This window comes from Cydia amplana, chromosome 13 (assembly GCF_948474715.1).
Source record: "Cydia amplana chromosome 13, ilCydAmpl1.1, whole genome shotgun sequence".
Classification (NCBI taxonomy): domain Eukaryota; kingdom Metazoa; phylum Arthropoda; class Insecta; order Lepidoptera; family Tortricidae; genus Cydia; species Cydia amplana.
The window spans coordinates 5,534,557-5,602,293 of NC_086081.1; the positions used below are offsets into that span (position 1 = coordinate 5,534,557).

Genomic DNA, 67,737 nt, shown 5'->3' on the forward strand with positions numbered 1-67,737 from the left:
TCTGCGTTTTGTTGTTTTTTGCTGTTGTAACTAACACTGGATTAATTCAAAAGTTAGCTCCAGTTTAAGCTTTGTCAATCTGACTGACTATGTTCTAAGTGCTATATGTATATTATATCGTCAGGTGACAAGCAAAACTCACTAATTCCCACCACAAGTTCATAGCCATAGTGAACCATAATTATTAGTAGGTACTAAAATATGGTTGGTTTTGTTTAAATATTTTTTAGTAATTAGTGAGTTTTACCTGTCACCTGACGACTAGTAAAAAATAAATATCAATATCATATCGAAAAAAATCGGCAGTATAGAAACCTTATCTAAAGTAGGAGAAAACAAGTGCGAGTCGGACTCGCCCATGAAGGGTTCCGTATTTAGGCGATTTATGACGTATTAAAAAAAAACTACTTGCTAGATCTCGTTCAAACCAATTTTCGGTGGAAGTTTACATTGTAATGTACATCATATATTTTTTTTAGTTTTATCATTCTCTTATTTTAGAAGTTAGGGGGGGGGGACACACATTTTACCACTTTGGAAGTGTCTCTCGCGCAAACTATTCAGTTTAGAAAAAAATGATATTAGGAACCTCAATATCATTTTTGAAGACCTATCCATAGATACCCCACACGTATGGGTTTGATGAAAAAAAAATTTTTGAGTTTCAGTTCGAAGTATGGGGAACCCCAAAAATTAATTGTTTTTTTCCTATTTTTGTGTGAAAATCTTAATGCGGTTCACAGAATACATCTACTTACCAAGTTTCAACAGTATAGTTCTTATAGTTTCGGAGAAAAGTGGCTGTGACATACGGACGGACAGACAGACGGACAGACAGACAGACATGACGAATCTATAAGGGTTCCGTTTTTTGCCATTTGGCTACGGAACCCTAAAAACGGTAATTATAACAGCCTATTCGAGTCCTGTCCTCACTACGATAAATCTGCTTCTTAGAAACAAGTTTTTCAAATAATTTTTTTTTGTCCAACATTTGTATAACAATTTAAATTTAATTAGGAAAGCCTATATTACAAATTAGTGGTCAAGAACACTAAGATTGCTTTATACTGCTGTAGCCTGACATTGGCCTATAGTTTGACGGTGTTATCGTCCGCTAATCTACAGCAATCGAGCCATCAAACTAATCTTATCTCGCTTCTGTCGCAGGCGCTATTAATCTGAAAACAAATGTTGATGTTAATTTACTTTTATAAAACAAAAACAGCATTACGGTGACTTTGGAAAAATACAATAGTTAGGTATAAGAAATTATTTTTTACCAACTTCAATATTTTAAAGAAGAATCAAACAGTCAGGATATTTCTGAGAAAATTGAAAGTTTGTACGAAACCCTCGGTGCGCGAGTGAAGCGAACGAAAGATATTACTGAAAACACAAACTTTACCACATTGCTGCCACGAAACAAAGATTTTTTGTTCTCAATTGCATTAATGATTGACTGGAAGATTTCCGTTATGGGGATAAGTTTGTCTTTCTACATTGCACATATTTTGTGGCTTTAAAACCGTTTTTATGTGCAATAAAGTGTTTACGTACATCTCTATGTACGACATAAATTCGCTGTAATTTAAATAAGTAGGTACCTACTTAATTTCAGATATCAGCGAAGGAAGACAGCGAGTTATTACATAGCACATTATTAAGTTATTATTAAGTTTTTACTAATACTAATATACTATTAACTAATACGAATACATCAAATAATATTACGATTTACTTTCACTAATTCCCCGGAGATATCAATATCACACACCGATTACTATGAGCCTACGTAACGTAGGTATTAAGTATGTTTGTATGCGCGCGTTATGGTGCAATGAACTCTGGCCCTATCCACCCCAGTATAACAGTTTGGAAAGCCATGCGTCTCTGTTACTGCAGGATTTAGGATATAAAAAGGTTAATAATCCTAAGAATTTCATTTTTAAACAAGTTAATAAGTCTCAAAATCACAGATTAGAAGATGTAGTACATAACCTAGGTGTTCTTGTATAGAGTATCAATAACAGACAATTTAAACAATAACGTCGTATTTAAAATGTAACGCTAATAATTTTATTCCAAGAGAAAATAATTTACGATATAATTTAAATACTTACTAGAATATCCTTGGTAAATGAAACCTATTAAACTGAACGTCACACGCAAAACAACTGTTAATAACAGCCATTGAACAAGCGCCTAGTTTTTCCATTTATGAAATATTAATTTAATCCACATTACAGTATGGAAATGAGAACAAATGGGGAAATTATGTGATTAGGTGTGCCGTAATTTTCTAGACCTAGGTATTATTAATATAACAGCCTGCAATTGCGTCTGTTAGGATTGGTAAACAATTTTTTGCCGGTGGTCTCAAGTGATCATGTTTTCCAAATGTATCTTTCTATTTCAATCAGATTTCCATGTACTTTGCATGCATGTGCTTTTAAGATATAAAAATCAGGAATATGAGTGAAAGACATCCTAACCTAGAAATGCTCCTTACTAAGTCTCGTTTTCAAGCAAAAGGTACCACATTGTCGCTTGGCATAAGGATGCTCTGACTCTGACAGGTTATTCGTAAAAAGATACAAGCAGATTTCATCCTTTTCGTAAGCGACAAAATGGTACCTTTTGCTTGAAACGTCAACTTAATGATACATAGAAGCTAGACGCTACGTCACGTCTACGTAACAGACCAAATAATTTGTGAAAATGGCGTCTATGTGTACATATATTAGTGTCTTTTAATTTATTTTTGAAGTGAAAACTTCTTTAGCGGCGCTGTGCACTTTTTGAGGTGGGGAAAAAATGTTAAACTCGCGACAGGTCATGTGTTCATGTACAGGCGGCATCAGATATATCGGAATGGGTAAGGCGCTCACAAATATCTGAACACGCCTCTATTGTCAGGGCGTTAGAGTGCGTGTTCAGATATTGTGAACACCTTAGCCGCTCCGATATATCTGATGGCGACTGTACTTAAGTAAGTATTTAAGGAGTCAAATGTAGTAAAAAATAGGTACCTGATTTAATTAATTTAAGTACTTAGAATTTTATTATGATAGACTGCTTATTTCTATTTTTCTACCCACTTCAATAGGTAGATCATGGATATAATATTTCATTATGTGTCATCATACCATTACCTCTACCTTTTTCGTGCGCTTTATTATTATGGAGTCTTGGCAATTAGACAGTAGACCTATTTTCTGTGAATGGCCGCGCTATAAAACAGGAGGGTGTTTTTTAATGGCCGATCTCCCTCCGCTTTTGGGATGCTCGCTGCTCTAATCTGTCGTTTAGCTAGTGCGCTTTGTGTGAACTTTGGTTGAACGCTTGTTATACTAAATAATTTAAACATTGAGTAAGTAAATCTTGTGCCTAATGCCCCACAGACCCCACAGTCCTCACGACACAGGCTCGACCTAGTGTGAGGGCTATTGTTTGTTCTAAGAAGCTGTTGTACACAATCTGTAGTTTATTTTAATTTAATTACTTATACAATTTGGAAAATAAATATTTATATTTGTATTTATTTGTATTTAGTAAATCGTATAGGTAAACTACTGAGGTTACACCCAATTCAGCCGTCCGATCCGATCAAATACCGCAATGTAATGAAACTCATGCGAGTTCTCGCACAGTTTAAAGGAGTCCAAGGATTGGGTACTGAGTTTATGTATAATTTGGGTACAAACATGAGTAGGTAAATAATTATGTACCTGTCGTAGAGGGGAACGGCTATTTTTACCTATTTCTGTATATTTCGTATAGGTAATTATAGTACCTATCTTAAATCATATCAACAGTGAATTTTATAAAATAGTAGATAGGTATTAATAAGTTAATACATATACTTATTCGTTAATTCAAATAAGGCAAATTTAATAAAAATCATATGACGTATCTGATTCATACAATTATTTGTAACAACAGTAGGTACCTAAGGTCACTGCGGGCAAGACCGTCTACAAGGCAAGTCCGTCTACACGTTATAACTTTTGAATTAAGAGGCGTATGCCGCTTTGGAGTCTAGTCGATTAATCAGTTTTGCGCGTTAGTTCCCTCACTCTAAAACAGATGGCGCTGTGACAACCAATTTCAGAGCAATCCGCCTAAATAAGTCATTTCGTGTTTTGAACTCGAAGTCATAGTTCGACAGCCGTTCGAAAAAAATTAGATCACTCCAAAGTTAAAAAAAAATAAAGTATGCCGGTCTTGCCCGCAGTGACCTTAGTGCTATTTTTCAGTTATTCGTTATAGGTTTACGTCACTCACATTAAAATTTACTATTTAATAATATTTATTTTACAATTATTAATTGAACATTTATACTAATTATATGTTTTAAATTGTATTTAAGTAATCTTTCACATGTCTAACACGACAATAATGTTTAATATACCATTAGGTATTATCTTATCTTGAGCACATGAAAACAATATTATAGAATGTATTAAATATCTCGTGCTTATATTTTATTAAAGCCCCAGAAACTAAAGCTAAGATTGTACTTAAGTAAATGCAAACAAATAAATAGGTATTCAACCGGAACGATAAGTCAGTCCTAGTCGCTAAGAACAAAAGTTTATCGAAATTGGTGCATCTGCTAAAACAAACAAACGCGGGCATCGGGGTGGGGGGAGTGGGGACGCCGACCGTTACCGCCACAATAAACAACACGAACCAATCCCGACCTAACGCTCCTTACATTAAAGTCTAATTTAATATTAACGCCACGGTACGTGCTAACCGACGCATACTTGTTTCATTATTATGAATCTTTCCACGCCGTGTTATCAAATATGTCGTGGCAAGAACAAAACACGCGCATAATTAAAAGAAAAAAACTACATTCCCGCCAAAATTAACTGCTCTTTGCTTTTAAATGGCAAAGGTATCTTCTATTCAGCCAGCCATACAGGTGCGGCGTACAGGCGGAACGGTACGCATGCGATATTGATGTAATCGCGGTGATGTTACGTTGGAAAAAACTCACTAGAGCAGGGAAAGTGACGCGCCTTGAGATCGTGAAAGGTACTTACGCGATCACTAATCTAAGAAGACCTGTCTTCCCCCTCTACAGCTGTTTTATCACGTGCCAAGCGGAGGAAATTAAAGAATCGGCAGTGGATCTCCGTAATTTGGTTTTCTGAACTTACGACACCGCCAAACGTTAGGAATTCGAACTACTTTCGCGTAATGTCTGTAAAATACGACGGCCTACTTAGCAAGTTTCGATTTTGATGCGACAAATGTTATCTCTGTTATTGTAAAAACTGCATCTCTGCTAATACGAAAGTCTTATTTGTTGCACAGGGATAGTAGGGTCACGGAAAAGAAGATTATGATATTTTTTATCCTATAAACCATCACCCACGGCGGGTGAAATGGGAGTTAGGAAGTTTGCACGGGAATACGCTTTATTCTACTCGGACAAAGTGGGCGGATGAATGTAATTCGGTTATAAGTATAATATAAGTTAGGTAGTAGGTTTTCAATTAAATGTCCTATTGTTCTATTAGTATAAAATGCATTTGTTTCTCGTGGAACACGTGCCTTCCACGGTTTTCTCTTAATTAACGCGAGTGGACGAATTTAAATCGAAAACTATTTACCTACGAAGCGGCGGGCGGATATCAAAGGGTTGTATTTCTGTTAAAATATTCACATTTCACCACTCTGTATTATTGAAATGTGTATCTGTATCGAATGAAACCGTAGAAAAGGTAAATAAATGTTACAATTCCTGTACTTTTTAAATTGCTTTGTCGAGTCCAATTACATTGAACGGTTACAATCAAGTACCTACGTTTCATTGACTAAAGCAAATAAACAAAAATAAAAAATAGGTACTACAAGTTGTTTTGAACACACACACACACACAGGTAAGGAACAGTCAAGTAAGGAATAATTTTGTTAGTAGGTATTGGGTATATACATTTATTATTAACGGTCTAAAAGCCCTAATTACTAAGTACAGTCGCCATCAGATAGAGCGGCCGAGGTGCTCACAAATATCTCAACACGTCTCTATTGTCAAATCGTTAGAGTGCATGTTCAGATATTTTTGAGCACCTCAGCCGTTCCGATATATCTGACGGCGACTGTACATAAGTATATCTAGTTAGCCGTCTAAAACCACAGTCGATTAATTTTAATTACATTGGATTTTATGAAAACGTATCGTAATTTGTTAATCGTTTTATTACACTAGCTCATAATGAACACATTAACTACCAGCGACCCGCTCGCCGGGTTCTCTGTCCGCGGGCGCTTTTTGCTACAAATCGGGTAAACCACGTAATCGGATCTCGCAGGCAGTGAATGCGTTAAAGAGAGTTATTCGCGCAAATTGCTGATTATAAAAGGTAGTATAGTATTTTTTATACATGTGAATATTTTTAGTTACTCGTACATGATAAAAATGCGAACTATTTATGTGCCATATCAGTGGTTGAATCTATTTTAAACAATTTACATTTTTTAAATAAAAAAATATAAAATTTATTTAATAAGTTTCAATTATCTATTAAATAAGTACATAGGTTTTAAGTTAGTACAAATAGGTTACCTTTAAACTCCATTTTGGAATCTTAATTTTATATGACTATCAATTTGTGCCAAATCTCTCTTACCACTCTATTAAATGCATTCCATATTAATAACATCACACGGCGCATTACGTCTTACGTCGAGACCTAATGTTGATGCTAAGCATTCTTCACACAAAGATGTTTACCTATTAACAAGCCATCTCTAGACCGAATTAATACATCCGATCTTCAAATGGAGACCCTGTGGAATACCGCACCTGTCCCCATTGGACCCCCAAGAACGGACTCGTTCGACGACGCCTCTAAACACCCGACTAGCACACAAACCAGTCAACGTATTGAGTTCCGGACAAAGAAAACAGATTGAAATCGCACGCTGCGTCCACCAACTAGTCGACCAACTAGTTGGCTCCGTGGCTAGTTGCGTCACAAGTCGACCGACGAGTCGGAATCCGCGGCTATAAGTTAAATTTACGGTGCTGAAGTGAAGATATAATAGATGTTGGTGAATTTGCTAAAATACAACCCTTTTTTTATGAGTTCCGATCGCGGTAGGCTTATTGGTTGTTACTAAGTCGATTAAAAGCGTTGTTGGGGAGCAGTAACATTGCTATTACATTAAAAAATATGTTGAGATCTACTTTATTTTTCGAGTGTTAATAAAACTTGTCGGTTAAAAATAATTTTAATAATATTATGTAGGTATGCAGTAATAAAATATCACAAGATAAATACATTTATGGCGGTTCAGTTATTCTAGCCAGAAATAGTTTGAGTTATTAATATTAATAGTTTTGGTTATTATTGTAACTGTCCTGAAATTTAACGCTCTTTATTTACAAGACAGCAACATTTTTAGGGTTCCGTAGCCAAATGGCAAAAAACGGAACCCTTATAGATTCGTCATGTCTGTCTTTTTTTCAAACATCATTGTAATTACAATAGTATTGTTTTTACTTGTAAACCGCTTTCCGTTCACCACAGGATATGCCTAGTGTGGGGGCCAGCATTAATGTAATAATGTTAATATTTTATTTCCAAAATAAAACATTTGTATTTGTATTAGTTGGGCACCAGAAGCGACCAGGTGGGTCAATCAACTATTTCTTGTTGTTATTCTGTCCCATCAGCGAGAAGACAATAGTAACATAGATTGTTAGAAGAACTGCTGTACCATGTTCTACTATGCTCAGTAGATGTCCCATTATGGAAAAGTCTTATAACTACCATAAAATGCAAGTTTGGTTCATTTAATTTAAATACGAAAAACCTAGAATTTTAAGAGTGACTCAGGAGACCGTAACCATAGCAACGTGTGACAAGAAAAAGTTGATTAACCCAGGTACGAGTATGTTTATTTTGTTGTAATGCTTTAGAATATTGTTTCAGTGTTTCTACATTATCTCTCTGTTAATAAGTTTTCGGTTTATTCAGAGTTAAATTAAAAATGTAGCTATAAACAATTTGAAAATCTAGTAATAAACATTAAATAAAAAACGCATTTAATATATGTATATGTCGCAGTCGGATTGTATAATCCGCCGTATTACATTACGGCTAGCCGTTTTACAAAACAGGGGCGTTTTGAAATGCGGCGGTTCGACGATTAGCCGGATTGAATGCGGCTGAATGAAAATCCGCCGAAATGTATTCGGCGCCATACGTTCTTCAACACGGCTAGCCGTAATGTAATACAGCGAGTCATTAGCCGCCGCTTTGACAGTTTTTAGTTCCCATTTTTAACACTCGTGGCGCTGCCTGACATAACAACAACAAACTATGAAAAACGCTGGGGTGTCCATCAAATCTGGAGTTCGTCGGACTGTTTCTTTTCAAAAAACATTTGGTTCGCAACTTAACTAGACGGAGCCCCGCTTCGCGGGGCTCCTATTTCTGAACGGTTTGCCCTTCGGGCATCTGAAGCTACCTAACGAACCTAACCTACCTACCTATTGATTTAGTGAGACGTCCGTGAAAACATTACACTTTGGGGAAAAAAGCGTAGGTAGGTAAGTAGGTTAGGTTCGTTAGGTAGCTTCAGATGTCCGAAGGGCAAACCGCCCAGAAATAGGAGCCCCGCGGGGCTCCGTCTATTTAAGTTGTAAAGGAAATGTTTTGGAAAAGAAACACATGTAGTGCGGTGGGACCATCGTAAAAATAAATTAAATTGCAAACATTGTCAAACTCCGGTTACGTAGGCGACCGAAAGAACTGGTCACTCTACAATCTAAATAGTAGATACGATGCGGCTAAACGTAGGCCGCCTTATTGAAGAACGTATCGCAATGACAATCCGGCTAATCGTCGAACCGCCGCATTTCAAAACGCCCCTGTTTTGTAAAACGGCTAGCCGTAATGTAATACGGCGGATTATACAATCCGACTGCTACATATATACAAGGTGTTACTCCAGCCACTGAAAGTGGGATGGGCACACCTTGTAGGTATAAGTCATACTGAGCAACTTTTACTATCGGACCAACCCCGAAATCGAGAAAAAAAATTAACTCTCCCATACATTTTGGCTGGCTGATGTTGATATCTTGTATGGGAGTGTCAATTTTCTTATCGCAATTTCGGGATTGGTCCCATAGTAAAAGTTGCTCAGTATGACCTGTATAACTACAACGAGTACCCACCCCACTGTCAGTGGCTGATGTAACACGTTGTATATTATTTAGATTGGAAGAAAAACCTTTCTAAAATATAAACTGTATTCAAATGTCAATGTACGAGCCCCAGAAAAGCACAATAAATCACAAAATATACTGAAATTAATTGACTAAAATATACTAAAATTGACCCGCGCTCCGGGTTTTTCCTGGTGCAAAGGCTGTCCATCGCAATTCAACGCGCTAACGCTGCGAGTGTGATGGGCACCTTTGCGCCAGGGGTAGCGCGGGGAGGCCTCTTTCAATAGTTTTTTTTATTCCTTGTTTTATTTTAGATATATTTAGGGTTGTTAGTTTTAATTTAGTATTATTCATAGATGTATTTAGTTCATAAGTTATTTATTTGTCTTTTTACTATTTTTTTTTTCGTCCATAATAATAAAATTTTGTATTTATAAATTAGGTAGGCATTTAGTCTATGTAGAGACAGAGAACAGAAGATACAGTTAGAGAACTGTAGCAGCTTATCGACATAGATAGTTTGCTAATTTTCAAAGTTTATCAAGAATTATTTTACCTACTTACTTTAAGTTATGAAGAGTGAATTGACATTCATTTTATTCTAAATAAATATATGAAATATTAACCTAAAAGGAAAGTATCTCATAAAATATGTTATATAGTTACTACTTTATTTGGCTTACTACAAAAATGTACATATACAATTATATAAGTGGGGGGATTTATTACACAAATATTTAAATATACCCTCTTCCTGACTGCTAACAGTGCTAACTATACAGCGAAACAAAGACAAAAAATTACTTATAGCTAATAGGCTATCTTACACTGATCAAAAGCGAAACCTAAGATGTTTATTTCGAATCTAGGTATATATAAGTAGGTACCTAACTCTATTAGGTTCTATTCTGTAAGATGATGATCGCGTCGCGTAATTTATTTTACTGATTTTTCTAAGCCAGACTCCAGTAAAAAAGTTGAAAAGTATATTGATTAGTTTTTCAACCCTTACGCACTTCTGGCTGAACATTGGGCCCAGACTAACAGACACAGACGTCTGCCCGGGTCACTGCTCCCAGCCTGTACTCTCTGTCACTGATACATGCCGCGATTTGAATGAAATGCGTATTTTATTCACTTAAAATTGTACGCCTCACGGCACAACATAGTGATACAACAGTAATATTATAAGATCTGTACTTATGTACTAATATCTGGGAGACCGAGCTTTGCTCGGAAAACATATAAAAACTCGAAAATGCGCGTTTTCCCAGACATAAAATCTAGCTAGATCGATTTTTCGCCCCCAAAAACCCCCATATAGCAAATTTCATCGAAATCGTTAGAGGCGTTCCCGAGATCCCCGAAATATATATACATATAAATAAATAAATATATAAATAAATAAATAAATATGCAAGAATTGCTCGTTTAAAGGTATTAGATTCATATCTATGTTGGACCAATAAACGATTTTGTATTTTGTTAAAGCCTAAGTCTTTTTATTATTGATTATAATTGATTAAAAAGCGATTTGAATAGACACACTTAATTCAAATCGCTTTATAATCAGTAATAAAAAGCTACTGGTGGTTTATGTATCTATAGAATAACTTACATGGATAGCCTTCGAAGTACTTGAAACAAGGTTTGATGTAATGCATGCTATTAAAGAAATTTGTTCTAAAACACAACTAAATGTCAAAATTTGCCCCAAAATGTGTGTTTGGAAAAAGTGACATAAATGATGAGCTGAAAAATAGTTGATATATTTTTTTTTTTTGCTTGTAAGTCAATGTTGATGTGTAAAAGTGCCCTTGTGACCTGTTTGCTGAATAAATTGACTTTGTTTATGAAAAAGGCAAGGTAAGTTTATACCTACTATTTAAGAATCAATTACACAATTAGAAATGAAAAATGTTTATCTGAGCATTTCTCAAAAAGTTTGTACATTTCGATCACATCTTAGATTTCTATAAAAATTGGTAGGTATGCTGGTAAAATACATGAAGCTGAACAACTTCCACCACATTTCCCAAAATGTTCCAGAAAGTTTCTAAGAAACATTCCTTTTTGTTACCAGATTTCCTTACACATTTGGTAACAAAAAAGGAATGTTTCCTAGAAACTCTCTGGGACATTTTGGGATATGTGGTGGAAGTTGTTCAGCTTCATGTACTTTACCAGCATACCAATTTTTATAGAAATCTAAGATGTGATCGAAATGTACAAACTTTTTGAGAATTGCTCATCTGTTACTGTTTTTGCAAGAAAACAAGATACGAGTAAAGACCTGCTTTTCTAGATCACACTCTGTCATTGCGAGATTCGAAATATGCGCCCTATGTCGAGCAAGGTGGGCGGTACGAAAACCAAAGTGATGTATTTGTCACATTATTCACAGGAACCTCATCTCGCGTAAGATTTTTCGATTCGGTGTTGTCAAGCACAATGGGGATGTGAATGATGTGAGAGCACAGACAAGAAGACATCCTCTAGACTGAGCATAGTAACGCTACCCCCTCTGCCACTTATACGGTAGTTTTACTCCATCTTCGAGTCAATCCCGTGCCGTGATTGGTCCGTGTCTTTGAACGGACCAATCACGGCACGGGATTCGCTCACCTCGTCCCCCCGCACCCCCGTATTTTTGGCAGCATCGGTTTCATGTTTCATGAAATAATTGCTCTAAACTCCGTCTATGTAGAGAATTCCTAGCCTATGTGTGAGAGAGAAGAGAACGTAGGTTATGATTAGTATTAGTAAATACGATACCGGTCCATTCCCCAAGGTTTGCAAGAGTGAAATGAGCCAGAATATTCAAAATAGTGATAGGTAGTTACCTTTATCATAACAATCCATGCGCAATATTATTTGGATATAGGGGTCATTGTAAACATTCATTTCATGTTTTCTTTTTATAAAGTAATCTTATGTTATATTTTAAACAGATGATGTATCTAAAACACTTCGATTTGTAGTAGATTACATAACAATATACTTATATGTTATCAGTCAACTAGACAGAGTAGTCAGAGTAGTACAGATAGTTTCAAATATATTACTATGATAACGTTTTATTGACCTAGAGCGCTGTAGGCTAAGTTCATATATTGCTGAATTCGTCGGTTATTGTGGATGTGCAAAAAAATAACTAAATAAATTAATTTGTGCTTTTCTTTATATGTATTATTCTGAAAAAATTCTAATATTGATTTTATTACATTCAATTTCATAACAATTACGGGACTTTTACTTTAGGAAGGTTATTGTTAGGGGTCATCCATTAATTACGTTACACGAATTTCTAGGTTTTTTGACCCCTCCCCCCCCTCCTTGTCACAGTTGGTCACATTTGGCAAACCCCTCCCCCCTAGTGTGACGTCACATTTTTTCTACGAAATCGCCAAATCGAATTAAGTAAGTACCTAAGTATTATTAATATTTTATCAAAATATTTTTGACGATATAAATATTAGTAATTTTATAACCCAAAACTGCTTAGGAAAAAAAAATTAAACGAATAAAAACGATTATCGTTTTAAATTCTTGTTATTTAAATGTACAGCGAATAAAATAATTTAAATAAATTTTCGGTTACTGATGAAGTTAAAGTGACGTCACAAAGTTTGTGTCTCCCCCCTCCCCCATGTCACAATATGTCACATTTTCTTGACCCCCTCCCTCCCCCTAAACATGTGATGTAATTAATGGATAACCCCTTAGATTTGTTAGAGTTGTTAAAGTTATCGTAGGTAATCTTATTCTTTGTTTTCGTTACAAGTGCTACATACAACACCGAGGTAGGTAAGTATTTTTACATATATTTTGCTAGGAACTTTGCAATTCCAATGGCCTCTTAAGATGGCCTGCTGAAATAAAAAGACTGGAAAAAACGTACCGTGAACGCAGTTAGCATATAAGACAGAATAATTGTCTCGTTTTGGCATGCTTCATTTAGCTACGTCTAAAGCGAAATTGTATCTACCTAGTATAGTACCATACTTCTTGGTATTCATTATTGTAACTCGAAGCACTGAACGCCACGACTCTCATATCTGTCACGAAATGTAAAAACCGGCCAAGTGCGAGTCGGACTCGCGCACGGAGGTGTTCCGCACCATCAACAAAAAATAGAAACACAACAAGCAAAAAAACGGTCACCCATCTAAGTACTGACCCCGCCCGACGTTGCTTAACTTCAGTCAAAAATGAAGTTTGTTGTATGGGAGCCCCACTTAAATCTTTATTTTATTCTGTTTTTAGTACTTATTTGTTGTTATAGCCGCAACAGAAATACATCATCTGTGAAAATTTAAACAGTCTAGCTATTACGGTTCGTGAGATACAGCCTGGTGACAGACGGACGGACGGACGGACGGACGGACAGCGGAGTCTTAGTAATAGGGTCCCGTTTTTACCCTTTGGGTACGGAACCCTAAAAACCGTAATTTACGTTAACCATCATATTCAATTATATTATTCAAAGTAGAGTCACTGACACTTTTGGCAGAGGGCTGAGGGCTGAGAGATGACATTGGTCTATAAATATTCGGGTGTTACGTCACAGTCAGACGTTTTTTCTAAGCCCTAAGGTGAACGTCCTAAGTCCTTGTCCGAAAGGGGGATAATTAGTCAGATCACCGTGTTTGGTGTTGTTTTGTGCACGCGCCGGGAATTTTTATTGTCTGACTAATCGTGAACTTGAACCGACATGTTTTGCAAATTGTATCTGCGCGATTCACAGATATGGGCCCAATTCGGATTTTGAAATAGACATCTGTTAGATATCTTTTAGACATCGCCAACATACGATAATGATATGTTTAAGATCTAACCTGTCAAATTTGTCATTTTCGCGATTCTGGAGATACTTTGAACGATTTCCACAAGATATGGCTTAGAGATCCAATTCACATCTAATAGATATCTAACTCTATCTAACGTAAATGTGACATTGGTTGCCCGAATTGCGCTGCAAAAAGAGAACTACATAGTTGAGATCTAAACTATAACGTATCTAGAATGGATCTAGTATGTGTCGTCTCTTGTGAATATCTTGAAGTTCGAATACGGCAGTTTTTATTTAGGATCTACTATGCTTATGTATAATTTTACTGATTTACAAATAAATAAATATTGAAAACTAAGAGTAAGGTACCAAATTGAATTAAATTGAATAGGTACCTACTAAAAATCTAGGTACCTACATGAATCTGCAATTGAAGTAGGTACTGGAACTATGTAGTTGGTAACTAGGGTTGCCAACCGTACTATATTATATAGTATTGTACTATATTTTGGCTCTCTGTACTATATCGTTTTGGAAAAATATATAGTACGCTAAAATACTATAGGTATTTCCGATTAAACGTATTTTACACTTATGTTTAGTATTTTATCTAAAAGTACTATATTTTTTGAATTTAAGTACTATATTTTTGATGCCTTATTCTGGAAAATACTATATTCCACCAAAAAATTGTTGGCAACCCTATTGGTAACACTTCTGCTATAAACTTTTGTTATTTTTGTGTAAAAAGCCTATTTTTGATATAATGATTGTATCTTTTAAGATTTGAAAGAGATTTCTAGATATTTAGGTAGGTGTATTAATATTATGTGTGGAACAATCTGGATAGGAATTAGGATTTGAATATATGTATGTAGGTAGATCCTAAATATTTCGCCTATAGACATTTTTTGGACCCTACTCATCTGTAAAAAGGAGTAACAGTTATAAACAAGCAATTTTTTAGTAGCCCAAATGTGATACTTGTCCTTCACAAACGCATTTGTATACCACTATTTAATGACGACTCCTCGGACCAATAACCGATAAGGGCAATAAAGTAAGAACCATGTTATCTATCGAACACCTGTAAAAAATGTGGACACGCGATACCGACAAGAACTGCCATTCTAAAATAAACTCTAAACTTTATCGCTCTAAGTCCAAACTTCTTTGGAGTAATGTTAAAGAGAACCAGCTTACATTTCATTTTAAGACGTAGCTGTAAGTGATAGAGTTGATTTTCGGCTGTAGTTCATTCTACGGTTACTGTTTTACTTTACCAAAGTAACGCGAGATAGTGAAGGTTTTTTGGGTGACTGTGTGGACATTAACCATGGGTTTAAATACGATAAGCATCCGATTCTACGACAATATTATTATAGGAGACATGAAACAAAAAAGTGGTTTTTGTCATTCTGTTTTGGGAGTCCCTATTATTTGTTTAAAAGACTATGGTCGTGTTAGAATTTTGTTTGTTGATTTTGGTTAAGATGTCATGTCGTGTTTATAGCAGTTTGTTGTTCGTTTGTTTATTTTATTATTTATTGCATTATTAAATAGGTTTTTATCACGTTGTTTAGTTTGTCTTATTCATACACTTATTTAATATGTAGGTAAACTAAAAGATTATTACCAAAGTTATTGCAATGACCTAAGTAGGTACCTACATTTTGGGTTATTTTTATTTATTGCTGTATCCAAGTGATTAAACCTCTACATTATTACGTCTCTAGTTAATATTTTTTCTATTATCTTTTAAACAATTATTTATACACACTATCTACGTATTTTCTATCTTATACCTTTAAACGAGCAATTCTTGTTTATTTATTTATTTATTTATTTATATGTACATATATATATTTCGGGGATCTTGGAAACGGCTCTAACATTTCGGTGAAATTTGCTATATGGGGGTTTTCGGGGGCGAAAAATCGATCTAGCTAGGTCTTATCTCTGGGAAAACGCGCATTTTCGAGTTTTTACCCAGATATTTATTATTTAAACACGCTATCTACATATGTACCTATGTACAAAATTGTTATAAACTATGTAGGTATGTTAAAAAACCCTAATATTATAACATTAAGATAAAAATCAAAATAAATAAAACGAAGTAGGTACGTGTAGAGGAAGGTTGAGTGAGTAAACATTTCCAAGTATGACGTTTTCCTAGTTTTCTCTGTACTTAGGAGGAAAATTCTGTCACGCTTTTCTATAAACAGATCTTAAATCAATACTGCTTAGCAACTATACAGGTAGTAATTAAAATGCATAACTAGATAAGGTTTTGTTTTAATGAACAGAAAAAAGCTATTCTGAAACTGCTATCCATCCATGTATGAAATGAACGAATGAATTATCCGTTTTATAATAATTATAATTATTTATATATTTATAAAACCCCATTTAGTTTAACTGGAAGAGATCCCGCAAGTTCGCCTTTGTACTTCTACATTACTACATTTATTTTGTTATTTTTAATATGTCTTTTTGTACAATAAAGAGTTTACTACTAGGTACTACCTAAGTTACTAGTTTAGACGTTTCAAGAACTTGCATGCGATTTTCGTTACATTGCGGTATTTGGTCGATCGACTGAATTCATTGTTCTCTGCAGTTAGCAATGTATCGAATATTGCATGATTTGCATGCAAGTGTAAGTTCTTGAACCGTCTAAATGGAGCTTTAAGTTCGAATCTCCTTCAAGAAAAAACCGGCCAAGTGCGAATCGGACTCGCGCACGGAGGGTTCTGCACCATCAACAAAAAATAGACCAAAACAAGCAAAAAAACGGTCACCCATCCAAGTACTGACCCCGCCCGACGTTGCTTAACTTCGGTCAAAAATCACGTTTGTTGTATGGGAGCCCCACTTAAATCTTTATTTTATTGTTTTTAGTATTTGTTGTTATAGCGGCAACAGAAATAAATCATCTGTGAAAATTTCAACTGTCTAGCTATCACGGTTCGTGAGATACAGCCTGGTGACAGACGGACGGACGGACGGACGGACGGACAGCGGAGTCTTAGTAAAAGGGTCCCGTTTTTACCCTTTGGGTACCGAACCCTAAAAAGAAAGATGGAAAGATTCGCGCGCCACTGACAATCTCGAAAGATTTCGTTCGACATGTTTTTTTTTTTCAAAAGTTACATGGAACCCGTAACTATACGTTAAAAACACGTGTAAATTAAATTAGCATGTACCAAGTGTTTCATGTTTTTCTCGTGTAAATGCGTACCATATATGTCAGCGGTACAATACAAGTGATTCAATTTTGCAAAAACTTTCAGTTGGCTGTCTCTGGTTGGGATAAACCACGGATAAACTAACTAAACAAACAAAACAACTCCTTTTTTGTTATTGTGTTTCATTCCTTTTAGCTTTGTTGTAGTGAAACAAAAAGTACCTGAAGTCAAATAGGTAAGGTCGACCGGGTTAAATGCTACTATGGGATAATTGTGTCTATTTAACTTATTTTTTACAACAACGTGAATTACAAAAGCTCCCGTCGTCTAGTAATAAAGCCTGAGCTACTTGGAAATGAAACGTTGCATACGAGTAGTAGAGGGCGTTTTGACCAATCGTATTCGAGAAAGAACGGTCTCTCCGTTAGTTGAGCCCCGCAATAACCCCATAGTTGCATTTACCGCGCTTGACCTTAGTGATTAAATTATCCACATCCTTTCAACAAAACGTATTTTCTTTGTGACTAAAACGTTCACGATAACATTTAGTAAAAAATTGCGAGTATTAGTAGCGGATTCAGGTCAAGATCATCATTTGGCGTGTGTCAGGAATAAATGTGTTATACATACCTACCGCCGCTACACATGTCTTGCTTGAAAGACGCTATATTTTGTCGTATAAGTACCTATAGAGATACTTTAAAATTATAATAGGTACAGAAACTTGATTTAATAAGGTATGCATTTGGCTATTTGGAGTTTTGACAAAATGAATATACCTACTTAAGTTTTAAATAAAGATCAATAGGTAGGTACTTATTCAGAAAAAATCTTAATAATGTTATATCCATACATAGTATAAAACAAAGTCGCTTCCCGCTGTCTGTCTGTCCCTATGTATGTTTAGATCTCTACCTACGCAACGGATTTTGATGCGGTTTTTTTAAATACATAGAGTGATTCAAGAGGAAGGTTTTAAGTATATTTTTTTAACCCGTGCGAAGCCGGGGTGGGTCGCCACTACATAGTATAAAACAAAGTCGCTTCCCGCTGTCTGTCTGTCCCTATGTATGCTTAGATCTTTAAAACTACGGAAAGGATTTAGATGCGGTTGTTTTATTAGATAGAGTAATTCAAGAGGAAGGTTTATGTATAATTTTTTAACCCGTGCGAGGCCGGGGCGGGTCGCTAGTATACAATAAAACACTTGTTCTATATGCTTAAGTCAATTTCGAATATTCTTAAGTCAAGTGTAAGGAGAACATTTGGGCAAAGGGAAACTTTATATATTATGGAATCGTCATCGATTACCTACTCAGGATAATCTGTTCCTTTTGGCCTTGGCCCCGGACAAAATAAACTGTTTTCCTCATACACGTAAATAGGAATATCCAATACCTATAGGCTATGGGGTAGCTAAGTACTCCTTTATGCCCTGTACATAGTATATAAAACAAAGTCGCTTCGCGCTGTTTGATGCGGTTTTTTTTTTAATAAATAGAGTGATTCAAGAGGAAGATTTATGTATAGCTTCCTAATGTATAATTTGTTAACCCGTGTGAATTCGCTGCTCGTGTCTAACGTAAATATGAATATGCTTTTATATGTGCATGTAAAGTACAATGAATATAAGGTCAGACTATTCGTGCACTTCGCTATAAGCACCGAAAATGACGTCATGAAACCAGGTGCGCAGCTATTTTGACCGACTTAGGCAAGGTTAAATTGGTTTCGCTATTTATACAGCACAAAGTCACCTTAAAGGAGAATTACACTAAGAACTATAATTAGTGATATAATAAAACAGTAAAATTGGCGTGCTAAAACTAAATCGTCTGAACTCGAACGCAACGAAACTGTCACTTTGTTTTCAATCAAGGGCCCAGCCTCGGTATGTGTGCCACTGCCACGAACACTCGGACTCGGCAGTTTCCGTGCCACTTCGGCCGACATCGGTCGACGCTTCTCTTCACACTCTCAGAACCATACTGCCGTATGATCCAGCATTTACGTATGCACTTATACCCTTTTAGATTATTCATAATTTCTTTATATTAAAAACGGCGCATGTGTCAATTATTTTTATAAGCTTATACGGTCTTTTGGTTGAAGTATGACGCTGGTGTGCTCGCACCAAGTTTATTTTTGTTAGAAAAGAAACGTTACGTGATTGAAACTTGCTTATGGTGAAATTATGTAGTTAAATGTAATCTGTTTCAGATATGGCATAACAGGACTACGGCGTACAACGTTTTATGTAAGTGCAATGAAATTCTTCGTTCAGAATGCTATAATAGGAATGTCGATGAGTAATAAGATTAATTAATAAGTAAAATAAAGCCTATTTAATGCAGAATTCATGCGAGAATACAGATACATGATCTACTGATACTGGCGAAAATGGTGTTGGTTTTTGAATCATAAAACCGCATTTTACGACGCGTTCTGAAACCGTAGGTACATTACGGCCAGCATAAAGCGTAAACTATGTATTTTGTTACAACAAATTTCTTATGTGTGAAAATATTATCAATTCATTGCGTAATACAAACATCGATATCGATTTAATTAGGTATGACATTCAAATTTATAGCTGGTCAAGCAAATCTTATCAGTAAAAAAAGGCGCGAATTTCAAGTTTTCTATGAGACGATATCCCTTCGCGCCTACATTTTTCAAATTTGCCGCCTTTTTCTACTGACAAGATCTGCTTGACCAAGTATAGAACATTTCTGAAAAACAAAGGAATTTGATTTTACCTCATATCTAGTACCTACATATTAGTTAAGATGACGTTTTATTGAATGTGTGATCAAATATCGCAACATATGGCGGTCATAACATGCGGTTCCTGAACACATCATGGCGAGTGATGTCAGTAGATAAATCAGTATTATATTATATTATATGTAACCGTAGGTACGTACCTATATTTAAGCAAACTAGTTTAGGGATCACAAATATCACAATTATGTCCTTTAAAATAGAAAAACCGATTAAAAGCGAGTGCCATTGAACGAATTAGTTCAATTCCAAGTTCATTTCAAATACAGTTTACATGTACCTACTAACATTTTGACAAAATTAAAATAAATTAAATTACACAACCAAAATCAATTACAACAACACAAATTACAAATTATACAATCCAAACTATATTACAAGTAAAATTAAATATCTAATTACAATAAAACTTAATGTTTACATGTTTTACAACTAACTACGTTTATCAACTTTCAGGACTCCATTCAGGTTTTAAATTGATGTACCTAACCTATGTTTGCCTATTAAATGTTAATAATCACAAATCCCCTAAAGACACAGGTCCTTAACCCTAAAGGAGCCCACTGATTAACAGTCCGCCGGACGATATCGGCCTGTCAGTTAGAACAAAAAGTTGACAGTTCCGAACAACTGACCGATACCGTCCGGTGGACTGTTAATCAGTGGGCCCCCACTCAGAGAAAAATCCGGAGACAAGGCTGCAGTTTTACGTTGCGAACGAATTATTGATAAAAACACAGAACTACTTTGGGACATTAACAACCTAGCCTTTGCTAGCGCAGCAACTTTTTTTTTGCGAAACGCAATTATTGCGAAACTAACAATAAAATTTTAGTTAAACTATCAATTTTTCGATGCCTTGTCATAATAGCATAGTTAAAAATGCGAATTTAACATAGTTTAGCTTTGCTCATTGCACAACGTGTGATTTGTGAGTTGTGGTTTTAGCAACTTCGAGGACCTTTGTCAAAATAACAAAAGATAACTCTGCGAAATCTTCACAGTAAAAGTTTGTGCGGTTCGCAATGTTCGCCGCAACATTGTTTTTTACTTTGTGACATTGGCAACTTCAAGAGTCTTTGTCAAAATAACAAAATAGAACTCTGCGAATTAAGCACGGCTAAAGTTTGGGGGTTGACAGTGTTCACAACCACATTGATTTATACTTTGTGATGCTAACAACTTTGAGGACCTTTGTCAAAATAACAAAAGATAACTCTGCGAAATCTTCAACTTAAAGATTGTGCGGTTCGCAATGTCCGCCGCCACATTGTTTTTTACTTTGTGACATTGGCAACTTCAAGAGTCTTTGTCAAAATAACAAAATAGAACTCTGCGGATTAAGCACGGTTAAAGTTTGGGGGTTGACAGTGTTCACAACCACATTGATTTATACCTTGTGATGCTAACAACTTTGAGGAACTTTGTCAACATAACAAAAGATAACTCTGCGAAATCTTCAACTTAAAAGATTGTGCGGTTCGCAATGTTCGCCGCCACATTGTTTTTTACTTTGTGACATTGGCAACTTTAAGAGTCTTTGTCAAAATAACAAAATAGAACTCTGCGGATTAAGCACGACTAAAGTTTGGGGGTTGACAGTGTTCACAACCACATTGATTTATCCCTTGTGATGCTAACAACTTTGAAGACCTTTGTGAAAATAACAAAAGATAACTCTGCGAAATCTTCAACTTAAAGATTGTGCGGTTCGCAATGTTCGCCGCCACATTGTATTTTACTTTGTGACATTGGCAACTTCAAGAATCTTTGTCAAAATAACAAAATAGAACTCTGCGGATTAAGCACGCCTAAAGTTTGGGGGTTGACACTGTTCACAACCACATTGATTTATACCTTGTGATGCTAACAACTTTGAAGACCTTTGTGAAAATAACAAAAGATAACTCTGCGAAATCTTCAACTTAAAGATTGTGCGGTTCGCAATGTTCGCCGCCACATTGTTTTTTACTTGGTGACATTGGCAAATTCAAGAGTCTTTGTTAAAATAACAAAATAGAACTCTGCGGATTAAACACGGATAAAGTTTGGGGGTTGACAGTGTTCACAACCACATTGATTTATACCTTGTGATGCTAACAACTTTGAGGACCTTTATGAAAATAACAAAAGATAACTCTGCGAAATCTTCAAGTTAAAGATTGTGCGGTTCGCAATGTTCGCCGCCACATTGTTTTTTACTTTGTGACATTGGCAATTTCAAGAGTCTTTGTTAAAATAACAAAATAGAACTCTGCGGATTAAGCACGGCTAAAGTTTGGGGGTTGACAGTGTTCACAACCACATTGATTTATACCTTGTGATGCTAACAACTTTGAGGACCTTTGTCAAAATAACAAAAGATAACTCTGCGAAATCTTCAAGTTAAAGATTGTGCGGTTCGCAATGTTCGCCGCCACATTGTTTTTTACTTTGTGATATTAGCAACTTAAAGTCTAAATAACAAAATAGAACTCTGCGGAATCTACACGGCTAAAGTTTGGGGATTGACAGTGTTCAAAAACACATTGATTAATACATTGTGATTTTAGCTACTTTAAGAGAGCCTTTGTCAAACTCACAAAAGAGAACGTTGCGGACTCTACAAATTTTAGGTTGATTTACAATGTTTGCAGGTGTTACAAGGGTAAATAATCCAATAATAGGTTTTTGTTTTAACATTTTCACCGCCAAAGACGGCAAATCACGTCAGCGGAAAGTCGTGCCACTGACGCCACGACGTCATTCGCCGCTTTAGAAAACCATACATACGCTGCTTGGCACTCAAAAGGATTACCTACTTGATTAGTTTTTGCCTACATCAGTTCAGTTTTACGATGCCTCCTAAAATATACTGAAGCAAGTGTCAATATTACGATTTTCTTGTATAATATAAAGAATATTTAGTAGTATTTGATAATGCTAAGATAACTAAGATCTTCGTCGATCGGGTAAAAAGAAAAAAAAAACAAATGTTTTAAGTACTCTTTAAATGAGTTCCTACAAATGTATATGTAGTAAAGTAATATTAAGTAGTAATTATAGTTCTAAGTAAACAATGTAATAGATTAAGACCACGTGTAGCTATAACATTTGCATGCTTGACCAGCAAAACGTGTCACTGTACCTACGGGAATCTCACTTTTTACATACCTATTTATGTCTAAAGTATCAGCTCCCACTGAATTTCTTTTAATTAAATTCATAATATTAATAGTTCTGGAAATAAAGTGACGCAGGTATATATAGGTGTTACTAGCACCATTTTATAAAACTGAGCATTGTATGGTAAGTATTGAGGAAAGTAATAACTTGCACCACAGTACGCGGTACAGGTTATGTTAGAACTGTAGAAGGAGTCATAAAAGGCTACTTTCCTACTAGACTAGTCAAATTAGCTTATACATATTAGGTCTTAGGTCCCATCACACAGGCACAGAAGAAATAATAGTACTACCGTCATGAATCTAGTATTTTAACTGGATCTGGCATGAGTGGTGGGGAGAACTGACAGAACGGGACAGTCTTATATATCTTTCAGTAGGAGTAGCAGAGAAAGTGCTATTACTGTTTGTCCTTGTCACAGTCTCACTTTTTTATGTTCCCCACCTTTAAAAATGGTGGAATATAAACAAGTGCGCATACGACAACTTCTTGTGAACCATGTGAATAGTGCAAAGATTATATTGATTATAAGGAAAAATATTGATACCCGTGTTTTATGTGAATGTATTTGAACTTAAGAATTCAAAGAATATGTTAAATTGCTCAATTATAGATGGTCAAGCAAATCTTGTCAGTAGAAAAAGGCGCGAAATTCAAATTTTCTATGAGACGATATCCCTTCGCGCCTACATTTTTCAAATTTGCCGCCTTTTTCTACTGACAAGATCTGCTTGACCAACTATATGTGTTGTACGAGTGACTGTCGGCAAAAACAGGACAACGTAACTTTTCACAGGTAAGTACAGTATTTTACACTTTGGTCACATTATCATGCTTAGTAACAACATCCTACAATCTATATCAATCAAAATCTGATTAGAAAAAGCATTTATAGTAAAAATAACTCAGGGAAAAGTATTTCCTGGTAAATTACCCGACCAAATTGTGTAAGTACGCATATTGACAGTAAGCAGTCACCCTTTTAATAACATGTATTCAATTTAGTCGCATTACTATTATTATTCGAAGCCCGTGATGCATATAATTACCCCAAAATTGGGGTATTTTGTATTTTAATAACATTTTACATATTAATTGTAAGTTATATTTATTTAAATAACTGCTGTACAACTGGATATATATGAACAACAAAATTGAACTGTGTTTAAATTAACATCTAAATTAAATTTAAGCATTAGGGTTAGAGTCGCACCAAGAAAAGTCTGCAGCAGATTTGATAGCCCACGCAGTGTAAGTGTTATTTATACGTCATAATTTCATAAAAGTTTGACGTTTAAAATGACACTTGCACTGCGTGGGCTATCAAAATCGCTGCAGACTTTTCACGGTCTGACTCTATCACCATCTTTCTAGCGTTTTCGGGGGTTTTGCCACGACTCAGAGAATCTTATTCAAAGATATGGCGCAGGCACTAATTCTTATTTTGCAATAAGATTAACACATTACAATATGAATATTTCGTTTATTATCTCCAGATTTCCACGACATGCAGCCACGCGTAATAAATGGATATCAGCTACCGGAAGGAGAAACTAGGTTTTTTTTTGCACCGAAACGGGAACTGAAACTTACAGGTCAGGTCTTCCGTCAGGTACTACTTTTTAGTGTAGTGAAGTGTAGTGTGTGTTTTTAAGTATCCTTTGTTGATTGTGATTTATTGATATTAAAACTCAGAACACATTTTATTCTACGTTTTTCTATTACTATAAATGGTTAGTTTTGTACCACCTGCGCGAATTATAGATATTTCATTGTTCATACGCCTGAAAAGAACGGCCCATTGACATTTTATTCAACAATTTTAATACCGTCAAACTAGAAAACTGCAGACTTTTCACGGTCTGACTCTAATTGCCTCCAGGGTAATCGCACCAGCGTGAATAGCGTGATATCAAATATTGGGGTAATTTTTACCAATATGGTATCCCCGCGTTTATGACGTCATCTATGTCTATCCCACGGACCTAGAAAGTAAACCGGACAGAGTACATTAGCCAAAAAGTGTATCCACATGAGAAGTCAAGGTGGGCCGTTGCATCTCTTTCTAATTAGGGTGACCATAAGTCATATGTATGTGGGATATTAGGATAACATTGAATATATAGTTTGGCCAGGATCTTTTCTTATTCGTGCATAGTTATAGAGAATCATACTGTATTTTCGCTGTACTAGTATTATGGCCTGAAAAGGGATGGATATAGTTTTTTTCTCTTCTGTAAAACGCTTCCCACAACCTTAGGCACTTAATTTAGTTGTTCTAAAAGCTGTTGCTAATAGGCGCACTGGACCACGAACATGGTGGATCGTCAGGAATGTGGTCCGCCGTAACGTCTGTCAAGAACACGGGTATGAGTGAGAGAGATAGACAGATATGGTGACAGAACCAGAGGGTCTACCGCGAACCAAGTTCGACGTGTTGCCTCTCTGTCACACTTACGTACGAATTTACAAGTGCGACAGAGAGACAAAATGTCGAAAGTGGTTTGAGGTAGACCCTCAGGGCAGTGGGGGATTTACAGTATTTGCCGTCCTAGGCCCCAGGCCCTGTAGCAAGCACTAGACGCCCCTTTCTCAGCACCCATCATATAGACTGCCACCCTAGGCCCGGGCCTACTCGGCCTTAGAGCAAATCCGCCACTGCCTCAGGGTCGCGTGGATCCGCTACGCCCGTTTGTTATAGTTTTTAACTAGGACGCTTATCACTGGAGCATAAATTAAATTAAAAAAATAAATATCAGGCGACTAAGGCCCATAGATACATACCTTACAAACTAACATACGTACAATAGTAAAAATCTTACAAGCTAAAAATTATTTCGGCGTCACCGAAAACCATAAACACCGAAGTTCGCAAATTGCGAGCATCTTTCTCTGTCACTGTAATTACTCCTTTATAGGAGTAAAAGAGAAAGATGCCCGTAATTTGCGAGCTTCGGTGTTCACGAGGGTAGGCCATCTGTGCGAAAAGAGAAGAGTCGTGAAATGTAAAGAAACTAGTGATGTGCCGTTCCCAGTAAATTTTCCAAAGAGGGTATATAAGCCCTCATTCGCACGAGCGCTTTTTCAACGCGCGTTAAAAAAGCGCGTTAGAATGAAACAAATGGAAACATGTGTATTTGTTCACACGATGGTGGTGGCGCTTTTTATCAAGCCTTGTTTTTTTTTTTTCGACTTTAAGCGTTGGTCGTTAAATCGAATTTAGCATGTGAACGGATTCAACCCCTTTTGTAACGCGCGTTGAAAAAGCGCTCGTGCTTATGAAGGCTAAATTCCCAGTAACGTTTCTGGTATCGTCCCAAAAGTCAGTAAATTACGATAAACTTCTATTTTTCTTTTATTATCTATGTGTTTTTTTATTATTATAACAATTTATAAATGTGTCTGTAATGTTTAAGGACTTTGGATTTCAATTTTTGCAATTATTTATTCTGTATTGGCTCTCATTTCACCAATTTAAACATGCCGAAATAAATACATACCTATTTATGAAAGCTTACGTTTAAGTACGTAATAAGAATTGTGTAAAACCATAAAGGAAGTGGTAAAACTGGTTCACATCGTGCCGACATCATGGTCACCCTAATGAGTTTGATAATGTCTAACTTGTATTTTTATCGTAAAATGTAATAATTGTGGCTTCCTTGTGAAACGATATTACACATTAGAAATTATTTCACTCCCACAACCTTTAACGCAACATTTCTTCACCATTTTTAAGAAATTTTGCATTCACGTGTTTTGTAAATATGTCATCAGGTTAGGGATACCAATTAATATTCAAACTTACTACTACAATGTCTACCATATCAAAATTAGTGTTTTTTATTGTTGTGCACATGCTTGGTTAAATCAGTTAATAATATTGACATTATAATTATTTACAAATTTCCTAAAAGATATCAGAACCGTACTCTGAATATAGCACTTAAATAATATAAGAAGGTATTTAATTTTAATAGTATATTGATATAAATACTACCACAATGGTATATTTTTAACATTGGCAACATGTGCGAGTGAGACACCGCGGCCCACCTTTGCTATCTCAAGTGGACCGTTTTCTCTGTACTGGTACGAACGTCTTTCTGGCTCTGTGATAAGGTTCAATTTAGTATGGCAAAAAAAGTGACAGTTCACTCCTTCTTATAACTCCATGGTCTATCCCTAGGCCACATTCGCACGGCAGCTTTTTCAAATTTGAAAAATGTAAGCGCGAAGGGATATCGTCCCATAGAAAATTTGAATTTCGCGCCTTTTTCTACTGACAAAATCAGCTTGACCATCTATAATTGTTTTTATTGGTACTTGTACCTACTTACTAATGCCTTTACCCTAAAAACGGAATTCTAAGAAAGGTATGTTATGTTAGAATTGCGGAATTCACAAGGAAAAAAATTCTCAACTTGATAATTTCACAACTTTTACATTGCGAAATAATAATAAGCATAGCTAGAGACACAATGTAAACTTTGTTAAAATAGTGATGTTGACTTAGTCCTTTGCAAAATTGACGAAAGACTCGTTCATTTCGCTGGCAACATTCGTACGGATAGGATGCGTGACAAATCGCAAACCACAAATCCCGTTCACGTTTCATATTGTGTTAAAAATATAAATTGTTTCTTTAAAGTTAAAGACTGTTAAAGATCGATAGTGAAAAACATTTTTAATTATTAATATAAAGGATGGACGACTTAAGTGTGTTTCTGCTCAACTGTGATTTGATACACCTTTATGGATCGCTAAATGGTAAGTTATAATTTATATTCTAAGTTCTAACTAGTTACTAGTTAATGCAATAAGTGACTTTGTCGTTCGTAATCGATATTTGTTTCATCCAAATAAACTATTAGAAGTCGTAAGAAAATGGATTGTCTTCGGCGGTCAATACTTATGGCGTCTATAAAATGGCGTCGGTTTTAGCGTCGGTGTTGTTTTGGTTAAAAATGTATTATTGTACTAAGCAAGCAGTGAATAGTGGTTTAATTTTATTAAAAATAATTATTTTTAGGTATTTTGGATTGTAATGTTTTTTATTTTTTTTACACGACTGCAGAATTTAAATGAGTGGATTGAGTAAGTGCAGTTGGTTGAATGTGTACATTTATGTAGTACTTATTATTATTTCTATGCTTATAGATCAGGGCGCGGATCTTGATTTTTTGTTAAAAGCAAATGACCATGAACTGTCGACATTGGTCCCAGCAATAGTTCAGAAAGGAAAACTGCGCATGGCGTTAGATCGTGAGAGAGAACGCGTGAGCAGCTATATTTTTTTCATATAGGTACCTACTTGATTCAAAATTTAGATGTTTTCATTACTTTCAGTCAATTTTATTGATTATACTTTACATGACCTTAGTTTTAAGGCCGAGCTACACCGGAAGCGTATGATGTAATATTGACACAAGTGTTTTAATACATAATCATATGCAAAGTTGCATATAAGTACTACTTTATCTTTGCTCGTCCATGTGTCAACATAATATTATCTTGTTTTTCTTTGTCTCCTAGTATTTTCTGTTATTCTTTATTTAGTTTCACAGTGCCTTGGTTTTACTGTAATGCTGTGTTACTTATATGATAAATAAAATAAATAAATAAAATTATGCTAATGGGTATTATGGTTAAATTAATCACTCCTAACTTTATTTTTTCTTTATAGAGAGGAGTTGAAAATGATCAGAGGAATGTAGATGTACAGCAAGTTATAGCTCCAATCAAAAAGCAAGACTCCTTTGTGATTCCATCAAGTAGCCAAAAATCTAGTTCATCCTCTGTTGCTACAACATCAACTGAATTAGTGGTAATTATAATAATATTTATCTATACTCGTTTCGTTATATGTTGGAGAACATGAATAAAGAATGGGGACTTGTTTTGTCATTTCACCACAAACTCATTTTTTATATAAACATATATTTATTATATATATATTTATAGTAATTAATTATCAATTTTTTTTTCAAATCTCTTCTCAGAAATTAGAAGATTTGGTAAATTTTCAGTACTTTGAAGGCCATTTTCTCCTAACAGGTTGAGTTTGGGCAGCTAAAAAAAAATACGTGTCCGTTATTTTAGAGTACTCTATAACATATCAAAATAAATCAAATCGGAGTCGGACAGGTCGGAGTCGGTCATACTAATATTATAAATGCGAAAGTGTGTCTACCTGTGGCCTGTGGCGAGTGGAGTAGCGGGTACAGCTATTAGGGTATATTATTATGCAGTCGGGTTATTGATTTTCATTTTAAATAGGTACTCATATATACATTAGCAACATTTCTCGTTGTATGATTATGAATGATGATTGATGACTTGCAACATTCTTGGTTTTGTGAAAGAGCTGTTATAAGCTCTACTTAAAGAACAAATGTTTGATTTTTGTTTACTTTCAGCTGGCCAGTGACTTTGACAAAATATACCCTGATATAGAAGGAAAGTTCGAAGAAAATTTCCCGGTAGTGAAAGGTCGCCTGCTATCACTACTAGATGAGAAGGCTCAACAGCTAACACGCGCTGACACTTCCATTCAAACTGTTTTGGATCTTGCAACTTGTAAGTTATATTATCGTTTTATTCTCAATTAAATATCCGTAATCAGTGTCTTTATTGCCTCTATATTGTCTTTTTATTGTCTCTCTCGGACGGACGGACGGACAGCGAAGTCTTAGTAATAGGGTCCCGTTTTACCCTTTGGGTACGGAACCCTAAAAAGTAAAATTTTTCAGTAATAAAGGTGTCATGCAATTTTATTATACGATCAAAATAAACTAGATTAAACATTACTATTATGGTTCCCATTACTGTGTCATTTTATGTTCATCATGATATTTTGATCTTTTTGAGCAAGTGTGATGAAATAGTTATTTGCGATACAAGTGCGGAAAAGAGGAAATTAGAACCGAGGGGCGATAAATTAAAACACTACCGAAGGGAGTATTTTAAATTGACACGAGTTGCGAATTACCTATTCGCACGTGTATCGTACGTTTTACAGTGCATATGGCCCTTTAAATTTTTGACATAGGCACGAAAAGTGCTATTTTACGCACTAGTGCGGGAAAATAGGACCATATGTACTGTAAATAGTTATTTACGATACAAGTGCGGAAAAGAGGAAATTCGTAACGAGTGGCGATAAATTAAAACACGACCGAAGGGAGTGTTTTAAATCGACACGAGTTGCGAATTACCTATTCGCATGTGTATCTTACAACGTTTTACAGTGCATATGGCCCTTTAAACTTTTTGACATAGGCACGAAAAGTGCTATTTTACGCACTAGTGCGGGAAAATAGGACCATATGTACTGTAAATAGTTATTTACGATACTATTCGCACGTGTATCGTACAACGTTTTACAGTACATATGGCCCTTTATACTTTTGACATACACACGAAAAGTGCTATTTTACGCACTAGTGCGGGAAATTAGGACCATATGTACTGTAAATAATTACCGTACATCCCACCCATCCCTATTCCCTATTTTCCCGCACTAGTGCGTAAAATAGCACTTTTCGTGCGTATGTCAAAAGTTTAAAGGGCCATATATGTACTGTAAAACGTTGTGCGATACACGTGCGAATAGGTAATTCGAAACGAGTAGCGATAAATTAAAACTCGACCGAAGGGTAATCGACACGAGTTCCTCTTTTCCGCACTTGTATCGTAAATAACTATTATACGGGGTGGATTTTTTTAACGCCAGCTGGAAGTGCAGTACTGTAGATAGAGGAGATGACAAATTTTACTCAATAGACACTTTAAGTAACTGTTAACTATTACTAAAGTAAGTATTAATTATTTTTGCAGCGGGAGAGGAACAGGCAAACATAGCTACTTTTCTATCCGTTCCTCTATTACTGAAGCAAATACACACTGTTCCCGTAAAGGGAACCAGAAGACCGTGGAATCCTTCTAGATTGGAAGTGAGCAAGGCGTTTTTAAGCTTGGTGCCATCTACATCGGACATTCAAAGCCACTTCTGTGAACGGAAGGCGGTAAGAAAAAGACGGGTAGCCTATCTCGCCGCGAGATACTGTCGCGCCAATCGTGTGCTACGCCTGCAAGGCGACTTTTAATTATAATACATAGAGGCATGTTTTATAAAACGTATCAGATTTTGAGTGTTTTCTTCGTTGTCGACCCATATTTGTATCTTGTTTAAATCTTCAATCTAGCTAGACAAAGGTAGATTGACGTAGTCAGGTAAAGAAGTCTTGGTAATACAGTAATTAGTTTAATATAATATGTTATGTTATGTTATGATGTAAGATACATTGTAAGTTTGTTTTATGGCCACTATTTTTAGTTAATAGTTAATAGACGTGTACAAAATGTTATGCTAAGTATTATTTTTCACATTTAGCGGATTCGATTCCCGGATCAGCCAGGCAATTTAATTTCAAATTCTTTGAATGCAGTTCGTATTGTTTTTAAATAAAAGTGAAGCTATTTTTACTTCTATTATTAGTATTTAGTGACAACTCGCCAAACATATCGGAACTCAACCTTATTCCCATGGCAACAAAGGTGTGTTGCGACATATTTGGCGACTTTGGCTGTCTATTTGAAGTTGACTGTACCTACTTATTCAAAGTGAAAACTTAAGGAAACAGCTTAATGCATGTAGGTTATGTAGTTAATTATATTTATATTTCCAATATACAGATAGGTGCAAACTGACCCAATAACATCAGTACCCGAGTGTAGTACCAGGCTATTTCTCGATGGCAGCCGTGTGAGGAATGACCGAAGCCCTGGCAGAGGTGACATTGCGCGGGCCCCTTCTTTCTGCGCCACGTCTCCACTTTCACTCTTCTCATGTGGAGATCCTCCGTCACCCAGTAGATGCCCCCGCGCAAGAAGCTGCAAGAAGTAGATGTAGCCCGGGCGTCCCGCTCTCGCATTGATTTGCTTCGCATATTCCACGGAGTGTCCCAGTTTCTCCAGGGCATTTATTAAGTCGGTGTTCGGCTTCTCAGGGACGCCTCTGACGGCCCTTTGAGCCGCTTCCCGTTCTCCAGCCCACAGATGTTGAACACCGGCTTGATGACGTGGGTTATGTTTGGAGGCTTGTCTTCCTTGTTTTTGCTTTTTGGAATTAAGTCTAATCAATTTACCTGCTTGTCCCTCGGGTACTGTTATCGGGCTAGTTTTGCACCTTTCAGAGGCTCCTGCGTTAGTGTCAGTGCCATTGTGGAAGCTATGGCGACGTTGCGAGCTCGCGGTGGCTTGTTAGGAGGCTTGTTTTCCTTGTTTTTGCTTTTTGGAATTAAGTCTAATCAATTTACCTGCTTGTCCCTCGGGTACTGTTATCGGGGTAGTTTTGCACCTTTCAGAGGCTCTTGCGTTAGTGTCAGTGCCATTATAGAGACTATGGCGACGTTGCGAGCTCGCGGTGGCTTGTTAAGAGGCTTGTTTTCCTTGTTTTTGCTTTTTGGAATTAAAGCCCTTGCTACACGGTCGCCGACAAGCTCCCAGACCACGCGGCCTTAGTCCGTCCCGGACCGTGTAGACAGTTGTTTCCAACAAAATTTGACCAAAACTGACCAAGGTCAGACCAAGGTCAGACGGTTAGTAGGCTTGTCGGCGACCGTGTAGCAAGGGCTTAAGTCTAATCAATTTACCTGCTTGTCCCTCGGGTACTGTTATCGGGGTAGTTTTGCACCTTTCAGAGGCTCCTGCGTTAGTGTCAGTGCCATTGTGGAAGCTATGGCGACTTTGCGAGCTCGCGGTGGCTTGTTTGGAGGCTTGTTTTCCTTGTTTTTGCTTTTTGGAATGAAGTCTAATCAATTTACCTGCTTATCGCTTGGGTACTGTTTTTGGGTCATACTTCTAATCCACTCGCATCCGTTTAACTTTAAATTAGTAGGTACAGCCAGCTTCAAATAGACAGCCAAAGTCGCCAAATATGTCGCAATACACCTTTGTTGCCATGGGAATAAGGTTTTGTTCCGATATATTTGGCGAGTTGCCACAAAATATTTGACAAGTGGAAGTAAAGGTAGCTTCATTTCTATTTTTATTTTAAAACAATACGAACTGCATTCAAAGAAATTAAAGAAATCGCCTGTCTGATCCGGGAATCAAACCCGCATTAGCAGTACATATGACGGTAGGTACTTCTGTATAGTGGCTAGGGGACCTATTTTAGTGTTGAACAATAATCAGTTTTATATTATTGCAATAACCAGTTAATTGTACAATGGTTGGTAGGCGGGACTGATGGCGTTCCGTTGATCCGTTCCTACGGATATGGGTTTTGGCTAGTCAGATCATAGCTGACATAGCTTAATTGTTCCTATACCGCTAAATGTAAAAAAAAAAACCTTCAATTTTGATGTACCGATCGAAAGGCCCACTGATTAACAGTCCGCCGGACGGTATTGGCCTGTCAGTTAGAACAAAATTTTGACAGTTCCGAACAACTGACAGGCCGATACCGTCCGGCGGACTGTTAATCAGTGGGCCCCTTTAATCAAACGACTCTTCGAAATAACATAGTAATTAAGCCTTAGTGTAAGGCCTGAGTGGATGTTCGAGTTGAGCGTGCAGCGGGGCGACGCGTGCGGCGTGCATGTTAAACAAATGCAAACGTATAGGAGCGGCCTTAGTGCACGCTGCTCAAATCACTTGTGAGCCCGACGCCACGCTGCACGCCCCGCCGAACGCTCCGCTTCGAGCGTCCACTCAGGCCTTACACTTACGATTGGTACAGTAAAATTTGCAGGTCTTTTTTTTTTTTCATTTATCGGGTTTAATTCCCGGTTTCGAAACACCGAGTGTTTGAATTTGATATACATATTAGTAAATAGTTTTTGCATTGGACACTCTTATGTTAATTATAGTTACCCATTATTATTTAAATTATTTGTATTTTAGTGGGCAACACTTTTTTCTATTCTTATGGACATGTAAGTTTTTGATTAATAAAAGTTAGTTTTATAATTAATATTGTTGTATTTTTTCAGGTAGCTATTGTCGTTCAAGACTTTTGGCATTGCTAGTTCTGCAATGTTGAACGTGCGGAGCTAGCAACGTCAGCATTGCTATCCCCGCAATATTCCACTGCGGAGCTAGCAACGTCAGTATTGCTATCCCCGCAATATTACACTGCGGAGCTAGCAACGTCAGCATTGCTATCCCCGCAATATTACACTACGGAGCTAGCAATGTCAACATTGCTATCCCCGCAATATTACACTGCGGAGCTAGCAACGTCAACATTGCTATCCCCGCAATATTACACTGCGGAGCTAGCAATGTTAACATTGCTATCCCCGCAATATTACACTGCGGAGCTAGCAACGTCAACATTGCTATCCCCGCAATATTACACTGCGGAGCTAGCAATGTTAACATTGCTATCCCCGCAATATTACACTGCGGAGCTAGCAACGTCAACATTGCTATCCCGGCAATATTACACTGCGGAGCTAGCAACGTCAACATTGCTATAGCCGCAATATTACACTGCGGAGCTAGCAACGTCAACATTGCTATCCCCGCAATATTACACTGCGGAGCTAGCAACGTCAACATTGCTATAGCCACAATATTACACTGCGAAGCTAGCAACGTCAACATTGCTATCCCCGCAATATTACACTGCGGAGCTAGCAACGTCAACATTGCTATCCCCGCAATATTACACTGCGGAGCTAGCAACGTCAACATTGCTATCCCCGCAATATTCCACTGCGGAGCTAGCAACGTCAGCATTGCTATCCCCGCAATATTCCACTGCGGAGCTAACAACGTCAGCATTGCTATCCTCGAAATATTACATAGCTGAGCTAACAACGTTAGCATTGCTATCTTAACGATATTACACTGCGGAGCTAGCAACGTCAGCATTGCTATCGCCGCAATATTACATTGCGGAGCTAGCAACGTCAGCATTGCTACCCCCGCAATATTACACTGCGGAGCTAGCAACGTCAGCATTGCTATCGCCGCAATATTATACTGCGGAGCTAACAACGTCAGCATTGTTATCCCCTCAATATTACTCTGCTGGGCTAGCAATGTCAACATTGCTGTCTTCTCTATTCTGTCTTTCAACTTTGCTGAAACTACAACTTCAATGTTGTGTATATAACGAAGTTCACTTGATAAAACCACAAAATAAAAATTGCTAAGATAGCTATGTACAGAATAGGCATCAAAGAAAAATTGTTAAAAACTAAATTTGTTAGATTAACAATGTTCATATTGCAATGTAAAGATTTGCTAAATTAGCAATGTTATAAACCACCACTTTTACTATGTCTTATTGTCAACGTTATTTCACAATGTCGACATTGCTGAATATTCACAAAGTTAAAATTGCGAAATAGGAGCCGACAGAGTAAAATTGCGAAAATGTGACTTTGTGAAATTAGCTATATGATTTTTCACAAAGTTGAAATTGCGAAATAGGAGCCGACAGAGTAAAATTGTGAAAAACTTGACTTTGTGAAATTCGCTATGTGCTTTTTGACAAAGTTAACGCTTCCGCTTTGTCATTTACGCAATATTTTATCGCAAAATTAAGTTTGCTGCGCCCGCAAATTTACTCTGTCGGCTCCTATTTAGCAACGTTTTTTTGTTATTTTCGCAATAGTTTTCTCTGAGTGCCTTAACAGCTCTTAGATTACTTTTTAGGGTTCCGTAGCCAAATGGCAAAAAACGGAACCCTTATAGATTCGTCATGTCTGTCTGTCTGTCCGTCCGTCTGTCCGTCTGTCTGTCCGTCCGTATGTCACAGCCACTTTTTTCCGAAACTATAAGAACTATACTGTTGAAACTTGGTTAGTACATGTATTTTATGAAGCGCATTAAGATTTTCACACAAAAATAGAAAAAAAAAACAATAAATTTTGGGGGTTCCCCATACTGTGAACTCACAATTATTTTTTTCATCAAACCCATACGTGTGGGATATCTATGGATAGGTCTTCAAAAATGATAGTGAGGTTTCTAATATCATTTTTTTCTAAACTGAATAGTTTGCGCGAGAGACACTTCCAAAGTGGTAAAAATGTGTCCCCCCCCCCCTGTAACTTCTAATATAAGAGAATGATAAAACTAAAAATAATATATGATGTACATTACCATGCAAACTTCCACCGAAAATTGGTTTGAACGAGATCTAGTAAGTAGTTTTTTTTTATACGTCATAAATCGCCTAAATACGGAACCCTTCATGGGCGAGTCCGACTCGCACTTGGCCGCTTTTTGATAATAATACCTGCCTAGGTTCGTTTAGCGTAGGCCATGCTTTGCATTCCTAATCGCTTACCACACTTACGTGCGTCCACTATGAGTATGACCTAGATATTCATGATAACACTCAGTAATGTGGGATCAAACTTGACTGGTTATTGCGTGTGGATGGGAACAAGGGGCCAGGTATAAAACAAACCGCTTTGTTACGACGCGGTCGTAAAACGCTATAATAACGGCTTGGGACTACGTTTTGAGCATTTTGACTCGGAGGACCCATTGCGAACCATTTCTTTCATTGGTTCGTGTATTTGTTTCTCTCGCTCAAATTTGCAAGGTTAGAGAGGCAGATAACGTTATGTAGACATACATCGATAATGCTCACGAATAAAAATAAAATATATAAGTAGGTATAGAACATAGACATAGAAACAAGCAACAACGGTTGCACTCCGGGAGTGCCAATAGAAGTGAAAACTCACCTCACTATGTTACCGACGCCCCGTAACACGATACATACGTTTGGCGGAGGTATTTTATTTATTTATTATATATTATTATCATTCTCAAATAAGATCACACTTTTTCATTGACATGTTTATTTACATACTGCCATGACAACGTCAAATGATTTGAACATAGGTAAAGAGTCTTGAAAAGGAGTCCGCAACATAAATGTCAAATAACATTGAGTTTTTCTTTATTGATTTAAATGCCATTTAAATGATGAGTGGCCACCTTACGGGGCTTACGGTCACGTGATCGCCTTACGCCCCTTACGGTCACGTGATCGCCTTACGCTGTCTCGAGTTTATCATTTTTTTCCCCACCTCAAAAAGTGCTGGTTTCAGGCCGACCCTTCGTACAATATGAATTTGCTTCCTTTGATTTGGAGCTGTTTGTATGTAGTAAAAAAAAGTTTTTTGAAATGATAAAGTTCAGTTTAATGGCCTATTCGACTCTACAGAATCACATTATCGTCAAGTGATCATAACTATCATAAGCAGATATGTACTCTTATTTAGAGTAAAATTAGAAAGAATAGACTTCAGGTATGTCACAACTGCCACTAAACTAATAAATATAGGGCCACTGAACTAGGTAACGAGTCGTTATATGAAATTGAACGTATGTAAACCGCAGCCCAATACCGTCCGTATGTTATAACTGATAAGCATGTGCTCGAACTGCGATAGCTTTATAAGAGTTGGATAAACATATTGGTACGTTATACCACGTGTCTGATATGATAATATTTCTGCACGAGACCATGTTTGTAGTTCGTTTTTTTTAGCATTGGAAATAAGGTAAACAATCTTGTCGTGTCTTTTAATTGAAAAACACATTTTAAAAATAAGTTACGGTAAATATATAACAATTATGAATCTAATACAATCTTTTATAGTCTTCTGCTTTCATAAGTAATAGTTATTGATTTTTAAAAAGTGTTTTTCAATTAAAAGACATGTCAAAATCGCTTACCTTCTTTCAAGTTCTTTCTAATGCTAAAAAAACGAACTATAGTTACACATTAGATGGTGATGGTGATGCAGAACGTGATAATATTTTCTGATGAAAGTAAGGAAGGAAGGTCAATGTCGCTAATTCCGTCATAGGGCCTATTCCGTCCACGAGCGTATATTTCTTTGCTTTTAAATCGTAGGAAACAAAACCGCTTTTGATTGCTGAAACTAAAAGCAATCGCTGCTTTGTCGGTGAAATTATCAATTATGTTCGTTGTTCGAGAAAAACGCCGGTAGACGGAATGGTCCCTATGACGGAATTAGCCACGTTGACCTTACCTACTAAAAACAATACACAAAAACCCTAACATGATTATTTTTTTATGAACGCACAATAAAAACTATCGCCGTTTTTCATAAACGACAAAAACGTTTGTCAAATCTAACAAACCATTGACATTCGTTTGTCCCTTTCCGTCGTTTTGACATTTCTGTTTGTTAGAAAAAGATAAAACAGGAAAAGATATAATACAGGATAAGATAAAATTTGAGAGGTTACTGCTAAGTTTTATGAATTAGGGGGTATATTTATTTCATTACTCTCGTTATCTCCAGTTTAGCCGTTAAAAATAGGAAAATGTCTCCAAAGTAATGTTAACGATGTTCGAATTTAAACTGTTGTGAGACATGCTAACATTGAATAATTTTACGGTTTAATTTTAATGTCGCGCGAGTGACTTAAAACAAGTGAGTCTAAACCGTAAAATTATTCAATGTTAACGATGTTAATTAATAAAAACCGGCCAAGTGCGAGTCGGACTCGCGCACGGAGGGTTCCGCACCATCAACAAAAAATAGAGCAAAACAAGCAAAAAAACGGTCACCCATCCAAGTACTGACCCCGCCCGACGTTGCTTAACTTCGGTCAAAAATCACGTTTGTTGTATGGGAGCCCCACTTAAATCTTTATTTTATTCGGGTTTTAGTATTTGTTGTTATAGCGGCAACAGAAATACATCATCTGTGAAAATTTCAACTGTCTAGCTATCACGGTTCGTGAGATACAGCCTGGTGACAGACGGACGGATGGACGGAGAGCGGAGTCTTAGTAATAGGGTCCCGTTTTTACCCTTTGGGTACGGAACCCTAAAAAATATGAGCACTAAGTTTGCGCTAATTGCCTGTGGGAAGTGCGTGGTGGGGATGATTCCAGGGGAATTACCAGGATAAGCTAAGTAGGTACCTATCCAATAAGTTCATTCGAGTTATAAACTACTAGCTTCTGCCCGCGACTTTGTCTGCGTAGAATCATGATGATGATTGTTAAAAACTATCCTAAGTCCGTCTTTAGTCCTACAATTTTCTCCATACCAAATGTCATCTAAATCGGATCAGGGACGTGAAGAGGTAACAGACAGACATATACAGAAGAGAGCTACTTTCGCATGTACATATAATATTAGTAGGTATAAATATAAGGGAAATATTAGAAGGGATCTAGGGATAAGAGTGAGGAGTGAGTGCTGGGCCCTAAGTATTTAATAAACGTTACAATTCGACAATTTTGTAAAAAAGTAACATATTTGTTAAATTTATGTACAAGTACTGTTTAATAAATCCTACAAATAAGTAAGAAGCTTACAAGTAAATAACTTACAATTTTTACCATTACAAACATTGTTTAATAAACGTTTACATGTGTAGAAAACGCCTGTCGCTTTCAATTACAATATTGTACTTACAAAGTTGTAATTGTGAAGTACAGTTTACATAAAATGTAAGTTTTTTCTACAAGTTCTTAATGAATGAAGGTAGACTTATTTGTTACTTATTAAGAAATTATTAAATTGGTTTACCTATTGAAATCATGGAGAACAACAACAAAATTACAATTTTATCTCTAATATACGAGAACAAAGATATATTATTCGGCCGGTGACGCTTACTATTTTTAAGGATTTAAGCCATTTAAGGTTCTAGCGAAATTGGACATTCCATTGTAAGTATTAAACAACCAATTCAAATAGTATATAATAATATTCCATTAAATAATCTTTATTTAAATAGCCCTAAATTGCTCGACAATAGCGGTACATACCTACTCGTACATCTAGGTATGTAGGTACTTATGTTGTGATTAATGTATCTTGTTCAAGATCATGCCCTATTTTTAAAAGTAAATATTCGACGGTAGTCTTGCTCACCCGAAATTTTTCGTTGAACGAACAATCGGTTACATCAAAAGTAAAATGTATCCTTTTACGAAAAACTCGCCGATTCCGTTGAATTACATATTCGTTATCACTAATCTTCACTATTACTGTCTCTACTTGTTGTTAGAACCATGTTTTTCTTATTCAAATCGTAAAGCACACTTCAAATCAAGTTTTGGCACAGCATTAAACACCTGTCGTAATTATATTACAATTTACAAAATATGTAAACTTGTCAGTACAATTATGTATTTAATAGAGTAAATTTCCATACAAAATTGTAAATAATCACCTGTAAGGTGAAAATGTTTATTAAACAGAATTATGTAAAATTGTACCTAAAATTATACGTACAATTTTGTAAATTTTCCACTATGACAAATTTGTAACTTATAATTTTTATTAAACAGAAACATGTAGAGTTGTAACCTGTCAGGTACAATCTACAATTTACAATTTGTAATGTTTATTAAACAGGGCCCTGGTCATATTATAGAGTTCATCATCATCATCATCATAGCAACTTATGTTACTGACTGTACTAAATATAAATAGAGGTACATATTTGTTGTAATATTTTAAAAGTGTTCCAGTCAATAATTGGTTTGCTGAAATGTTTATGAAAGTGTATGGAATAAAAAAGTGTTATCAAAGAAATGATCGTCGAAAAATAAAGTATTTTAGCGATTTTTGTGACAAACTTATCGCTCGAGACATATAAACGAGGTCAGTGCATTAATTGTATTATCTCGTTTGAGAATATTTATAGAACATCGAGAGATAAAACAGTACATTATTACTCTTTTCTACTCCCGTACTTTTATTTGTCATTTAAAAGGTCGTACACACACCTTTAAACCCCTATGTTAACCCTTAGAGTCACTTCGTATATCATGCTATACACGACAAATAAAAAAATTAATAGGGTACTTCACCAAAGTTTACACAGGTATGTCTTTTCTAGTACGGTTTATAAAGGTGGGTAGATTTTACTTAAAAATACTTTGACGTGTGTTAGTGCTCGATAACAACACAAGTGGATGAATTCTGTGATCATGAATAAATCTTTGCGGAGTCTTAAGGTAAATGTACATATTTTAATAAAAGTTCTTAGGAATCAAACAAAAAAAGCAGTACATTTTATGAAGATTATATTAAATCATCGTTTAATGCATAAATTTTGTGTCGGATATACTAAGATTAGATTTTATTGTCATGTTTGTAACACGGAATAGTATACTATACGTTGCCACTACTCCTGCAAATCAAGCCTGATTTGTTCCGTATGGAATACTATACGTTGCGACTATGTCCCTTAAGTAACGTCAAAACTGTTTAGAGTGTTATTATACTTATTAATCCTATGTTTAATAATAGAACCCGGTAATATACTGCATTTTATTGTTATTTTAGTGTCCTTATCACAAAAAGGCCATATATCCCGACTAACAGGCTCAATTTTATTTAGCTTATACAATTATACTACACAGTTAAATACTAGTAATTTTCCTAGTGGCGTAACAGGGATTGAAAATATTTACTGGACTTTTACTTTCATTCAAGGTGTGAATAATTTTGTTTCATCAGCCTATGCACAATATTCGCGCTAGGCGCATTCAAATATCAAATATCAAATATCAACATTTATTCAGCAAATAGGCCACAAGGGCACTTTTACACGTCAATATGGAATTTACATACAGCAAAAAAAAAAACACATCAATAATTATAAAATACAACTAAGCCGTAAATATCAAATCAAACTAACATAGAGATGTATAAAGCCTCTAAATGTCGAATTACAGAAAACGCAATAACAATAGTATTGAAAAAAAAAAAACACAAAGATACAAAAACTATAATCTAAAATTATTTAGAGATGTAAATGTCTCTAAGTGTCATCATAACTAAAAGATTAAAATATATAGTAGTTAATCAAATTATCCTTAGAGATGTATAGGGTCTCCAAGAGTCAAAATCCTGTATACCTAATTAAAACATTCATTAAATTAAAGAAAATGATAGTAAAAATAAAATAGCATACGAGAACCGAATGAGGTGTGTCCATGTAATTATACTCAAAAATAAAGTTACTAAATATAATAGCTCGTGTTAGCTTAAATAGACCAGTCTCCACAAACAGCACCCGTTCACGAGTATGACGCGTATCTCAGCCATCGCCTCTCTCAACCTTCATTCGGGAAAGTGGCGACCCGATCAACAACGCCACCGTAAGCAAAGACTTTTAAGCGAGCATGACATATTCAAGCTGCCGGGCCATTTTAGCATTAGTGCCGGATATAGGAGCTGGATCAGGAGGTAGTGAAGAGCCTAGCAGCGAGGATGAAGCTCATATTTTTTCCCAAGCCCCTGAAGAGCTATCATCATTTTCTAGCTCACCAGCCCCGTCTTTAGATTCTTCTTATGAAAGACTCGATTTATTGGGCGATAACTCTTCTGTTAGTGACAATTATGTAGCTGAACTTACACCAATAATTGACGAAGTGTTTCCCGAATTGACACAGTGCAACTATCAAGCATTACCCTCGATATCGTCTTTGCCATCGCTTCCATCAATCCAGCCATCTGAAATAAATACACCATCATGTGCAGAACCAATTCTCATATCGCCTGGCTTCTAAGACGACGTCACCATCAACAAGATAAATAAAAAAAATGATCGCCTGAAAAACTTTCGTTACGAAGTCTTTGCTGGATTGTTGAAAGAAAATAGGATGACTAAAGAAAATTCCTTTTAGACAGTGCCTGACAAAAAGAAAATTCAAAATCCAAAGACTGGGAGGCCTATTGACAGTATAAGATACGACAGAGTTGATCATTGGCCCCAACACACAGCATATGGCAGATGCAAATTTTGTAAAGGTCAAGCAAGTACCAAATGCACCAAATGTGATGTGCACTTGTGCTACGTGAAGACGAGAAACTGCTTTGCTGCTTACCATCAGATCGCATAGGAAGTATAGCACTGCATAGAATACTATACATAGACAAAGGATTGATTTTTGTTAAGGTGTTGGCAACGTATATTATTATATACGTCGATTATTTCAGTATTTACAGGCTGTTGATTTTTCTTTGTATTTTTTCACTCTACAATCTAAATAACATAAAAAAAAAGTTTTTTATTAATAAAAAAATCTTGCGACTCTAAGGGACTTGTCAAGACAAGTCTTTAGTCTATTCCCCAAAAAAGTATTTGTGCATACACGCAGTATCTCTTTGGTACCTACTTTTACGATACTTCGTGTAATCGCCACTTTAAAAATATTGCATGAAATACATTGTTGCCAACCTAATTTTAATTGTCATCTCTGACAGATGAGTACTAAGTGCATTGCTGCCAATTTACAAAATATTCATTAGGTTCTATAGTTATGTCCTATATGATTCCACTTGTTTAAAGTATTATTTTTGTTGAATGAAAAATATTTGTTAAATTTAATTTTTTTTTTAAAGTAAGTGCTTGGTCGTAGAACAAGTACTTATTGTATGCAACGTTGTTTAACTGAGTCAAAAAATACTCGTGGCGTCTTTATTAACAATTTTCGGCTTCGCCTCAAATTGTTACTCACGCCACTCGCCTTTTTTGACCCCTCTTAAACAACGGTTGCATAAAATACTATTATACAACGTTTCGTGCTTACATCATGGTGGTTTGGTGCTTCATATTTTTATTGCGCTAAATGGTGCTAGTGACGAAAGGTTTTGGCTGGTAAGTATTGCTTTGTTCAAAAGCTTGTTAAATTTTTAAACGTAAGTGTATATCGGTTTTTAATACAAGGGAAGTAAGGTCAAGGAAAGTGGCTAATTCCATCAAAGGGGCTATTCCGTCCACGAACGTATATTTCTTTGATTATCAATCGTAGGAAAAAACAATCATCTACTCTTGATTGCTGAAACTAAAAGCAATCGCTGCTTTGTCGATGAAATTATCAATTTTGATCATTGTTCGAGAAAAACGCTAGTAGACGGAATAGTCCCTATGACGGAATTAGCCACATTGACCTTATTCGATTATAAAAAAATATGTAATTAAATTAAAAATGTTAGTAACCCTCAACGCACAAAAATGCCTTATCTATATAATTTTACGAATGAACCGATACTCTTTAAACTGCTTGATCGAGTTCTATATCAATAAAGTTAACCTAGCTAACAACCACCGCAAAGAAAGTCACTTTCACGTAAAAAAACGTCGTCGGACTCGCGTTCCAACTGTTCCACGGGTTCCGTACATTAAGTCCGACTCACGCTTGACTGTACATTTCTAATAGGTTTTTCTGTCGTCTATAGGTAAATAACTATTTTGTGTACTTTTTCAAAATTGTAGACCTAGTAGTTTCGGAGATAGGGGGGCGGACAGACAGACGCACGAGTGACTTTTGATAGTAAAGCACACACCTATGCGACTGTACATAATTAGGCAATTAAACACTCGAGTGTTATTTTATGAAACTCGCGATTATCTCGTTTTACTGGTACCTTATCTCTCCCTATTTTTCCGGTATAGGTAACACTTAAAATCAATACGTAGATACTGGCATTACACTAAGTGTAAAGCATTTTAATTATCTCTGTGTTTACAAATCTTACAATAATAATCTTACTAGTAAATAAAATATGATACTTACATAATATATGTTAACACATTGAAACCCACCCACACATCGAAATGTGCGCGTCCTCTCCACCCACACACGCGCGATTGAATCCGCTCGCCCTCAAACACATAATTTAGTACCGTGTCGCTGTAACTCGCCTGATAAAGCGTGTATGGCATCGCATTCATTCGGTTAATGCGATATGGTTCTAAATATACAATGTAATTACTTCCTTAGCGCAATAAGGTGATGATTGTTTTTAGGTCGGTTTTGTTTGTTCTAAACTTTTTATCTGGAGAAAAGCTTTTAAAGAGTTCATTTTAATTAACCATGTTTGGTCTAATATATCTTCAATCATTATTCTAATTAACTTACTCAATTACAAAGAGAAATAATAATCTTGTTGCTTTGACATCTATTAAGTAATCATTGGTACCTATTGATTGGAATAAGTATAAAATATCTGGGTGACCGAGCTTCGCTCGGAAAATGCGCGTTTTCCCAGAGATAAGACCTAGCTAGATCGATTTTTCGCCCCCGAAAACCCCCGTATAGCAAATTTCATCGAAATCGTTAGAGCCGTTTCCGAGATCCCCGAAATATATATAAAAATAAATAAATAAATAAACAAGAACTGCTCGTTTAAAGGTATTAGATAGATAAAAGCTTTCTTTTGGGCTATATATAGATAGGTACATAATTAAAAGGTTAAAATACTAATTTGGTTAAAGAAAAAAAAACATGACATGTTTATTATTACCACGTATTTTTATCTCGGTAGAACGTCGTTACACTTTCATAACTAATTTCGAAAATATGTGGCTACCTTACCTACTACTGTCTGCAATACACACTAATCTACATTAACACACATACACACACATATCACATATGTGAAAATATGCATTTTAATTTGACGAAACCTGGGGTGGATGAGCTTTCCGTATGATGACGAAGCCTGCGCTGTGGATCTGAAGGTACCTATGCTGTTATTATTATGTTGTTTAATAAATGTATCTTACTCTCTTGATTATTATATAAAACAAATACATCTACATTAAAACATAATAACTATAATAAGGTCAATACGGATAAGTGTGGCTGGCCTTCACATTACACTCTTTTTACACATTGATTAGTGTCTATTGCGAGTACATCTGTAAAAGTGCTTGGCGACTTTATCAATTAATTCATTCTTAATTTCGTCATGCAATTTGGCAGCTCACTGAACATTAACTAGTTACCTACTGCAACATTTGTGAACTCGCACTAAACACTATGTACCTAATCAATATGTAAACAGGTATCGGTATGAAGGTCAGTTACATTTACCCCGCAGCCACACTTACCCGTATTGAACTTATATAATGTAATAGTTGCCGCATCTTACATTGCTAAGGAAGAGAACATGGATCAAAACTTGTAATTATGTGCACAACTGTTTCAATACAGAACATATGTTTCAGTTTCATTTAGTTTCATTTATTTTGTTAAACATAGGTTACATGAATGATGTAGATACATAAATATACACGGATACAAATATACACATTTTATTATACGGATACCAACAAAGTAGCAACTATACTCGTAGTTCCATTTACCACCTGTTTTGTTTTAATTAAGTAGGTAAGTACTTGGATACTTCATTTTACAACCTATTGCAATATATCTGAATAAATATTGCTCAAATAAAAAATGTATAAGGGGACTTTACCCTTCAGTAGTGTTCATATTGGACTGTCCTGCTCCATCTTAGGGGTTGATGTTATAAGTAGTGTTGAGTCGCTCACTCGTGAGGCACCTCATTTGTACCACTCATTTTGTTAATTTGTCGCAGTACTTCGTACCGCAAAAATGTCTTACTTCACTCCTCTATTCATTTTACTCATTTACTCGCGCGCATCACAAACACCTCTTGCCACACAAATCATTCACACACTTCAAATTTCAAAAAAACTCTTATCCGTTCAAATTCGCTCGCGAGTCTCGCGACCCTCAAAACTTATACACTCCTCACAACTCGCAACAGAGTCCCTGGATTGCGCGAGGCGCTAGGTGCTCACCTGCTCGCCGAGACTCAAAACTCAAATGTCTCAAATGAAGAAACGAGTAATGATCCACACTGTCAACTGCCGAACTACAAACCTTATTGCAACGACAAAAGGTCCACCGAGAAATGCGTTGAGTTTGTACCACTCACCGCCTCTCTGTGACATGAACCCCTCAAAAATCCTTTCAAAATGAAACAACGAATTAGAAATACCCAAAGAGGGAGTGAGACCGACACGCGACGTATAACGACGACGACCGTTGAATAGTTGACGCTGAAAATATGCTAGTACCTCACCTCATTTGAAGTAAGACATTGTAACACCTCATTTTAGAAAATGAGGTACTCATACAAACTCATTTTAAATTGATGTCCTACCCATCACTAGTTATAAGAGTGAAAAGGATGCAAGTAATCTGGCTTGGTTTTAATATTGAACGACGCCGCATAGAGTAGGCTGCTTGTTTTCGAGATACAACTTTGAACAGTGGTTGAAGTGACGTGTGTTGGAATATAGACTTTAAAACTAAGAAATAAGGTTGATATTACAGCTGTATGATTTAGTAGAATACGAGTTAGTTGTATTTACCGCTTGAGATTGAATTGATTGCCACCTCTCTTTAAAAATAGTCTTTATTATCTCGTTGAAAGATAATAAGTCCAAATATTTGGGGAATATTTAAGTTTAAGCTGTTTTTAGGGTTCCGTACCCAAAGGGTAAAAAACGGGACCCTATTACTAAGACTCCGCTGTCCGTCTGTCCGTCCGTCCGTCCGTCCGTCCGTCTGTCACCAGGCTGTCTCGCGAACCGTGATAGCTAGACAGTTGAAATTTTCACAGATGATGTATTTCTGTTGCCGCTATAACAACAAATAATAAAAACAGAATAAAATAAAGATTTAAGTGGGTCTGCCATACAACAAACGTGATTTTTGACCGAAGTTAAGCAACGTCGGGCGGGGTCAGTACTTGGATGGGTGACCGTTTTTTTGCTTGTTTTGCTCTATTTTTTGTTGATGGTGCGGAACCCTCCGTGCGCGAGTCCGACTCGCACTTGGCCGGTTTTTAAATTCTAAATTTGTTTATTACGTCCGAACGTTGACTTTTGACATTGAAACATATATATTTTCGCAGGTAATTACGTTGTTTCTCCGCGAGTAAATAGACAAACGTTGAAATGTGGGTGTAAGACCAAATGAATGACAAATTTGTTATATTACCTACTCGTATTTTAATATTCTTTTAACTGTTTTTTTTTACATATATGTATAGTTATAGGTTATTTAGGCTAATTACTAGGTACTTAGCTATGTTATTGATTCTCGATAAAATGGTAAAAAAGTAAAACACACGTATACAAATCTCACTTTACCTCACAATAATCACTAAGTAGTTTTTCACTGAATACGTACGAGTATCTCTACTACATATAATGACTATTTGATACATGCTCATAATATTAACAATGTTAATATGTGTCTATGTGATTATTCTGATTTATTTTACATTATTCAAAAAATTAAGTATTATACACAGTAATTTATGTTATAAAGATAGTTTACGTAGAGTGAAATTAGAAGTTATTTGTGTTAAATATCTATATGTCCCACGTGTATATTTAAAGTCTTGGTTAATGTCACAAAAAATATTGAATTACGTAATAAATAAGTGAACAGTTTATTGCACTGTATCATAAAAATGAATTATCAAAGTCTATGCTTTTGTTCTGAAAATCCCAGAATTTGTTTTCCCATGCCGAAATTTCCCGAATGCTATGGAAAATAACGAACTGTCGGCCCAGCGTAATCTTCCCAGGAAATGACAGACGGCGATACGGTTTGAGTCGCAACTGAGTTGAAATTGGGAAATGTCTTGTTGGGTTGAGCTTGATTTTTAAAGATTTTGTGTTTGTATTGTATTGAAAACATCGTAAAATGAAACTAGGTAAACGGATTATTTCGCGTATAATGAATGTGAAATATATCCCTGCTGGTACATTATACATATGTTTACTTATGTACATTTATAACCTACTAGCGACCCGCCCCGGCTTTGCACGGGTTAACACATTATACATAAACCTTCCTCTTCAATCACTCTATCTATTAAAACCGCATCAAAATCCGTTGCGTAGTTTTAAAGATCTAAGCATACATAGGGACAGACAGACAGCGGGAAGCGACTTTGTTTTATACTTTGTATTGATTTAGTTTTCCACTTATCTATTTAGGTAAGTTAGTAGTGAGTTTACATTAATTTTTAATTTATCTCCTCTCCAATTTTCAATTGAAAGATCAAAAGTGCAGGCTATTTATATCTTAATAAGCAGATATATGCTGCCGATCGGCCGTATTATTGGAAAAGCGGAGGTGTATGATGGCGCCGATAGTAGCGTTTATCGCCGCAAGCAACGCTGCGTTACCTACTTATAATATACCGTTTGTGGACTCCAGAGGCCTTTAAAAAGACTATTGCATCATTAATTTTTAACTTTTATCAAGCAAGATAAGATTCCGAATTCAAAAACTAAACAAACGCTTCTGGGATCCAGAAGACTAGGAATTTACCACTTTACACTTTACGTAATATACCTATTTAATTGGAAGAGATGAATTCGTTATATCTTGTATCTATAATTATGCGTTATTTTTATTCTTACAACTAGGGATCAAAACAAATTAATTTTTGATTTGTGTTTTGAAGTAGTTTACGGTCCTGGACGATCTGAACCACTTCAAACTTTACCACAAAACTTCCTATTAGAAATTTGGTATGACTTTCAATGAAAGTATGTGAAAAATAATAGGAACTGTAACCAATTTTGCATTCGCTAATAAACCATTGTAACGCTAAACCTTCCATTCAAAGTAACTCTAATCCTAAAACAATATAAGTATTGTTTTAGGATTGTTGTAGGATTCGTATTAACATACGAATCTCTTCCTTAATACGTTATTTTGTTTAAAAAAAGAACCCGCTACACGTTTTAGAAGAGGCAATTCCGCGACCCATATTCCGCCTTAACCGGGCTCGTTAAATCGATGCTTTTAATAGACGTGACTGCGCGGTACCGTAGGTACAGAAGCGTTTGGTCCGCCCACGCAGCTTGCTTACACTTGTCATTTGTGTATCAAACGTATAAAAATAATACCAAGTCGGAGAGGGTTACTCTTAAGAGGCCCACTGATTAACAGTCCGCCGGACGATATCGGCCTGTCAGTTAGAACAAAAAGTTGACAGTTCCGAACAACTGACAGGCCGACATCGTTCGGCGGACTGTTAATCAGTGGGCCCCTTTATGAAACTTTCAACGGGAGTAGCAGAGGCAGCACAATCGTAATCGTTTGTCCATATACGAGTGTCGTTAAGTGACAATCGAAACTCATTCATTATCAGTATTATCACAACTTGTTATTAAGAGCCGTGTAGTGAACCAGTTTCAAAATAAGGGTCATTTTAAATTAAATATTTTTTTGCAATTTGTGAGTTATGGTTGTCACCTCACTACGATAGTACACAGTTATTTTTTTAGTGCAGTTCTAAGCTTCTAAGTGCCACGTCAAAACTGTAAACGTCTTGTTGTTTCGCACCAAAGATTGGTGGGCAATAATAATCCGACTAAACTACAAAGCTTGTTTTAAGTAGGTAGGTATATGTAGTCAGCAATTTGTTTTTTTTTTCGTCGCGTTGCGTATATATTTTTTATATTATACTTATTCTATCCCCAACCGGCGCAAGCGAGTGGCAACTGTATCGTTACACTTGCATTAGTAGCATCAGCTGACTATCACTTGTATCACAACATAGTATAAAACAAAGTCGCTTCTTGCTGTCTCTCTGTCCGTATGTATGCTTAGATCTTTAAAACTACGTAACGGATTTAGATGCGATTTTTTTTTAAATAGATAGAGTGATTCAAGAGGAAGGTTTATATATAATTTGTTAACCCGTGTGAAGGCGGGGCGGGTCGCTAGTAGGTGATACAGAAGTGACCCGTTACACCAAAGTGTGCGTGGCGTGGCGGCGTTTTCCGCGACCGAACGAGCCAACGACCGATTGCCCGAGGAGATTCGATGCCGTTATCACACGATGACGCGAAATGCGATAGCAGATAACAGGGTTTTGGTAAAACGTTGACATTATTATAATTTTCGTGATGTTGTGTTTCGATGTCTTAAATGTACAAATAAAGTGTCCTCCGAAAAAGAATAACTTAATTTGATGAGTAAATAAAATGACTGTTTTTATTAATATTAGGTATCTACCTACAACACTTGCGATAGACAAATATGTCTAATACCACTTTGCTATCTGAATTCTGAACCAGGGTTTTTCTATAAATGTTGTACTTACTCTACAGGTGGAATTCATTCATATAGTAAGTGTGCCCTTTTTCATCGCACTTTTTAAAAAATCTTATCAAATATTAAATTTTCTTATCTAATACACACATACGAATCTTATAAAATACATACTTATAACAAAAACGTTAATTAGAGGTAATACATTTTAGGGATATCTTTGTCAATCATTGTAATGGGCATTTCTATTTAAAGTTGTACCCTCGAGTTTTTTGCATGTCCCCTTACATTTTTTGCGATTTACTCTTAAGACGATTTTTTTAACTGGGCAAATGATGTTTTTTATTGAAATATATTATATGGACACATCATTTATTGAGTTTAATGCTCGATAAATCACTTTTTTTCTTACTTAAAATCAGGTTTTTAGATATGATAAAATCACCCCGTAGTACTGTCCCCTTCACCGACTTCAACTTTTGATGGACTTTTACACATATTTTTTCTATGAAGGCAACACCAAGTAATGCATTCCTGGTATAGTTTAAATGTTGAAAAATGTGTAATTGATGAAAAACAGCTTTAAAAACATCAATAAAACGGTTTAAATTCGATAAAACCGTTGTCCCGCCGAAATCGCGAATCGGACATAGTCCGGGTTGGTTACGCAATCTTCGCCAAGTAGCGAAATATTTTTTACCAACATTTTAGGTTTTATTTTATCCTGGCAAACCTGTGACCATAGATAAAGCTTATTTAAACGTTAAATTTGATTTGAAACGGTCAAAATCGCGACTATCGTGGCCTGCTGGTGTTGACATGTAATTTTACTCAATGTTTTGTCCGTTTTGTTCAACAGTTTTTGAGGCTTAAACCTTAAGTAACTGAAATACTGTTTATATTAAATAAAACTATGTCTCATACAGTTATTTTTCAAGTAAATAAGTTGAATATTGTGGTTAGTTTTGTATTATTTTGAATATATTTAATTCTGGCCCAGACAAATCGATACGTCCGTTTGGTAACAATTTGAAGCGTAACATATAGCCGGACTAGAAAAATGTAACCAAACGGACACGGTAAAGTCGCACGCACACTGAGTATATGTAGTTTTTACCGTGACTTTGTCTGTACTTATTTCATTCGTGTGCAATTAATAAATAATATTTTATGAAGGAATATTGAGTTATTTTATGTTTAAAACTCTATCTACTGATTTTAGTACATATATTGTAGTCCTTTTTTTTATTCACTATTTGTGTAAATTTTTGATTATTGTGATCTCGTCTTTACTTTGTCCATTAAGTTACATCGGTGTCCATTTGGAAATGTCCCCTTGTTTTCAAAAGTATTTATTATCGTTTATTTAATGTTTTAAAGCTACAATATTTAATTTTTTTGACAATAATCACATGTTTTGTTAATTCTAATGATTGTTATTTTTACCGTGACTTTGTCTGTACTTATTTCATTCATGTGCAATTAATAAGTAATATTTTATGAAGTAATATTGAGTTATTTTATGTTTAAAACTCTATCTACTGATTTTAGTACATATATTGTAGTCCTTTTGTTTATATATTTACTCATAGAATTACATGAAAAAGTACCAAATAATCCAAATTATATTTTCAACTCTTCAAGTCAGTACAACTTTAAATAGAAATGCCCTAATAATAAAATTTGAATTTGTAATTTTGGGACATGATAATGTCTTGTAAACGTAGCGATTCGTAATATACATCTATGTTATTATTTTACTTTGATTAGGAATTTAAATCTATGGTGATTTCTGTCGATTTATTAGACGACACGACGTACATTGGTACGTTGTTGAAATTCAAATCATTTTCATCGTAGATGTGCACGCACACATTAGCATGCATTAGCTAGACACATTTGAATATCGAGTGCTCTTTTATAAATAATATTACATTATAGCGTTATGAGTTGTAGATTACAATGTCATTGCACAGATTTTTGGGATTAGTATTAGTATAGTGTTATTCCATGGCAAAAGGGGCTTAAGAGCAATTACGCTGTTCTTAAATGAAGAGTCTCACGAACCCGCGAAGCGTTTTCGCGAAGTCTAACTTCGTGAATACGTACTTAAGTATATACCTACATATGTAATACAAATCAATAGGTACATTCATTGAGTAAAGATAATTTCAAAAATAAATTTAATGATGATTCTTATGTAAAGTAAGTTCTCAAACACGACACCTATTTCATTACTAAAGTAAAAGATTACAATAATCGAACCTGTCTTTGTGTTAGAACGAACAGTCTGAAAGGAAAGCAGGCCCCGTAGACATAGACAACATGACAATCGCTAACGCTACGTTGCGAACGAAACGCAACTTACTGTCACTGTCACACTAATATGGAAGAGTGATAGAGAGACACAAAGCGATTCGATGGCGAAGCGCAAGCGATTGTCACCTTGGCTAGGCCGCCTGATGCGAATATGCGAGGCGAGGGGCACACTGGAGCAGCTCCTTTGTTGCCGGGAATATATTTAAGTACCCACATACATGCACTGTTTCACCGGGCTGTGTCAGTACCTATACAGTCGACGTCATAGATATGTTGACACTTTTGAACCTTACTCATTTGGAATAGGGCGAAACATGTAAACATATATTTGACATTGACTGTAAAAATATCTGCTTGCAGTATAACGGCAGTGAATGGGTTGACTATTAATGATTGCACTTTTAAAGTATCACACCTGTTTTATGACGGTATGTATATTGTATCATGTGCTACTTAATATTGGGTCTTTATATGATATTGGAAAATAGTTATTTACGATACAAGTGCGGAAAAGAGGAAATTCGAAACGAGTGGCGATAAATTAAAACACAACCGAAGGGAGTGTTTCAAATCGACACGAGTTGCGAATTACCTTTTCGCACGTGTATCGTACAACGTTTTACAGTACATATGGCCCTTTAAACTTTTGACATCGCACGAAAAGTGCGATTTTACGCACTAGTGCGGAAAATAGGACCATATGTACTGTAAAATAACCTTTTTCTTTGGCCCTAAATGTGGCCAATAAAACAATCACGGTAACTGAAGACAATAGGCTACATGATAATTTTTTTTTATGGTATCAATCGATCGTGTTTGTTTTTAGGATCAAATGTCTATATGGGACCCATTGCATTAAAGTAACACAAAAGTCAGAAATTGTAGTCAAAGTCCGACAGTCGCACTTCACTCGCGAAACGCCCTATACAAAACGGCCAGAGGCCGTGACGTCATCGCCCATCTTGTAGTATGGACAAAACAAGAAAATTGCTTTTTTGTCGGTGAAATATTGCGTTTATGTATATAGTTGCTATGCAATATTTTTTTGGATGAAATGTAAGGAATCGAATGGTACCCTTACTTTTATCGTTTTTGGTAAGTTAAAAGAAACTTAAATTATGAAACTTTCAGGTCCTGTAATTTTGTAATTTTTCAATATTTTATTTTAATATCCACATTATTGTGATAAATTGCTCGTTTGCTATCTATTTTACTAGATTTTGTTATAAAATTCAACATGTGTCATCATCCCTATTGATCTACCTTCTCACTTTAGAATTTACTTCATTACACTATATGTATATTATAACCATAACTAAAAGCAGGTAACTCGCTCGATGAGTTAATGCGCGCGTAATGACAAAAGCAATACGCAAGTAAGAGCGCGGTCGGAATTTTCCACAAGTCAAACAATAGCGGCCGGCCACTGAGACTAGGGTTGCCAACTATTTTTTGGTGGAATATAGTATTCCAGAATAAGGCATCAAAAATATAGTACATTTCAAAAAAATATAGTACTTTTAAGGCTTCGTCACACAGGCGCGTTTTCCGGGCGCGGCGTAAGCGGGGCGCGCCGCTTTTACATACAAAATGCTCACGCCCCGCTCACGCCGCGCCCGGAAAACGCGCCTGTGTGACGAAGCCTTTAGATAAAATACTAAACATAAGTGTAATATACGTTTAATCGGAAATATAGTATTTTAGCGTACTATATATTTTTCCAAAAGTAGGTATATAGTACAGAGAGCCAAAATATAGTACAATACTATATAATATAGTACGGTTGGCAACCCTAACTGAGACTGAGCCAAACATATGCAAATACCGTTTTAATAAGAGATAAACTCGTACTTCGGAATTTTATGATTCTCACTTATGATTACTGAGTTTCAACCGTGTTTCAATAGCTATACAATTGCAATTTTATACAACATGTTATATTTCGTGCAATACCTATCAACAGCAAATTAGTTATTTTATAGGTATACCTACCTAATTTTTTTTTTTTTTTTTGGCGGTATTATCAATAACTTAGAAATAAATTTGAATATTCATATCATAGTACATAATACTTCCCGGCTTGCTATGCGATTACATATTCATTTAACACATAGGTACCAAGCTAACCTATACATATATGTATATTATTGAAAACATAATGCATTTAGATAAGTACGGTCGAAAGTATTTATTTATGACCCATTTCGTACCTTGTCACAGTAACAATCAATATTAAAGTCGCTAGAGACCTCATACTATTGTCACTGTGACATGGTACAAAATGGGTCATAAATTTAAACTTTCGACTGTACCTACATGCTACACCTCAGAGGACTCAATTTAATTGAGTAGGTACGTTTAATTTAATTGTAGGTCAAGGTTTATAACAAGAAACTGATATTTTTTACACAGTACTTGGTCCTAAACAGATATACTCGTATATATACATATACCTATATGTATTTTGGTATGTTACACTATTAGGTGAGGGTTCGGTTATTTTTAACACGCTTTTATTAGGTCGACCTGTATGTAACTAACATGTAATGGAATCTTGCAAGTTAAATTTGATCCACTTCCCGGTTTCCGCTTGAGCTGAAATTTTGCATTCACATGTAAGTCGGGTAACAATGCAATATTATGGTACCATCGAGCTGATCTGATGATGGAGACAGGAGGTGGCCATAGGAACTCGACCTGTATGTAACTAAATTGTAATGGAATCTTGCAAGTTAAATTTGATCCACTTCCCGGTTTCCGATTGAGCTGAAATTTTGCATGCACGTGTAAGTCGGGTGACAATGCAATATTATGGTATCATCGAGCTGATCTGATGATGGAGACAGGAGGTGGCCATAGGAACTCTGTGATGAAACAACGCAACCTAATTGTGTTAGGGATTTTTAGAATTGTCTCGATGTGTATTAGTTGTCGTAAGAAAAGTACAGTCAGCGATAAAAGCGTGTAACAAAAATGAAATTTTTGCCAAAAACTTATTTTACAGGTTAAGTTGCATTGTGCGTGGAGGGGGGAACTAGAGCCGACAATCGCACTTTGACACTCGTGACACAAATGTGAACTTTCATGGGATTAAATTTCCATTATAACATTTATAACTGACGCGTATCAACTGTCAAATAACTAGCCATCATGCTCAACATTTAGGTAACTAACATTCACATAAAAATTGGTTTATAGGTAGGTACTACTAATTATACACTACGATCCAATCTGTTTCTTGCTACATTAGAAGTGATTACTAATTACTAAAAGAGATAATCTCTATTAATTAGGTTAGGACCATTGTCTGCCAAGTGTTACACATTAATATCGGTATCGGATAGCTAAGGGTAATAAATATTTTGTGTATAACGTTCTTATTAAAGACTGTAGGTAATACCTACGTTTTGCTGAACCCTTACAGACATGTTCAAACCTTCTACCTACTTCTTAAAAGCTGTACCGACCTATGTAAATAGAAAAATGTACCTATCGTTAATATGGTTCACAGGAAAGATGCGGGTTTTCCGGAACGATTATGATCCATTTATTTATTTATTTAAACTTTATTGCACAATACAAGAAAGTACAAATGGCGTACTTAATGCCATAAGGCATTCTCTACCAGTCAACCATTGGGCCAAACAGAAACTTACAATTGGTGCGGAAGAGAAAATCAGTATATACAGAGATATAAAAGTCACTATCTAAATACTAGGTACCTACTTACTATTATCAATATATACATACATAAATACATAGTATAATACACACACACATATATATATACTTATATATATTTACATATATACATACATATAATATCTATATATATAAATGCAAGTGTCCTGACTGACTGACTGACTGACTGATTCATCAACGCAGAGCCGAAACTACAAAAGCTAGAAAGTTGAAATTTGTACACTAGGTTGAATTTATAAAGTGTACAAGAGATAAGAAGCGATTTTGAAAAATTCAACCCCTAAGGGGGTTAAAAAGGGGATGAAAGGTTGTATGGGGTGCAAGTTTTATTTTAAGCTAGGAATTTGAAACTTTGTAAAAATGTACTATATTAAAAAACAAGAAAACTAATTTCTGCGTTTTCGAAAATTCATCCCCCAAGGTGGTGAAAAAGGGGTTGAAAGTTTGTATGGAGATCAAATATTTTTGTGAGTGTTGGACTTGAAACTTTGTATATAGGGATATTATTATAAGACGGGAAAAGTAATTTCAGCGTTTTTGAAAATTCATCCCCTAACAGGGTTAAAAAGGGGTTGAAAGTTTGAACCCATTACAAATGCTTTGAAACTTCTTAGAAAGACATAATAGGCGATGACAAAAAAAAGGAATTGCGACGTTTTAGGTAATTCAACCCCTAAGGGGGTAAAAAAGGGGATGAAACTTTGTCCTGGGGTGCAAATTTTATTTTAAGCTAGGACCTTGAAACTTCGTAAAAATGTATTAAATTAAAAAAAATGAAAACTAATTTCAGCGTTTTCGAAAATTCATCCCCCAAGGTGGTAAAAAAGGGGTTGAAAATTTGTACGGAGATCAAATATTTTTGAGAATGCGGGACTTGAATTTTTGTATTTGGGGATATTATTAGAAGACAGGAAAAGTTATTTCAGGGTTTTGTAAAATTCATCCCCTAACAGGGTTAAAAAGGGGTTGAAAGTTTGTATGGAGTTCAAATTTTATTTTAAGCTAGGAACTTGAAACTTCGTAAAAATATATGTTATTAAAATACAAGAAAACTAATTTCAGCGTTTTTGAATATTCATCCCCTAAGGTGGTGAAAAAGGAGTTGAAAGTTTGTATGGATATCAAACATTTTTTCGAACGCGGGACTTGAATCTTTGTATTTCGGGATATTATTAAAATACAGGAAAAGTAATTTCAGCGTTTTGTAAAATTCATCCCCTAACAGGGTTAAAAAGGGGTTGAAAGTTTGAATCCATTACAAATGCTTTGAAACTTCTTAGAAAGGCATAATAGCCGATTACAAAAAAAAGTAATTGCAACGTTTTTGGAAATTCAACCCCTAAGGGGGTTAAAAAGGGGATGAAAGTTCGTCTTAGGGTGCAAATTTTATTTTAAGCTAGGAACTTGAAACTTTGCAAAAAGGTATTAAATTAAGATACAAAAAAACTAATTTCAGCGTTTTTGAAAATTCATCCCCTAAGGTGGTGAAAAAGGGGTTGAAAGTTTGTATGGATATCAAACATTTTTTTGAACGCGCGACTTGAATCTTTCTATTTGGGAATATTATTAGAAGATAGGAAAAGTTATTTCAGCGTTTTGTAAAATTCATCCCCTAACAGGGTTAAAAAGGGGTTGTAAGTTTGTATGGGGTTCAAATTTTATTTTAAGCTAGGAACTTGAAACTTCGTAAAAAGGTATTATTTTAAACGGGCAATAAATTAATTTCAGCGTTTTTAAAAATTCATCCTTTAAAAGGGTTAAAAAGGGGTTGAAAGTTTGTATGGGGTTCAAATTATATTTTAAGCTAGGAACTCGAGACTTCGTAAAAAGGTATTTTATTAAAAGCGAAGAAAACTCATTTAGTGTTTTCGAAAATTCATCCCTCAAGGTGGTGAAAAAGGGTTTATAATTTTGTATGGAGATCAAACATTTTTGTGAGTGCGAGGCTTGAATCTTTGTAAAATGGTATATTATTAAAATACGAGAAAAGTAATTTCAGCGTTTATAAAAATTCATCTCTTAATTAAAGGGTCGAAAGGGGGTTGAAAGTTTGTATAGGGTTCAAATTTTATTTAAAGCTACATACTTGAAACTTCGTAAAAATGTATTTTATCAAAAGAGAAGAAAACTAATTTCAGAGGAGGCCAAACATTTTTTTGAGTGCGGGACTAGAATCGTTGTATAAAGGCATATTATTAGAATACCTACAAGATAAATAATTTCAGCTTTTAAAAAATTCATCCCCTAAAATGGTTAAAAAGGGTTTGAAAGTTTGTATAGGGTTCAAATTTTATTTAAAGCTAGGAACTTCAAACTTCGTAAATAGGTAGTTAGGTAGTAGGTTTTATTAAATAGAGGACATGAAAATCTTCTACGGGGGTTTAGAGGGATTACATCGAGGACAATTTTATTCAGTTAGGGGCTTGAAACTTCGTAGGTTGTGAAAGACAAGTCTCATGCGTTGTATAATATTAATAATTAAGAAATGATTAACCGTCCTACCGCAATCTCTTGCTGCATAATGTTCTAAGCTAATGTAGAATATATAACCACCAATATACAAATCCACGCGTACGAAGTCGCGGGCAACAGCTAGTATATACATATATATTTTACCCATTTAAAAACGTCAAAATATCTAACGACGTTGGTGTACGTCCGAAAAGTATTTACGTAATTGGCGTTTAAAGGAAAATTTGCTCTGTGCTTGTCGTATTGGGAGAGGGAGATCGTTCCAGCTAAGCGAATTGCCTCGAGGGCGAAAGAGTTTGACATGAAGCCAGTGCGGCAAAGAGGAATACAGAGTTTAAGACTACGAGAGGTACGAAGGCCGCAACCGGGACGAGGTGTTACAAATTTTAATTTATCTTGTAGGATAGCACGAATATGTTTCATTTAGCATATTTACGACGTTAAAAGTTGTCTAAACACCAAACCGCCATGCCTGCTTGCCGCGCCATTCAAGGTTCCTCAATCGCAACGTCATCCGACTCCGTTGCATTTAGTACTACGATAGGTACACTCCGTACACTCGTTTAGACGTTTTTTACATGCAAGGTCGCCCAAGGTGACATCGATTGAGACATTAACTTGGAAACATTTAAATGTAAAGTTTAGATCGTTTTTAGTCGTTTTTTGGAAGCTTTTACGAAAAAAAAACAGGTATCTACGTAATATTCCGTTGTAAAAAGTGCATGATGTCGAAAGCGGGATCGGGCCTCTAAAAGAAGCCACATGTAGAAATACACCTACCTACTAACACCTACCTGTATTTTGAAACAGCAAGCCAAAAATCAAACGCATGAAATCCTACGTAGGTACCTATTTCATGTTATGACGTGATGGCATGAGATGATGGAGTCCTAAATTCCATTTAGCTATGGGAATGGCACATTCATGCCATAATAACAGATCAGCTGGAGCAGTTCGGAACACGGAAGTCTGGACTTCGTCATAACCCAAATCTGGTGGGTCGAGGTTCATAATGACAGACTTTCACCTTCGAAGCAAGCAAGGCCGCGGCACCGTTCACCGTCACCCATCCACTCCAAAATGGCTTATGATTACTCGTGGATAGTACGCTCAAAAGCCGATTTTACTTTGCACGATGGCCGCTTTCGATCCAAAGCAAAATGACTTACGTTCATTAGTAGCTCGTACAATCTTCAATCGTTTTTGCGATGCGCGGTCATCGCTTCCGATCGACGCGGCTAGCTTAACAGTGCTGGTTTGCGGTGAATATTTTAAACGCATTTAACGTTTTTTTTTTCTTTTATGCTTTTAAATGAAACAAATATAATATATGCAATGCATAGTTTACCTCAACCCTGACCAGCGCAACTGCCTTAAATGAAGGATATCAGTTTTTGTGATACCTATATCAATTTCATCATCCATATTTACTAACAGATCTTGTTGCTTACTTCAGTACATGCTACTAGTGCTATTACCATAAAATAACAGCTGATAAATTGTTATGGCTTTATGATTTAAAGATAAAAACTTGTCTCGCCACTTTAAGATAAAGAACGCAGTAATGTTTAGTTTATAGTTATGCGATTCATTAGACCTCATTGTCATAATTACAGTTTTATGTTAAATCGTAACAATGAGTACAGTCAGCATAAATAATATCATTTGAAACAACGCATCTAAAGTGTCTGCCACCGTCGATTACTATTTGGTTCTGAATAGTTCGCGTTCAAAAGTATGTGCAGCAATTCAATTTTTCCATCCTCGTATATATTAAAGACGTATTTCTTTCTGTTAAGCTATCTATCACAGAAAGTATCTACATACCTACTTTTGATGCATAGTCTGTTAAATACGCTACCTACTTTTGATGTTAACATAACTCCGTCAGCTTAAACAAAGGGGTTTCGAAAAATTTCACACGATACATATATAGAACCTGTAACTCATTTTTGTAGCAAAACATAGTAGGGGAAGGGAAATAAAAGTGCCGCGCACGCTGTTCCAAAATGTAACCTTTCGTTGACTCAAATATTCACATTATTGTCAACTGTCGAATATATTTTCAATATGGCCCCGAGGCCCGAGCATATATATATTATACTACTCTTTGGGCCCGAGGCTAACATCAGAGCGAAGCACATACTGCACATATTATTAGCTACTGATCTATTGCGAACGACTTTGCTACCCAAGCAGTGATTGTATTCGTGAAGTTAATAGTGCCACTGTGGAGATTTCGCTGAGTGAGAATACCCCAATTGGCCTTACTTATTGTAGAGCACACACAAGAATGCCGCTGCCCTTGAGATTTGGAGCTGTTGCAATAACTTTTGGTCTTTAAAGTCAATGCTACTTGAACTCAATACATGCAGTTTTTATACACACATATTATGATTTTTTAACAACTAAGAAATCTTTACCTTAACAACTAAGAAATCTCTGCCAAAATCTGAAACTAGATGACCAAGTTTCCAAGAGTAGGTACCCTAAAAATACAATTATGCAATGCAAAATATTTTCGATCTTGCCGTTTTTTTGTGACGTTCCACTCACGTTCCATACAAACGTAGTCCCCATTTTCCTCCCAAAAAACGAAGGAGCAATTAGCTATGGTTAGTATAGTATACATACATACATCAAATGGTGTAAAAATATTTTTCATAATGATAATGTATCGAGAGGAAAAATGAATCGTCCCCTTTCCTCTTAATATCTTTTTTATCAATTACATTATTTCCTTAAATATATTTCGGCGGAAGATCGTAAAATCGGGCATATCGAGATATTCCTAGGCATATCATGAAACGCCGCCATTTCATGATCTGACTAAGATTAACCCAGGCATATCACGATCTGCCTAATAAACTGACCGAGAATGCCAATTTTGGCTATGTAAACAAAGTTATATTGCCCATGAGTTGACGGATCAAGCATATTGTTAGTTATGAATAATATTAACAAAATGTTAAAGGTATCAATGGTAGCATTCACAGAACATTATTAAAGAGGTTAGAACGGCTATCGCGCGCAGTTAGTATCGGAACCGGTGTCGCCGCTCGTTCCTCTCCACATTTACTAACACTCGCGCAACGGTAGTAAAAACTTGTGTGCCTGGTGAATGGATACGCCTCCTTTAGACAGATTTGACGTCTGGCTTCTCAATCTGAAGGTTATTGTGGCGCAAAAAGGCATGTTTACTTCGTTTTCGGTCAGCGTGGGCGAGTAGCATGCGAGCGTTTGCTCAAAACCCCGCAGCGACACGTACCCTGCATGCTCGCATCGCCATTCTAACTTGTTCTGTGGTAGCATTCGACCTTCGTAGACGCTAGTTACAAAGCTAAAACTGAATAAATATGATTTGACATTGACTTTGACATTGGTAATCATGATAATGATCCCATACGTAATCAAAAATATATTATTATATTGGCGCACTTTTTAAAGCACTTTATAAGTAATTGTTCATTGAACCGCAAGTATTAAGTAGTTAAGTAGGTACTGGGTATAAATTAAAAAAAAATTAATTTCGGCTTTCGGTCTAGCGTGAGTCATCCATAATTCATTTCTACTACTTCAGGTCCTAAAACTGTCCATAATTTCATTTTCTTTGGAAGTTTGTGGTAAAACTGTTTTTGGCATGCTTGCATGGATCATTCTTGACGAAGTGACAATTGAAGGTTGTATAATTTAGACGTTTAATGCTCTCTGACACTATGAAAAAAAAACCATATTTGTAATTTTTCCATTTCAATTTATATTAGGTAGGTACTAATAAATAATGTCTTCAATAGTCAGGGCACAGGTATACTAAAATAAAAGTCTGGTAAATTTCTCTTATTTTCATCCTATACCGGGGCCCAGTACCCAACTGAGCTGGCTAGGTTCTGGAGTGGCCATATCGACGAGTAAACTAGGCCTTATTGGGATTAGTCAGGTTTTATGATGTTTTTCTTCACCGAAAAGTGACTGGTAAATATCAAACGAGCGGGGGTTTCAAAATCGCACGTTCGTACCACTAGCTAGGCCACCAAGCGCTTATAATATACTTGGTCAACTAGATCTTGACAGTAGAAAAAGGCGGCAAATTTGAAAAATGTAGGCGCGAAGGGCTGTCGTCCCATAGAAAATTTGAATTTCGCGCCTTTTTTTACTGACAAGATTTGGTTGACCAGCTATAATAATAATACCTTTACGTAGATTTTTGGCATGAACAATAAACAAACTGAAAAATAGGTGTCCTCGAAAAATCTAATATTTACGTACGCGTATTAATATAGGTATAGGTCGTTTGATAAGTCGTTAAACCACAAACAAAAGACTAACTAATGACGCAGTTGTGGTAGGACGTGTACCTATTACCGACGTATTTCTCATAAATAACCAATTTGTGATGAAAAGACAACGACTTCTGGCTATACTAAGTTATACTAGACTAAGTTCATCTTATAAACTAAAATAAGTTTTTGGCAAAAATTTTATTTTTGGTACAAGCTTTTATCGCTGACTGTACTTTTCTTACGACAGACAACTAATACTCATCGAGACAATTCTAAAAACCCCTAACACAATTAGGTTGCGTTGTTTCATCACAGAGTTCCTATGGCCACCTCCTGTCTCCATCATCAGATCAGTTCGATGGTACCATAATATTGCATTGTCACCCGACTTACATGTGTATGCAAAATTTCAGCTCAATCGGAAACCGGGAAGTGGATCAAATTTAACTTGCAAGATTCCATTACATAGTTACATACAGGTCGACCTAATAAAAGCGTGTTAATATATGTACTTAGGTATCATATATACCTAATAAATTACCAAGCCCTCCGGTGGCCGAAGCCAAAATCTAATCGGCGTCTTCAGCTCAGCTTACGCGGCTAACATTCTGTGGCCCGTTTATCAAAAGCTTGTAACTTGTAATACAAAAGGAAGTTCCTTTCTAACAAAAGCTGTCAAAAAGTGACATCCGCTTGTATTACAAGTTACAAGCTTTTGAGAAACGGGCCAATGATCACTAGACCCGGCCACGGCTGAACCCTTGCCGAATTCTTAAGTAGGAATTCTACGTAGGGAACAAACCTTTTTTTTAGCTTTAAGTAGTCAACTACGAGTAGTTGCACTATATATACGAGTAAATACTTTATAATATACTTTCTTCCACTCCGCGAACTTTTGGGCCTCCCCTCGTAATCACTTGAAACCCAGACGTCTTCTATACACGAATACACAGTAAAGTGATCCGAACACGGATTAATATGTAAATACGGCATTGAAGCAACGCGGTAAAAGACAAACCAGACACGAACCAACAGGCCAATTCTAACATACATTTTGATGTCAACATGATATCTACCTATAGATGATGTAAATTTGGTATCGTTCGCGTATGCATTTCGCTCGTACTAGTTCCTACATGTATTGGCGCGATTGAGATGCACGGGTGAATGATAACAAGATGAAGATGATAATTATTATCATATATAGATATTATCATATTTAGATATTATTTTGACTTCAAAATATAAGTTCGAATTGGCCTCGCAAACCAAGTTTTTGCCCATATAGATGGAAGTTTTGCCCTTCATCTAGTCTTTTTACGAAGCGTAATTTACTGACGGGAGGAGGTCAGTCAAAATGCTTAGTTTTTTTTCTATAACTGCATTGCTTGCTTATTATTAGAGATGCCACGAATATTCGGCAACTATTCAGTATTCGGCCTATTCGGCCACTTTGCCGAATATTCGGTATTCGGCCGAATGTTGCCTACTATTCGGCCGAATACCGAATATCTGTTTCACCTACTTAAAAAGAAAAATTGCACAATAAAAATAACCAATAACTATGTAGGTATATTTAGAATGTGTTCTTGGAAAGTTGTTTAATACGAAGACCATTTTTTGAGCATTTGTTGGTTGAAAAACATTTTATTTTTATCATGAGTCTGATTTGTTTGACTATATTCATTAATTCTGTTCAACAAAAATATATCTTAGCAAACGTCATCTAACGTTGAGCTTTGTTGGTGATCGGTTTTCATAATAATTGTGACTCAAAATGTTCGCATGTCATGCCGAATATTCGGTCGCCGAATATACGGTATTTGGCCGAGAGAGGGGCCGAAATTTCGGTATTCGGTATTCGGCCAAAACCACTATTCGGGGCATCTCTACTTTTTATGATATCTAGTGCTTTTTATGATATCTAAGTAGATATTGAGTTATTTTGAATTTTTACTCGTATGCAGGCTCCCATGAGCCGTGGCAAAAATAAAATTCCGGGATAACGCGAGGAAGAAGAAGAATGTACTGTAAAACATATTATGACTTAGAATCTTTGAGATACCTATAAATTAGTAACGTATCATTAAAATATAGCACGATTTAACCCAGCCATAGATTATACGCGTAATTAAATAAGTAGCTCGGCATGCTAATGACAACCCAGACTAGACGGTGACGGACGGGCGATGCCTGAAAATAGATATTACCGGGAGGATCGCTATCGTGTTACTGATAACAGATGTTTTCATAAATCATACCGTTGCTTGCCTTAAGGACGCTCCGACAGGTTATTCGTATACATTTTTTTTATTTTTTTTTACGCATCTCAAAAACATAATACAAAGAACTTAGAACTAAGATGCGCCACAGAAACTTATGAAAGGTTATGTATAACATACAACTCATACAAGCAAATTTTGTAAGCGATTATTTCAAAGTTTGACAAGATTTTGTGATTTCGCCTTAAAACCCTACATTAATACTCGTTATATACCTACTACATTAATACATGAAAATTAAAAAAAATCTAAACATATACCAAAAAAAATTAAAACTATTAATTTTTCTTAAAATTCGTTTACAAATCAGACAAATAGGATTGTTTCAGACAATTAAAATTAATTAACTTAAATAGATGTCATAGGTATATTTAAGAAAAATGACGAAGCCCTCCAGTGGTTTGCTCAAAGTTGTTCATTATGACATCTACATATTTCAGTTTATTAATTCATAGGTAGGTATTATTCGTGACTATTTAAAAAACACAAATCTAAATATTTGATAATAATAATTTGATTTGTTCTCAATGTTGTGAAAAAAAAATCACTTACACCAGTGTAATTCTAAAATCTAATGGCACACTTTATAGCACGTCGATAGCAAACAAGCATACGGCTCGCCTGGTGTTAAGCGGTCACAGTAGCCTATGAATGCCTGCAACTCCAGGGGTGTTACATGCGCGTTTTCAACTCTATAATTATTAACTTGAAAATTTATAATCCTCTTGTTTACATCTACGTAATGAAGAATCTCGGCAGAATAATAAACATAGCTATAGGGTGATGTAATGATATATATCTTGGAAAGTATGATTCAATAACATACAGACTTTCTATCGTGCGTTAAATGTTCAGTCAGCTGTGCAGTTATAGTTGGTCAAACCAATTTGTCAGCAAATAAGAACAAATAAAACTATACTCATCCTTTTCTTTTGGGTGCCACTAGTGTAAGACAAAGTTAGTATGATTCTCTCTGTCTATGTTTGAAATGAGACAGTCGTTTGACAAACTATATAATTATGAGCACGGGTGCGATACAAGAGGACAATGTTATTTAATAACTTATAACGTACGTCCGTTCTTTGACGTTGTACCTGTTTCTAAAAGAAGCCTGTATAATATTGAAATGATTTGTAATAATATAAGTAATATTGCAAGGTACAATGTAGAAAAAAACAACGGGTTGCACTCAGGGAGTTCCGGCTGAAGTGAAAACTCAATGACTAGGTAGTGCAAAATGCACTATGTATGTATAATTGAGGTTAATGCCATCTAGCGTTAGCGTTAATTACTTGAAACCCCTAAGCACATCACTGTTAGTACTCGAGTTATATTAATTAATACCAGCTAGAGCGAAACTCACTAGATGGCATTTAAATCAATAAAGAATAACTCAATGACATTACATGTAACAGTTTTTCATGTAATGTCATTGAGTTTTTTCTTTATTGATTTAAATGCCATCTAAATGAGTGGCCATCTAAATCTTACGGTCACGTCATCGTCTTACGCTGTCTCGAGTTTGAACATTTTTTCCCCACCTCAAAAAGTGCACAGCGCCGCTAAAGAAGTTTTCACTTCAAAAACTTGAATGAATTAGGTTTTAGGTTGCTAAGGAATTAGCAAAATAAATAGAAATTACAATTACTACAGTGTGTTTTG

At 35.8% G+C, this 67,737-nt stretch overlaps 1 long non-coding RNA gene across 1 annotated transcript; it reads left to right on the forward strand.

Moving 5' to 3' along the window:
* Positions 1 to 27,833: 27,833 nt before the first annotated feature.
* On the forward strand, positions 27,834 to 28,978 carry LOC134653251 (uncharacterized). Its single transcript, XR_010097242.1, has 3 exons — positions 27,834 to 27,902; positions 28,293 to 28,411; positions 28,819 to 28,978. It is a non-coding gene; the product is annotated as an uncharacterized LOC134653251 (long non-coding RNA).
* The last annotated feature ends 38,759 nt before the right edge of the window (positions 28,979 to 67,737 follow it).